Raw genomic sequence first — 71,933 nt, forward strand, 5'->3', positions numbered from 1 at the left:
GTGTCCTTGAACATTCTGATCCTAGTTTTTTTAAATGAGTTCTTTATTTCAAACATGCATGCTGTTAATCCTGAATCATATTTACTTATAGTACCATGTTCCATATATTCTTTGTTGCCTAGTTATCAGTAGTAGTTTGGTTTGGTAGCTTATGCTTAGCTTTGCACAAGGGTATGGATGGGTAGTCAGTTAAACATGACTAATGAATTATGCAACTATGAAGTGGGAAATTTTGTTAATGGTATAGCAACATGGAACCTTAGGCTTTGAGCAAAGAGGTGTTGGTGATGGTGATCATAATCATGTTGTTGGATTAGTGTTTGCTCAAGTGACCTAAGTAAGGACCGGTTCGTGGAGCGACAACCCAAGAAGTATCGTACCAACCACGAGACTTAGTATGGGACATGCATGGCCTATTAATTAGTGGATTCTAGTTTTGTGAGTGCCAAACAGAAGAGTGGATGTGTGGGGATGGCTAAGGCCAGAACTATTTGGTTAGTGGTGAGATGTGTAGTGGAAGGGAAGAGTGATAACTTGCTGAAAACTACAAGGCGCAAAAGGGGGCTTCTGGGTGGCACAAAAACCACTTTGACGGATGAAACCTAGCAGGCGTGCACATACTGGATGAAACTTTGTAACAGCTTTCTAGTGACTTTCCAGGCGGCACACCACTGGTGTGTGTTAAGTGTTTCATGGACACAGCAACAAGGAAAATCAGTACTCGTGGGGAAAGCTGGACAACCTTTGCAAAGTGTAAAATCTTATATATCAGTCGTGCTCACAGTTATGAGAGACTTAGATCTTCACATGATTAGTTGGATGGATTTGGTTTGGTTCGGTTGGTTTGGGAACCTGATGTGGTTTTCAGGTGGTTGGGGAACGTGTGGAGATGTTTCTAGAGGATGGAAGTTTACTGGTGATTCACCCATTTAAATAGGATGCTTTTATAACTCTTCGTTAGCGTAGTTGGTATTTATGCAAATTTAACCTATTATAGCATGTTCCTTTATTTAAGCTTGCATATCATTTATTTCCCACACTTGCGGAGTACGACTTGTACTCACACTTGCTATTTCCATATAAATATTCATCAAACGCTGCTCAGACAATGAAGAAGAACTAGACTACTAAGTCGATGAAGATGAAGATTTCTAGGCTGGTGGACCCCCGGTCAATTGCCTGTGGAAGATGGGAGCTTCACTGTGTTTAGTCTGTGTGCTTTAGTTAAAGACTTTGAGATCTATCTATTTTGTTCAAGTTAAACGTTGTAATAATGGCACTTTGTGATACACTAATGAAGTCGTTGTATATATGAAACTTGATTTTGGCATACATGTGGTTTACATCTTGTTTTGTCCCTTTATAAAACCGAGTGTGACAGAGGTGGTATCAGAGACATGTCGACCGTAGGATGCAAGCCTAGATAGAATGGTCATGATATAAAGAATTATTTTAAAAACCTATTTTGAAAAGCTATATCCATGCTTTTCTAGTCTCTCTTCTCTACTGACATACTTCAAACTATTGAGTAAAATGAATTTTCAACACTTCCCCTTTCAAAACTGTTAGTTGTTGAACCAATCCCAATTACTTAGATTGAGAAGGATGCTTTTGAAGATCTTAGTTGACGTGTCTACCTCAAATGAAGATTCAGATGATGAGTTGAAGGCACTTCGCTGCAAGGAAGAAATCATCTACCACAACATTGAAGACATGAGGATCTACCTCTGCGCCACTCCCAATTTTAGTTTTTCAAGTCGTAGGAGGACTTTCCCTATTCTTCAAAAATGTTAGAACGATGTTAGTAGTGTGCTTTGTGTGGTATGCCTTGAGTGATTTGGATTTTCTGTTTGAGTGCTGGAGTGCGTTGTGAGATACTTTAGCATCTGGTAACAGCGACATTCCTTATATTTCTCTATAGTTGATAGTATAGCTGGGTTTTGTCCTTCTAGTCCTTTCTCTTCTTGTCCCAACCTTACTCTTCAATCCTGATCAGATGGTGAACCCAAAGAAAGACCAGTACGGTGAGGACACTAACCCCAACAATAATGGCAACAACCAGCATACGCCACAACAGTTCAACAAAGAGCAACTTTTAGCAATACAGACTCAGATCCTCTAAAGCATGGCTCAGAATATGGAAAGGTTGCTACAAGTCACTAAAGCTCTGAGTGCAAAAGACGAATATAGTAAGCAAGACAACAGGAAGAATAGGAGGGAAGTAACACATATCCCCATGAGTCAACTCAAACTCCTCACCAAGGGCCTATGTTTCTTTCCAACAATCCGTATAGGCCTCAACCTCAAGCACATGTTCATTGATCCGATCATCAAACACCCTGTTCTATTCCGCCTGTCACCCCTCAAGCCAAGAGTAGCCTATCTATTCCCGCCTCAGGAAAAGAATATTACCATTACAGGGAAGGACACTTTGTGAGATGTTGTCCTAAGAGATATCCAATATGGGCCAACCTCAATACTATGAAGCCTACTCAATACTCCTAACCCCAAGCATGTAATAGAAGTCAGATGCGCTCTCAGAACAACTATGAACAGCAGGACACCAGGATGCAAAGCGGTCCTTAGGATCTCAACATTAGTGATTGGGTGATCACCTACAATGAATTTCAGCCGAACAGAGCCAAACATTTCAAGACATGCAAAAATCAAGTGGGTCAGTGCAACAAGGCAATACCATAGGTAAAGAATAGGATAATACGATAGAAACAGCTCTCCTCTCATGCTCCAACATACAGGTTCCTCATTCTACAAACTTGGATGGAAACAAATCCCAGGATCCACCTACAAGGAAGGCGTGTTTTGTTGTGGGGAAGAAAGACATTATGCCAACCGATGTCCCCTAAGGATTCTTGTTCCCGACTACTAAGGAAAGAAACGAAGTGGAATATATTGTAGAAGTTTCACCAGTAGTAAAAGGAACAATCAATCATGCTAATGGAACCCTAATCGAGAGCATTCCCGTTATTTGCGAATATCTGGATGTTTTTCCATAAGATTTGCCAGGTATGCTACCTGACCATGACATCGAATTTGTTATAGAACTAGTACTTGGTACAACTCCTATATTTTAAAGGCCGTATAGAATGACTGCTAATTAGCTAGTGGAACTTAAGGAACAATTGCAAGAGTTGTTAGACAAAGGTTATATCTGACCTAGTTCATCACCATAGGGTGCACCAGTAATTTTCGTACCCAAGAAGGATGGTACCCAAAGGATTTGTATAGATTATCGAGTCTTGAATGAGATGACCATCAAGAATAAATACCCTCTTCCTAGGATCGATGACTTATTTAATCAGCTTAGAGGTGCATGTGTGTTCTCCAAGATCGATCTTCGCTCAGGATATCATTAGTTGAAGATTCGAGCATTATACATCCCTAAAACCACTTTCATTACCCGTTATGGACTCTATGAGTATACAGTCATGTATTTTGGATTGACCAACGCCTTTGCCTGCTTCATGTATCTGATGAACAAGGTGTTTATGGAGTACTTGGATAAGTTTGTGGTAGTCTTTATTTACGACATCCTAGTTTTCTCATGGAATGAGGAGGAACATGCAGAACATCTGAGATTGGTTCTACAGAAGCTTAGAGATAATTAGTTGTATGCTAAGTTGAGCAAATGTGAGTTTTGGCTAGATCAAGTTTCTTTTCTCGGTCATATCATCTCTGCTGGAGGAATAGCAGTTGATCCAACAAAAGTGGAAGATGTTTTGAACTAGGTCTCCCCAAAATATCTCCGAGATCCGTAGTTTCCTTGGTTTAGCAGGTTACTACCGCGGATTCATAGAAGGTTTCTCCAAGATTGCAAAGCCCATCATAAAATTACTCGAGAAAGGTCAAACATTTAATTGGACCCCTGCTTGTGAGGCAAGTTTTAAAGAGTTAAAGAAAAGATTAACATATGCGCCAATACTAGTCATGCGAGATACACAGAAGCCATTCTCCATCTATTGTGACGCATCTCGTCAAGGATTATGATGTGTTCTTATGCAAGAAGGTCATGTTGTAGCCTATGCATCAAGGCAATTGAGGAAGCACGAAGAACACTACCCGACACATGATTTAGAGTTAACCGCCGTGGTACACGCACTCAAGATATGGAGACACTATTTGATTGGAAAAAAGGTGTGAGATATATATCATAAGAGTTTGAAGTATATCTTTTCTCAGATAGATCTCAACCTCAGGCAATGAAGATGTTAGATCTTATTAAGGATTATGACTTGGGAACTAACTATCATCCCGGAAAGGCGAATGTAGTTGCCGATGCTTTGAGCAGAATGACTTATCTCAGAATAATGACCGTGCAAGACAGACGACCCAAGTTATGCAAAGATTTTGACAGACTCAATCTTGGATTGTTAAACAACGCAGAAGCCGTGGTAGTGGAAGTCAATTCGACATTGGAACAAGAAATTCGTAAAGGACAACTCGAGGATAAGAAGATCATGGAAATTAGGCAGCGTACTAAGGAGGGTAAAGCCCCAAGTTTTACCGAGGATGAGAATGAAACAATATTGTTTGAGAAATGAATCTGTGTTCCGGATATCAAATCTATCAAGGAAACTATCATTCGAGAAGCACATGAGTCTGCATATTCTATTCATCCCGGAAGCACCAAGATGTATCAAAACCTTAAGGGTCGATATTGGTGGTATGGTATGAAGAGAGAAATTGTCAAGTATCTAGCAATATGTGATATATGTCAGAGAGTCAAAGCTGAACATCAAAAACCCGCTGGATTGCTTCAACCTTTGAAGATACCAGAGTGGAAATGGGAAAAAATTAGTATGGATTTTATCGGTGGATTTCCCCAAACTCAATCTGGATATGATTCTATTTGGGTTATAGTGGATTGTTTGACAAAGGTTGCTCATTTCATCCTAGTCAATACCACATACACAGGACCTAGACTTGTTGAGTTGTATATTACCAGAATTGTGTGTTTGCATGGAGTACCCAAGAGGATAGTGTCTGATAGAGGAAGCCAATTTACTCTAGGTTTTGGCAAAAAGCTAAATGAGTCATTGGATACCAGGTTAAACTTTGGTTCGGCATATCATCCGCAGATCAATGGTCAGACCGAGAGGGTAAATCAAATTTTGGAAGATATGTTGAGAGCATGTGCCTTGAAAAACAAGACTAGTTGGGACAAAAATCTTCCCTATGCTGAGTTCTCCTACAACAATAGTTATCCAGCTAGTTTGAAGATGTCACTATTTGAAGCGTTGTATGGAAGAAAATGTAGGACACCAATGTACTGGACTGAGACTGGAAAAAGTCAAGTGTTTGACCCAGAAATTCTGAGAGAATGAGAAAGGCAAGTACAATAGATTAAGGAAAATTTGAGAACAGCTCAAATACGACAGAAGAGTTATGATGATCATCGACATCATGAATTGACTTTTGAAGTAGGTGACTTCGTAAATCTATGAGTTTCACCAATCAGAGGTTTTCGTAGATTTAAAGTCAAAGGAAAACTTGCACCCAGGTTTATAGGCCCTTTTAAAGTGTCGGAAAAATGAGGATAAGTAGCATATCAATTGGAGATAGCGCCTCAGCTAGCAGATGTTCATGATGTTTTCCACGTCTCACAGTTGAAGAAATGCCTACGAGTTCCTGAAGAACAAATGCCCCTAGATGAAAAAGAAGTTGGAGAAGATCTCACCTACATGGAGTATCCTATCAAGATTTTAGAGACGTCAGAGCGAATCACAAGGAATCGAAGGATCCGTATGTGCAGGGTGCAGTGGAGACATCATTCTGAAGAAGAAGCAACCTGGGAAAGAGAATGAGATATGAAAGTCAAGTTTCCGCAGCTCTTCTCCGAACCTTCCAAACCTCAAGGGCGAGACTCATTTTAAGGGGTAGATTTGTAACACCCTAATTTTCAATTTTTTGAAAATAGTAATAATTTACCTTTACTTTAGAATTAGGGTGTTGTTCTTCTATTCAAAATCCTAGGCGGAAAACTTATTTTCTAAATTAAATAATTAATTTAGGTTATATTAAAGTTTGTTGTGTTCATGCTGGAATAGATGCATTAGTGTTTTTATTGTGTGGAAAATAATTTTTGAAATCATCGAGGTGCGTCGTTTAATTTTTGGAAGAATTTGAAAGGATTTGCAAAAGAAAAATCTCTTTTTCTCTCTGGGTCGGAATCTTCCTCCTCTTTTCTTTTTCTCCTTTTGCTTTCAGCCCATCCTCTTCTCCCTCCTGGGTGGAACCCGTTCCTTCCCTCCCTTTCACCCCGCCTCCCCCTGGATCAACTGAAGGCCAGGCCCAGCAGCCGCCCTGGCCACTTCCTCTGTTGGTGCCCTGGCAAAGGTGCCTCCGCCCTCGGGTGACGCCCGCGTGTCGCCTCCTCCTTCCTCGTGCCGCACCTGCCGAATCCGAGCCGGATACAAACGTCGTGCGCCGCCTCTCTGAGCCCGAATCTCAACCAACCTCGCCTTATCCGAAAGCCCACGCTTATCCCCGCCTATATAAAGGTCTACACCCCCTCCCTTTTCATCTGTTGTTGCAAACACTAGCCGCCGCCACCCTCCCCTGTTCTCACTCGTTCGGTCTCACCGCTGGCCGAATCCGCTGCCTTATGCCATCGCTGACCCGAGTGCGTCGATGCTCTCACCTTTGCATCTCGGTCACCAGAGCTCCTTCCCCGACGAGTCCCGTGCGCCGTCGCCTCCTCCATCGCCGCTGACCGACTTCCTGAGCCGCGCACCCGAAGGTATGCCATCAAACGGAATCCCCATGTCCCCTCCTTCCTTCTCTGCCGCTCGGTGTCATCCCTTGTGCTCGGCGATGAGATCTCCTCCCCTCTCGGCGAGAGCGCCGTCGCACCCGATCTCCCGCCACCATCTTCTCTCCGCCGTCGGCCGTTTACTCCCATCCCCCATCTCTGAGCTGTCGGATCTGAGATGGAAGGCCACGATTAGATCCAAAATACCCCTTCACTCGAGCCAATCACGTGCTGCCATGTGCCCCTTCTTAATCCTAGTCAGCCTCAGCTGCCATGTTAGCGTTCACCTCAGCCGCTGCATCAACCGCAGAGCCGACATGTCCTACCACATCACTGCCTCGTCATCAGAGTATTACCCAGTCATTTTCTATTTACTTTAATTCGGGGAAAATATCAATTTTGCAAACAAACCCCTGTACTATCCTATAATTACCAAAAGCCCTATCTTTTAAAGTTTAGATCCTAAACTTTTCCTTAATTACAATTAGTTCCCTCTATTTTTACAAAAAGGTCCTAAACTTTCTGTTTAATTCAAATCAAGTCCTTTTCTTTTACAGATTTAACACTAAACTTGTTTTTAGCGTAACTTTCTCATTTTAGCTCCATTTTAGGCTATTTTCGCGCTCTCGTGTTCGTAGCAGCGTGTACTATCTTTTAGTACCTTTTTTTTAGAGATGACAGCTATTGTTTGGTGAACTATTCTTAGTTAGTTTGGTTGTGTGCTCTTTCAGTGTGTTTTGAGAGCAGACGAGGAGCAGTTCGAGAATCTCCAGGACCAAGTATTTGAAGAGTCTGAGCAGCAAATTGGAAGAGGCATGTGTCCTTGAAAATTTTGATCCTAGTTTTTTTTTTAAATGAGTTCTTTATTTCAAACATGCGTGCTGTTAATCCTGAATTATATTTACTTATAGTACCACGTTCCATATATTCTTTGTTGCCTAGTTATCAATAGTAGTTTGGTTTGGTAGCTTATGCTTAGCTTTGCATAAGGGTTTGGATGGGTAGTCAGTTAAACATGACTAATGAATTATGCAACTATGAAGTGGGAAATTTTGTTAATGGTATAGCAACATGGAACCTTAGGCTTTGAGCAAAGAGGTGTCGGTGATAGTGATCATAATCATGTTGTTGGATTAGTGTTTGCTCAAGTGACCTAAGTAAGGACCGGTTTGTGGAGCGATAACCCAAGAAGTGGCGCGGTGGAGTAGAGAAGGGAGGAAGGACAGGGAGGCTCACTGGCGACGAACGACGATGATGCGCAGACAGCAACCGGAGGTGGTCAGACACTGCGATGACGCAGGGAAGGGCCGGGATGGCCGAGCGATGGCGCATCACATGTGGGTGCGCGTGGCGCGGCCAGGGGCACGGTGCGGCGACCGAGCCGAGGGAGAAGGGAAGAAGGGGGAGGGGATGCTCACCATGAGGACTTCGACGGCATGCGGGAGACGACAGGAGTATGCTCGGTGGTGGCGCATTGGCGCAAAGGAGAAGGGGCGACGATGGCAGAAGCTCAGGCGGCGCGTGCGAATGTGAACGGTAGTCTGGCGCCGTGGCTATCTTGGCTCAGCAGCTAGGCAGCACAATGATGCTACGACGCGACGGTAGCTGCTGGTGGCATGAATAGGAGCACAGGGAGGTGCTACCGCTACTGTTGTGTTTGTGAGGCACTGATGCCGTGTGTGTTGTGTGCTTGTATGCATGTGTTCTCCATGTCTCTGGATGCCTGGGTGTATATATGGTTCATATGTGTTGTGCCTTGTAGGTGAAGGCAAAGGAGGAGGAGGAGAAGGCCAAGTTGATTTTGCCCTCCTCGGTGAAAGATTAGAGGGAGAGGAGAGAGAGCCGGTGGGCTTTTGTGTGCGTGTGAATGCGGCTGTCCAGAGTGCGGTAGTGTGGGCAACAGGAGGGAGTGAGAGAGAATAGAGCATGTGAGTTAAGGCGGCGGTGGACTTTTGGTGCTGCCCAGATGAACAGAGAGAGAGAGAGAGAGAGAGAGAGAGAGAGAGAGAGAGAGCTTAGAGATATGTGGGTGAGGGAGAAGATCTTTAGGGGAGAGAGAACATTTGAAGGACAATTCAAATGTATGCAATTGAAATTGTGAAATGGATGTGTGATAATTAAATAGATGTATTTGAATTGTATGTAATTAAAGTTGTAATGGATTTGTAATGATTCAATTGGAATAAATTGAATTGCGAAGTGATTGAACTGGAAATGGAATGGATATATCTCGAATGATTTGAACCGCATTCGAATATGAAAACAATGAAGATTTGGTTGAAACTGGATTTAGGATATTTGGGATTGAATTCAAATAGGAGTATTTGAATTTAGATCTGAATTTGGATTTTGCATTAATCCAAATAAGAGTATTTGGATTTAGGATTTGGATTTGAGATTGCGTCAACAAGAATAATCAAAATTGGATTTGAAATGGAGTTTGGTATTAATTCAAATATGTGTTTTTGAATTAGGAATAATATTTGAGCTGGAAGCATCGGGATTGGATTAGGAAATGCCAAGAAGAACTAAAATGGATTCAAATTTGAGAGAACTTCAATTTCGAATCGCCACATAAAGAATCACAAAAACAATTAAACCAAAATGCATACGATCAATTTATTTCAACGATTAATTTAGAAATTAATTTGGTGCTCTCTGGAATACTTAGCCAAAATAATATATTTAAATACGTACATATGAGTATATATACATCAAATATATATTTCCTTGATTTTATACTAGTTTAATAATTAGAAAAAAGTTTTAATTTGGAGTGAATTTTTCTATTTTTCTAAAATGCTAAAACTCAGGGTGTTACACTAGCCATGACCATCAATCAGGCTCAGGCTGGAGGTGAGACGACAGAGGTCACAAATCCTACCTATGCTCTCTGGATGTAGAAGGACAAACTTTTCCTCAACACCCTACTTGCTTTGCTGACACCGCTGGTCCTCAGGCAGGTTCTCTTCTTGACCTCTTCTCGCGAAGTTTGGTCAGCGCTTGAGAATCTATACAGCTTGACCACATGAGCGCGGATGATGAACATTTTGTGACAAGTGGCTACCATCAAGAAGAAGGAGAACCAGGTGGTGGCCAAATACTTCCATGCGGTGAAACAGCTCGCCAACACACTGACGGCAGTCGGGCAATCACTTCACGACGATGAGATCATCGCGTACATCTTCACCGGACTTGACACCGAATACGATCTGCTCATCATGTCCATCTCCACCAAGCCGGCCGTCCTCTCCCTCAATGACATCTCGCACATCTTGTAAGTCAAGAGATGCGTATTGCCCGTAACAAGCCTACATTACAGCTTCAGTAATCCTCAACGAACTTCATCAATAGTACCTCTGGCACAAACAAGGGTGGTCGATCCAACAACAGTCGTCGTGGTCATGGACATGGCTGTGGTAGAGGTGGACAACAGCCCGATGGTGCTGATGTACAACACACTGATGGGAGGCTGGTGTGTCAAGTTTGCCGCAAATCTGGCCATACTCCACTTAAGTGTTGGCATAGGTTTGATCACTCATATCAAGGTGAAGATTTGAAGGTTGTAGGATCAGCTATGACGTCGTACAATGTGGATACAAACTGGTATGCTGATTCGGGAGCCACTGATCATATAACTAGTGAACTCGATTGCCACACTGTGAAGGAGAGATATAATGGCAAGGACCAGGTGCAAACCGCCAACGGTTTAGGTATGCCTTTTTGTCATATCGGCCATACAAATATCATGACTCATCAATCTCCCTTACAACTCAAAAATATCCTACATGTCTTTCCAACATTTAACATCATAACACAACGTAATGAAGAGTGAGTAATTAACATTAGATTACAAGTTCCTACATATTTACCAAGTTATTACAATTTACAGCAAAAGAGAGCAAGGAGGGGATAAAAACCAACTCAACTCCTAACCAACAAAAGAAACTACACAACAAAAATAAAAGCTAAAGACAACAAAAGATAGGTTAAGTCATGTGCCCTTAGGCTTCACCCAAAAGCGCGAACTCCGAGTAGTTGCCTACTCATACCCCCCACCACCCTCGGTAGACGTGAAGTAGTCAAAGATCAACTCATTCTCGACAGTAGTACCTAAAAAAGTAGCATGAGTACGAAGGTACTTGCAAGACATAATCCATAATGGACACTTACGAATAGCCTGACGCCAAGAATTATGTATTTAGATGTTAGCAAGAAAAGGCTACATGGTTAAGTAAACTTCATATGCGAAGGCAAATTTGATATAAACATGTGTGAGCATCTACACTTGACCAACACGACTATATAACCCATAAGGCTCAACTGAACATATATGTAAACAGAAACATAAGAATAATATCTATAAAACACCATCTCAACCCATCAACCACCTCAATCCACATTCGTAACTCTACGACTGCTCAAAATGGACAAAAGCATGCTCATGACCGAGAGTGCGACATTTCAAAATATTTTTACACCCTGCAGGGGTACTCCTTTACCTACACGACTTGAGGATCATACGACTTGCATGACCACACAGGTCCATACAAGTGGGTACTCATGTCAACCTTTTCCAATAAGCACTGACTGTTTGATCATACGCCGATAGGTGCGAGGGTCATCCAGAATTACTTCTGGAGTAAAAGAGATACCCCAATCGTCCTCATTTCCAACACCATCGACCCGCAAGCTTAAAAGCCACAGCTACAAAGGTAATCAGCTTATCATTCCCATATGCGATATGCAGTAAGCACACAAAGTGCTAAAGTCAACTACAACAACGTTCGATGCTTAAACGTTGCAAGCGGTCTACAGTGTCCGGGTCCCTCGCCCGACCTACCCAAAGAAACTCCACATCTAGGCAGAACAAACACCACTAACACCGTTCACATCTCGTCTCATCCTCACCACTCATCTAACTAACACCATCAACCCATTATCATGATCATTGTGCAAGTAATTAAAGTCTATGCTCACGAACGATGAAACATTTCACCACTCGACTTCTACCGATGATCTAAGCACTTGCTAAGTATCATGAATGACATTTTTAGTTAGATAACACCATATTAAACCCAAGCTATAAGGATACAGATCAACAATTATTTAAAATAGGAGAATTAGTGCATCAACATAGGTTCTACCCATCATAAACCCGACATCGACTCATCATCATGCGAATATACATAAAGTATAACTTATCACATTAGACACATATGATCCAAAGTACTGGGAGAAATATGTTTAGATGCTTGCCTTAATGCTTAGGTGACTGCCTAATGCTACCCGCGCAACACTCACATAATTCCGGTAGATTGACGTCGCCTTCAACCGTGGCCGGATTACGCGTCGGTTCTTCACTCACTAGAGAAGAACACATGCACTGATGAGCATGAATGAAGTGTAACTAAGAATGCTACAATATGCATAACAACACGCTAAAAGTGTAAGGCATGCGAAAGAATAACAACTGTGTGATCTAAAGTACATCGGAAAATCTCCGGACTCTCCGGGAAGTTTTCCGGACTCTCCGGAATACAGAGACTCTGGCCATTTCTCCGGACACTCCGGATTTCTGCAGCGAACGTGTTGTTCTAGAGTCTCTAGACTTTTCTCCGGACATTTTGGACTTCTATAGAAAACGTGTCTGTGCCGTTTTGCCAATCGATTCAACTCGCATGATGAATCTATGCTACATAGACATGCATATACACTACACAAAGGGTTCTAAACTCAAATTGGATCCTAAACCCTAACGTTCTTTGACCACAATTCATTGGGATTTTTCTGGAATGTCTGGACTGTCCAGACATTTATCTAGAGTATTCAGACTTCTACAGAGAGCAACACTGGTGGGAAAACTTTATCGATCTGATTTGTGAGCCTATCCAAGACAAAGGGAAATATGTTTGAGCTATTTCATAGGCTTTAGACCTCACTCAACAACCTAGTAACTCAATTTCTAACTCAAATTCATCCAAAACTTCTAAATTGCTCCAAAGCTCAAGAACTCGGGAACTTTGCAACCGAAGCTTCAAAATTAGGATCCATCCAACCAAAACGTGTATCTATGACATGGGAGCCTAGGAGACTCATCCAAGATGCTTTACTAAGCTTGGGGACTGTTAGTTGAAGGAGGAAAAGATCGAAAAGAGGAAGAATGTCGATGCTCCTTGTGCTTCAACTAAGAACACCAAAAGACATAAAAACTGGCTTCACTCCTTCGAGAAAACAAAAATGAATTGGATGGATGGATAGCTTAGGAGCTAGTGAACGCATGAGTAGCATATGCATACCTCGATTCCTTCTCTTGAGGTAGGATTTTGGGGGAGAATGAGAGAGGGAGCTCGAGAGGGAGGGAGAGCTCTTGCTCTCCTTGGCTTGGCCGGTTGAGGAGAGAGAGAGCACGGGAGTGGAGTGAGGGAGAGACAGAGGGAGTAGGTGAGAGCGAGTGGCTACCTCCTTTGGAGAGATGGGGTTGTTGGCCCACCTGGTGGGGCTCACGTACTAGGGAAACGAGTTCATTTTAACTACGAATTCTATTCTTTTTTCTCCTAAATTTCTTTCTCTCATCTGATTGACTCAAAACGAATGGCTCCAATGTTCAAAAATGAAATTACATAAAATTAAACATAATGATTAAAAAGCATGATTATGCTTAATTACATGATTATGGATTTGAGACATGACACAATCTAGCATCAGACATGGCATCGACAACAGAAGAAAGGGGGCTGGGTGTTGAGTCGAGTGCTCCATCTTCAGCTCCAGCAGTTGGTGCTAAATCATCAGGTTCAGAGTCTCCACAAGCAACACCTAAAACTGTGGTACATGAAGTGATCAATCCAACTCCAATGCATCGCATGAGAACACGGCTCAAGGATGACATTAGCATGATATGAGAGTTCCATGATGGGACTGTTCGGTATGACCCAAATTGTAGGGCCTTTGTCAGTCACCCGAGTCACACTGAGCCTCGTAGTCACCATGAAGCTCTTAGTGACAGTAATTGGAGGCAAGCTATAGATGCAGAGTATTCAGCCCTCACTAAAAATCAGACTTGGAGACTGGTGCTTGGATGTGCAAAATGCCTTTCTTCATGGTTTTCTCGAAGAAAAGGTATATATGACACACAACCATCGGGATATGAACATAAGATATACCCAAGACATGTGTGTAAGCTTGATAGAGCACGTTATGGACTTAAACAAGCTCCGAGAGCTTGGTTTGCCCAGCTCAGCTCTAAACTTCAAGAATTGGGTTTTGTGCCGTCAAGAACTGATGCCTCCTTGTTCATGTTCCATCGAGCAGGGATGACTATGTACATGCTTATCTACGTTGATGATTTAATAATAGCAAGTTCATCGACAAAGGCAACTAATGCTCTACTCCAAAAGCTCCAGGAGGAATTTGCTGTAAAAGATCTAGGTGCTCTTCATTATTTTCTTGGAATAGAAGTTAATCCATGCAAAGAGGGCATAGTGCCTACACATCGAAAATATATCAGTGATCTACTGCAGCGGGCTAATATGGAACACTGCAAAGGTGTTACAACTCCAATGACATATACTGAGAAGCTATCAAGGACTAATGATGAACCTTTGTCGGAAGAAGAATGCTCCAAATATAAAAGCATAGTTGGGGTATTACAATACTTAACCATCACAAGGCCTGATATTTCATACTCAGTAAACAAGGTTTGCCAATTCTTATCATGTCACGACTATACATTGGAGTGTTGTGAAACAAATTCTACGATATCTGAAATATTCACTCAGCACATGTCTGCAAATTCGGAAATCCTCTTCTACTTTGCTAAGTGCCTTTTTAGATTCTGATTGGACTGGTTGCCCAGAAGACCGACGCTCTACAGGGGGCTATGCAATGTTCTTTGGAAGCAGCCTTATCTCTTGGAATTCGAAGAAACAGCAAACAGTGGCACAATCCAGCATTGAGTCTAAGTACAAGGCGTTAGCCAATGCTACAGCCAAATTGACTTGGGTTCAGTTTTTTCTGTAAGAATTGGGGATGTTTCAAGCCAGGAGTCATGTTCTCTGGTGTGACAATTTACGTGCCATTTGTCTCTCTGTGAATTCAAGGTTTATGATCGCACAAAACATATAAAGATAGATTTTCATTTCGTGAGAGAAATGGTTGCACGTGGATATCAGGTTTATATCCTCTCAAGATCAAGTAGCAGACATCGTGACAAAGCCTCTACCAGTTTGACAGTTTTCTGCTCCTAAACACAATTTAAATCTCACATAGTGCAGTTTCAGATGAAGGAGGCTATAGAAGTATCTAGAAACTTAGAGGCTCTATCTCTTGTAACTATCTAACGCATAGATGTAACAAACATGTCAATCTATAATAAACATGCCAACTAACTGTGATCTGATGTGATCCGACATTGACAAGTTCTATACATACATGCAGATACAGCACCGGTGGGTGTACGAGCAAAAAAACCCATCTCTCTTCTATTCACACGTGCGTCCGCTGCTGGAGTGCTGGCCACTGCACCGTGCCAAAGCATGTGCGTGAGTCCTAAGCGACGGTCACCCAGCCGCTCACGTCAGGTTCATTCGTGCATCTACTATTTCATCTATTGTAATACTCCGTACCAAGTACGCGTCTGCTCAAACAGCGGCAAGGAAACGATGTGCCGATCGACCTCCTGCATTTCCTTCGCACAATACTCCTCGGACTCTTCTGGAAAGGCTGAACAATGAGGTTCTTCGAGTCAATGAAAATATCTCTCCGGCCGCTTTGGCAGCTGGTGCAGCACTGCTATCTACTCATTCAATTTTTTAACACTTATTACTTTTTATCAAACATACATATTAAAATAATATCAATTTTAAATAAAAAATGATAAAAATACTCTTAGAAACTAATCAAATATTTTCGAATTTACCGTAAATGAATGGTAAGAGATACTATTTTGTAAAGATAAAATTAGAAACTACATCTTGAAAAATGTAAAGTAACAAGTATTTAAAAATAAATAAAGTGGTTAAAAGTGATAAGTATTGAAAAACGAAGAAAGTAGTTGTTAGTTGTTACATACCAAGTGGACTATCCAGTTATATATGAGCAAGTTCCCATTTTCTTTAAATTTAGTGGCCATGCCAAATTTCTTTCTTGTTTTCCAAACCATCGCTTGACTTTTTGATTGCTGCCCCTCATTTAAAAAATACCGCAAATATTACAAATGGTTCAAATTCATCAAAAATCATATTTAGAAGTCCTCAAAACTTCTCAAAATTTCTCAATTGTAGGTGAGGTTATACTTTATATCTAAGCAAAATTTAAGTTCAAACTCAATCCAATTTGTGAGATATAAAAAAGAGAAATTCTATGTGCAATATGCTCCAAGACAATGTGATCTTGGTGCGATATTGCACTCAAAATTTGTGTTTCATTTATCTTGCAAATGAGATGGGATTTGAACTTGAAATTTTTCACGGACATATAACATAACTCCATCTAGAGCTGTGAAATACAGAAAATTTTAAAACTTTTAGGTATGATTTTAGATGAATGTGTACCATTTATAATACTTTGTGACATTTTCATCATAGATGCACCCATTAGTACCCTCTCTAGACAGAAGAGACCTATATGAGAGGAGGAGAGATAAATATGCCCATATGAACCTCTAGATCAAGCGGTCGTGCGCGTTGGGATGCGATTATCGGGTACCGGGGACTAGCGAAATTATTTGATTCAACGCAGACGAATTTCCTTGGGGATAAATTCCCTTCGGAGTGGTGATTCCCACCTGGTCAAATGACTTTCTTTAACGGTTACCCTGGCAAAATTGAGTTGGTACTAGTGGTAATGTACTGTAACATTTTTTTTAACCGTCGACGCTACTGGAGCGATCGAGTCTCGGCCAGGCCTCCAAGCGGGGTCCAGCTTGGAGCACCTGCCTTCCACTCCGGCCCAGCCTAATCCCAGGTCATCGGCCGGCCCCACCCACGCCCACAATTCCAACCGGTATAAATACACCGTCGGCCGCCTCATACCGCCGAACCAAATACAACGTCCGCAGCAAAGACACTAGCTGACTCTGCTCCTCCTCCTCCCCCTGTTTCTCCTCCACTTCCCCTCCATCGTTGCCCTCCAAGATACTCGAGAAATTAATCCATGTGCGGCGGTGCCATCATCTACGACTACATCCCGGCGCGCCGCCGGGTGTCCGCCGCCGACTTCTGGCCCGACGACGACGCGGATGCGGAGGATTCCCATGCCCAACCCCAACGCACCCCCGAGAGAGGTACACCTCCATTTCTTTCTTGCTCTGTTTCTTTGTTCCGAGCAGGGGTGTGACGGTTTGCTGCTTTGCAGCGCCTCGCGTGAAGCGGGAGCGGAAGAACCAGTACCGCGGCATCCGGCGGCGGCCGTGGGGCAAGTGGGCGGCGGAGATCCGCGACCCCGTCAAGGGCGTCCGCGTCTGGCTCGGCACCTACCCCACCGCCGAGGCTGCCGCGCGCGCGTACGACCGCGCCGCCAGGCGCATCAGGGGCGCAAAGGCCAAGGTCAACTTCGCCAACGACAGGTCCTCCGTGTCCGCAACGGCTGCGGCTGCTCCGGCCCAGGCCGTGCTCCCGCCGCCAAAGGTGGAGGCAGAGGCGGGTCTGTCCGACGAGGTCAAGGAGCTGTCCGAGGAGCTGATGGCGTACGAGAACTACATGAGCTTCCTCGGCATCCCCTACATGGAGGGCGGGAACGCGGCCGCCCCTGCACCCGCCGCAGCCGCCGTCGAGGAGCCGCAGGCGCCGGCGCCGGCCGTGCTGTGGAGCTTCGAGGACTACTACCCGTCGTCTCTGGCGCTCTTTACCGAGAATAATTAATGTATTTTGGTAATAACTTTTTTCTTTGAAAGATGTTCCTGCTCGTTCCAGTCGCGGTGACAAGTGTCGACCTCTTGTCTTGTGTTTTGTCGAACTCATCCATTGTTTGATTTGTAACTTTTGTCGGTGTCTTTTGGAACCCTGAAGTTCCATGTAATCAAAATTTCCAGTTAACTGTTGAGGCTAATTATATTACTGTGATGCTGTTGTATTACAAATCTTGCTACATGAAACGAACTGTTGATACGTCTGATTCCATGGATTATTGCACACCTTTTCACTAATAGGTCTTTTGCAACGGAGGAAAAACATAGCGGATTCGAATTACTTAAGATTCTATTACTGTAGCATCATTTGGTTTCTAGGAAAGCACCGTAGGAAAAACAAAGGAAAATTTCCTACACAGCCGATTCCATGGGAAAAACACGGAGAAAAATATATCCAGTACGACCTTATTTTCTTGCTTGCTCACGTAGGATCGAGGCAAACAACCTGTTATTATTCCATACTAATAGAAGAACTAGGTCATTGGCTGACCACGCTTGTGGCCCGTCGTGCCGTCCGCGTGCCCGTGCAGCGCGAGCTCCTCGCCGACCTCCTGGCCACCGAGCAGCACCAGCTTGATCTCGACCTCCTCTCCGCCCGCCGCGCAGCTCTCCTCGCAGCCCGTCCGCTCGCCACGCAGCGTGAGTGCGAGCTCGAGCTCCTCGTCGGCCGCCCGCCCGTCGTGCGAGCGTGAACTCCTCGTCGGCCGATCGCTCGTTGCGCAGCGTGAGCGCAAGCGCGAGCTCTAGGCGTCCCTCATCGCCCTTAATCTGGTCGTGCGGGAACGAGTGGAATGAATAGATAAGAAGAACCAATAGATAGGATAGGAGCAAGTACAGGAGAGCTAGATGGATATGAGTCAGTCGCTTGTTGTTCCTAATTGACGGGTGGGACCTAAGTTGTTGATCCACATGTAAATCACATGCAAATGATGATTAACAAATGTGATTTATCAATCTTTTTTATATATTTATTCTAAAAATTCTATGTTTTTTCTACAACCTAGCCAAACATTTATCCTCACAAAATTCCTGTATTTTTCAATCATATGTTTTACACTTATATTTCGATTATATTTCTATATTTTTTTATTCCTACATTTTTCTAATATAGTACGTTCAAAAAGCCGTACGCTGCTTGTGATTTCAGCGGTACGCGTTTCTAAGATTCCAAGTTTAGAAGTGAGGTAGACAGACATTCACATCCGTCGTGATCTCGTGGACATTGTTCCTCCCATAACAGAAAATATACGCTCTGATCACAAGGAACAACAGGAAATGAGGGTTGACGAAGAAAGGAACAAAAGGAAAACTGTACTCCAACCAGGTAGGCATTAACGCATGCTATTTTTGACTGTACGATTAAACCTCAGCGGAATATCTCTAGTCACGTAATGGAGATTTTTTTATTTTAGTATTTTTAAACTAATACTTTAAAAACAACACGCAAGATATTAAAACTTTAAGAACTAATTTATTTTATCACGCTAAAATATATAACATGATTAATAACTTGATCATACCAATATGATCACGATGGTATCCTGTCTTGGCGTTCTGCTATGTAGTCTTTTTTTTCACGCTAAAAGTACATAATATGATTTATATCTTAGTTACATCGTATATATTAGTACAATTACGTAAGTAAGTCATATCATGTACTTTAACGTGATAAGAGATTATTTTATAAAAAGTTAGCATCCTACGTATTGTTTTAAAATAATAGCTTTAAAAGACTGAAATAAAAAAATCCCACGTAGTGCACCGATGCGCCGCTCCGGCGCCCCAGGCGAGCCGACGTTGTTTTGTGGCCCGTGCAGTACTGGTATCAGCGGTGATCGGGTAGGTAGTACGCGGTACTAGAACAGTGCCCGCAGCCCCGCAAGTTTGACGAATGAGGGCCGACTTGGGGCGCGCGGCTGTTGCTTGGAGTACAGGCCAGGCCAGCCGCTTACCGTCGGCTGGGTGGGGATTCGGGGGGCAGCCGCTGGTTTTTGGGCCGGCGGCGCACGCCAAAAACCAAAGGGGCCCGCATCCACCCACCCACCCGCACCTACCTGCCTTCCTGCCCGCCGGTGACACCAAGAACGAAAGGCGAAGTTGGCATCTTCTGCTCAGAATCATGGGATATTTAAGATGGCAGTGGAAGATTTTTACTCCCGTAACTATTGAGTCTATCTATCCTCTCCTCCATTCCATCAACAATTTATAAGCATCTTTGTACCTTCTCTTTTCTATTTTGTCCATATTTAATTGTGCCTCCGGCTTGCTTTTTTTTTTTTTCATTCTCGTCCGGCTTGCTTTGGGAGTTGAAGTATTTATCTGTCTTTCTATTTTAAGATGCCACCGTTTCTCGACTGATGAGCCACGTCAGCTAAAAGTTCTCACCCATCGGATCGAAGGCCTGGCAAATGTACACCATCCAATTCTTCTCCTCTTGTTAGCTTCGTCCGATTCTCCGATTACCGTCTCGTCCCGATCGTCCTATGTGCAAAATCGAAGCACCCGCTGCCGCTCGCCCTCGCCTCTGCCGCTACCAGAGCCGGAGCCGGAGCCGTGCCGCCACCGGCCAACGGATTCGGCCGAATTCTCCCAATTCTTCTCCTCACGAGCTGTGCATGCCAAGAATTGGTGATTTCTGTGTATGTGTATACGCATCTACATGTGCGGTTTCTTGATTTTTGGTGGGAGCGCCTCCACAGGTGGCGTCGCTGCCAGAGGAGATCAGCTGGGAGAGGGGAGCCGGCTTCGGCTTCAGCGCCGGCGCCGGGGAGATCGGCGTCGATCCCGAGCTCGATGAGTTCATGGTTTTTTCTTGGACCAATGTCTCGTGTATCTAAATACAGGAATAATTATCTGAGTAATTTGTGTGGTGAACGCTAGATTTACTACGTGATTTGCTCCTAATCATCAGTTATTACATGTGCGCACACGTGCGTGCTTGAGATTCCAGGAGTCCTACTACCAGGAGGAGCTATCAGCTGGCGCGGTACGAGGAGGAGCTATCACACGACCGTTCGACGAGGCCGCGTCGTTCCTGAGCAGCATCCAGGCGCAGCTCTGCAACCTCTGCAGTGGAGGCAACAAGATGAGGTGCTGCATCCAGGCGCTGATTTCTCCCTGGTTCCAGCAAGATGCCGCGAACCGGAAGATGCGGGCTGTCCAGATCGAGCTTGACGACCTGTTCTACTTCCGCAAAATCCAATTTTTTCTCTTGAGCGAATGTGCAGAGGTGCGTAATATGTAATTTTTAGCGTGAAATGATTTTGTTGTTGTGCAGTATAAGGATGTGGATGAGGAGTTCTTGTAGCGGTATGCGAGACACGTGTTGTTACATCTGTATCTTCGCGGAGTCCGTTGACGAGCTCATGCCGGAACCCACTGAGCCATTCACCGTCGACCAGGTCCGGGACATCCTGATGAGGCAGTGTGTGGCTAAGGGGGTTGACGGCGGCTCCGTCGGTGCCCCTAAAATTTTCTTGCTGAACCAAGTTTCAGATTAGTTGTTAATAAAATTGACCGGTTGTTATGATTTATTTGGAGTGGAAAAAATTTTATATACCGTGAAGATGACAAAAGTAAATTAGTGTTGATATAGTACAATTTGAACTAACTTTTATCATTTGATATGTAAATTATTGATGAATTAAATCTAGATATATACTCTGATTTGGTAGAACATATTAATAATAGTAGCTTCTGAGTAATTTAGATAATATAAACATGCCCTGCAAGCGCTTTTATCAATATTTAGCTAGATATGATCATATGGGTCTTACATTCTTGCTAGAACTTTCTCTGTACTCTTATAGATGCTTGGAGCTACCCAGTTCAAGACCTTCCACTGAAACTGTACTCTAATAATTTTTCATCTATCTAAAAAATTATTTTTCCTTTCTATCCAATTGTCAGGCTTTGTTGATCTTTATTTAACATGAATTTGATTTAGCATTGTAGTGAGGTTTACATCAAGGCATTCTCAAAGGTGACGCCAGTCACAATTAGACAAGTAAAGGCATCCAATATTGGACAGCTCGTGTAGGGATCGGTAACGTCTCAGAAGGAGGAGTAAATTAGGACATTTAAAATTAATTGGCTCTAAAACTTTACAAGATAAATCTATATTAATTTTTATCTAAATGTACTCTAGATTTATCTAGTATGTCTACTCTATCGGCAAAAATTCAAAATTAGACAACATATATGAGCGTATTTGCCGAAATAGATAATATGTAGTCGTATTTATTAATTTAGCATTCGTATTCGGCACACGGTGTACCGAAAAAGATATTTTTGGCACACGGTGTGCCGAATACGGTACTGTTACCCGTATTTGGCACACCGTGTGCCGAAAATGGACCATATCCGGCACTCCATGTGCCAAAAATCCTTTTTCGATACCGACATGACCGTGTATCAAAAAAGCAGACGTGACATGACCGTGCACTGAAAAAGTGTTTTTTGGTACACAATATGCAGAATACGGCACTGTTACCCGTATTCGACACACTGTGTGCCGAATACAGTCCATTTTCGGCACACGATGTGTCAAATACGGGCAACAATACCGTATTTGGCACACCTTATGCCAAAAATAAATTTTTGGTACACCGTGTGCCGAATACGAATGCTAAATTAATAAATACAACTACATATTATCTATTTTTGCAAATACGCTCAGATATGTTGTCTAATTTTGAATTTTGCCCCTACTCTACACTCAAAAGGGTTTATAACCTATAGTCAATTCTAGCAAACTATTATAGAAAGGTAAACAAGTAATGGTAGATTGCAAGTATGTACATGCGAAAACATAAAAAAGGTAGAGAGAGCAAACTCAGCATAAAAGATTTTTATCCCGTGATATCGATGGCATAAATATCACTCATAATTCACGTTGGAGCCGCCACCAAGACTATTGCTCTTGGACAACATCCGGTCGCGATCCTTGAGCCACCTAGGGCTCAAGTAGGTTGAGCCACCAAGCCACAAAGTCAAGGCTCACTGCAAGCCTCTCTTCTGATTACTTGTCATCGTCTTCACTTCAGAGCTTGAGCCATAAGGCAAGCAAGACAAACGATGTATGCAGCTTCGATCCTTCGATTAGAGTAATACCCTACGTCCTGTGGGAGTGTTGCTGCCTTGTATTGATAATCTCAAGTACAAGTAAGGTGGCTAAGACTATTACAAGAAGTTGATTAGATCTAATCTATCCTAGGGCTAAAGTCGTCGAGTTACTCCCCTGTTGTTGTCTTTTGTGTTGCTCGTTGTCCTCCCCCTAGCATTTCCATCTTATAGAAGGGTGAGGTACTGACTCCTATCCAGTCATAGTCGATAGGAAGTTGTCTTCCTTGACGTCCAAGTAGATAGATCTATTATGAATATAGGTCGTATCTAGTTGGGTAGCCAATCTAAACCTTCTTGGTATATACTTCCTTGATTTTGAGTGTATCAGGTACCGCTGATTCGGTTTCATGATATCTAGAGTTACCAAATATGCGTCGCATATACCCTGTCTATATATGATGTACTTCTTATGCGCATATAACCCATAGTTTGATATTCGATAGGTCTAACCGTCAGAAGGTCGGTTGGATCGTAGGAGGCGGTCTGGCCAAAAAAGGTTCTGTTCGCGATGGGCGGTCTAACCACCAGAGGCTACTTAGCCATAATAAAATACTATTTGTGGCTAGCGGTTTGACCGCATGTGTGCTGATGGTCTGACGCTAGGAGGGCTAGTCTGACCATTAGGCACGATCCAAGTTGGTTTCAACTTGGAGCTCTTGATTCCAAGCCACAGTCGGCTTGGGAGGTTATAAAAAGAAGAGGTCGTGGCTAGGGATGGCACCAAGACGCAGAGGAGAGCCTAAGGATTATGTTTAGAGAAAGACACTTGTGGAGACGACTTTTGATCTAGAAAGGTAGAGTTGAGAGAATTCTATCATGAGAGAGAGAGAGAGAGAGAGAGAGAGAGAGAGAGAGAGAGAGAGAGAGAGAGAGAAGTCTAGGGTTTAGGATTTCATTGAAATCCTTGTAAGGATGTTATGGATATGTATTTTGTGAAATCATCTATGTAGTGAAGATCAAATTTTGTAAGTTTATAAGTTGGCGATTTGGTTGTTCCTCCTCGCTCTTCGTTTTGCATGCTCGGTTTTTGTTTTTGATAGATCTTTTGGTTTAACATGCTTTATCTTAGTTTGATCTATCCAAAACCTCTATAAGTCATCAAGGTAGTCTTTTGAAAAGTTTCATTGTTAAATTTTCATAGTTTTTGCTTAATCACAAAATTAGGGTTAATCATATTCTTGTCACCATCTGTCATAGTATAATTTTGGGGTTCATAACTTTATATCTGTATATCCAATTGATGTGATTCTTATTTGGTTTGTTCCACATCTTTGTCTAGTTTCTGTCGTTAAAATTTTAGGTCGATTGGAGTTATGGATTTGGATCTACATCATTTTTACTAGAGTGTTTGTAGTTTGTCTGAGTAGAATACGAGATTAAGTTAGATTTTTTTTTGTTAGGATAAAAAATATATTTGACTTTCGCAATCATTCACCCCCTTTGACTGCCTTCATTGCTCTAACGGCTCAACTTTACTATGAACACCGAATGATCCGGTGATTACAGTAGAACAATCACCATCCAGTGTGTATTAGTAGATACTAATCATTGGAACTCCACTCAAACGTCTTCTTAACACCGGATATTATGTTGTTACCTTTAATTCCATCATCGAACTTTCTGATGTGTAGACTTAAGCCTAACTGAGACATTTTCTACACTGTTTAACTGTCTGGTGTGTAGATCTTCTGATCACTGGACCTTCCATTATCAATCAAACAAGTGGTATCAGAGTCTAAACATTTTTAATTGATCTTAATTGATAATTATAAATATGGCGTTGGATAGGTATTCCAGAAAGCTTTGTATTTTTGATGATGTGAATTTTTAGTTTTGGAAGGCGAAGATGGAAGCTTATATTCCAATCTAGTGCTTTGCAATTTGGGAGAAAGTCTACAAGCCTTATGAGGTTCTGGAGAATAATCAAGTGACAGTGCAAAACATGCTAGCCATGAAAGCGACCAATAAGGTGAGAAACTTGACCATTTAAGGCTTGTGAAGGAGTGACTTCGACCGAGTTGTGCATCTAAAATTAGAAACTTAAAGATGATTTCCATATCTCATATGTTGATTTGAGATGCACAACGCGGTCAAAAATCACTCGTTCCCAAGCCTTAAATGATCAGGTTCCTCGCCTTGTTGTTCGCTTCTACGGCTGACATGTTTTGCATTATCACTTGATTATTCTTCGAAACCTCATATGGCTTGTAGGCTTTCTCCCAAATTAAAAATCCCTAAGCTTGAATATAACCTTTTATTTTTGCCTTCTAGAACTGAAAATCAACACCATAAAAAATATAAGGTTTTGCGGAATAACTACCTGACATTATGTTTCTAATCACTACTTAAGATCAATTAGAAAGGTTTAAGCTCTAATACCAATTGTAGGATTGATTACTTACTAATAAGGTAATCAAAGGGGGTGAATGATTGTGAAAGTTAAATTCAAATTTTATTGATTAACAATTCGCCATAATGAAAATTTTAACTTAATTAGTCTCATAATCCACTCTAGACATGTTGCAAACACGCTAGTAAAAAAATATAGATATCAATTTGTAACTCTGATTGACCTGAAATTTTAACAGCATATAGAAAACAAGTTTTGCAACTGACCCAACAAAAATCACATCAATCAGATACCTAGATCAAAAGTTATAGAGATATAATTCCTCACATGCTACGGGATAAAACCTAAATTCCGGATATTCTACTGTCAGTGACTGAGGTGAGCCTCACACATTATAGACACACCGATAGTATATTAGAGATTAATGAGTTTTTACTATGGCATATAAGAAAATACTCCGTTATAGACATAAGATAGGCTGAAAATACAGTGAGATCTGGGCTAGGGAATAGGGGCCCATCGCAACGGCAAGAATAAGGTTGGCAATCAGACTTAGCGGATTTGTGGCCGGTGTTTCGCTCATAATCATTCGAGGATATTTTGTAGGAACAAAATCTTATCTCATTATTTTTACGGTTTCGGCCATACTGCCATGCATATTGCAAGTGGATCTCTCGTTTCCCAGACCTTTCCAGCAAAAAAAAAAAGTTTTTCCACCCAAGTCAATCTAGTCTCCTAGTTAAACGCTATGGTCAAATCCTGGTTTTCTCCCAAAACTGAGCATGACTAATGGGCCCAGTACTGGTGCACCCAAAGAGTTTGAGAGCTTTGGTGATTTTGGGAGAGTAATTTTTTGTCTGGTGCCGATTGAAGCAGAGCATTCTCGTCCTCCTCACCCTCCAACTGATCTCAGTTTAAGAAAAACAAACGCTGGTACTGTAGAACCCTCATCGCTGCTGTCCAAGGAGATAGCCAACGAGATCATTCGACCACCGGCATGGCCTACCAACACATTGACCCGGCACCATTCATGTCGCGCGGGTTCAATTCGTGCGGTGATCCTTGGGAAGGGTTCATGACCCGGATAGTTGCTGGGAAGCCGACCAAGAACTCATTGCCACTATCAATCCATGCCAAAGCGCCAGGTACCCTTGCAAAACATCAAAGTAGTCTTGAAAGAGTTCTTGCTAGATCATTAGAGGGTGGGGATTCAGAGTATCCAGCCATGCCCTCTTGGTCAGGCATAAGTTAGGTTTAATCGGATTCATGATAGAGACCGTCTTATCCATGCCAGTTCACATGTTTATGGTGATGTGCAAATTTCTTTCTACAAAAAAAAGATAATGAGGGGTCTAATTGGCGTGGTCTCAACTTTAATTGTGAGTGGTTGTTGATGTGAGCTATTATACCATACTTGCTATTAATTTAGTGGATATATTCTTATTATTTTATCATGAATGGCACTTGGCATCTAACGGTAACCTCGTTTTGCAACATGTTGTGTTTTATGTATGATTATGGTAATTACATAAGTACGCTGGGAATTTGGCCCAATGCGGAAATGATGGTTGAAGACATGAGAATCACAATATATAAAGGAATTTCCAGAGGGCTAATGATGATAAAGGAGCCAACCAAGATCCATCGGGAAGAGCTTGGCCAGATTTGGCCCCATCTAGCATAGTGCCGCATGGCACTAGGATAGGTGAGGGTCATCTCTATCTATCTTTCTCCCAAAGGTGGTTCATCCCGGATTGGGGTTTCTGGATCCTTCTTCACGCGAAGAGAAAATATCTACATCGGTTCTTTTCACCCCTCCAAGAAAGCACCCTATTTGGTGGCCTATAAATAGAGGACGTAACCCCACAATAAGGTAATCGAGAATTGCATGAAGAATATACCAGGTTAGGGTTAGACATAACAGGCCACGACCCTTAGTGAACCACCCTTAGTGAAACCTGAGGTGTTGTTGCATGAAAGGGAGCACTGTCGCATGACACATGTCGAAGTATTGAGTAAGGGGCATCCTAGCTAACGGGCCCCACGAGGGATTTGCCGACCAACAGGGATATTTTCTGAACCCTGACCCATCGCGCGACCATGTCCAAACTCGCACGACCAGCGTAAGACTTGCGTGACCAACCTCCTTACGTTATTATGAGATCTCATGATTAGCCCTTGCTGGTCACAGGGCCGGTCATTACCTAACCCATCTAATTGCATATATTACTATCTACTCAAGTGTTTTTCTTCTCCAAGCACCACATCCAGTGAACAAAGTCACGACCGGTGTGGTTGGGCACTGCCCCGTCCCATAGTATTAAATGCTACGGATGGGGCCTTGCGGGCTGGCGCAGCACTGCACGGCTGACGAGATAGGGAATAGGGGCCCATCGCAACAGCAAGAATAAGGTTGGCAATCAGACTTAGCGGATTTGTGGCCTGGTGTTTCGCTCATAATCATTCGAGGATATTTTGTAGGAACAAAATCTTATCTCATTATTTTTATGGTTTCGGCCATACTGCCATGCATATTTCAAGTGGATCTCTCGTTTCCCAGACCTTTCCAGCAAAAAAAAAGTTTTTCCACCCAAGTCAATCTAGTCTCCTAGTCGAACGCTATGGTCAAATCCTGGTTTTCTCCCAAAACTGAGCATGACCAATGGGCCCAGTACTGGTGGACCCAAACAGTTTGAGAGCTTTGGTGATTTTTGGAGAGTAATTTTTTGTCTGGTGCCGATTGAAGCAGAGCATTCTCATCCTCCTCATCCTCCAACCGATCTCAGTTTAAGAAAAACAAACGCTGGTACTATAGAACCCTCATCGCTGCTGTCCAAGGCGATAGCCAACGAGATCATTAGACCGCCGGCATGGCCTACCAACACATTGACCCGGCATCGTTCAAGTCGCGTGGGTTCAATTCGTGCGGTGATCCTTGGGAAGGGTTCATGAACCGGATAGTTGCTGGGAAGCCAAGACCAAGAACTCATTGCCACTATCAATCCATGCCAGAGTGCCAGGTACCCTTGCAAAACATCAAATTAGTCTTGAAAGAGTTCTTGCTAGATCATTAGAGGGTGGGGATTCAGAGTATCCAGCCATGCCCTCTTGGTCAGGCATATGTTAGGTTTAATCGGATTCATGATAGAGACCGTCTTATCCATGCCAGTTCACATGTTTATGGTCATGTGCAAATTTCTTTGTACAAAAATAAAAAAGATAATGAGGGGTCTAATTGTCGTGGTCTCAACTTTAATTGCGAGTGGTTGTTGATGTGAGCTATTATACCACACTTGCTATTAATTTAGTGGATATATTCTTATTATTTTATGATGAATGGCACTTGGCATCTAACGGTAACCTCGTTTTGCAACATGTTGTGTTTTATGTATGATTATGGTAATTACATAAGTACACTAGGAATTCGGCCCAATGCGGAAATGATGGTTGAAGACATGAGAATCACAATAGATAAAGGAATTTCCAGAGGGCTAATGATGATAAAGGAGCCAACCAAGATCCATCGGGAAGAGCTTGGCCAGATTTGGCCCCGTCTAGCATAGTGCCGCATGGCACTAGGATAGGTGAGGGTCATCTCTATCTATCTTTCTCCCAAAGGTGGTTCATCCCGGATTGGGGTTTCTGGATCCTTCTTCACGCGAAGAGAAAATATCTACATCGGTTCTTTTCACCCCTCCAAGAAAGGACCCTATTTGGTGGCCTATAAATAGAGGACATAACCCCACAGCAAGGTAATCAAGAATTGCATGAAGAATATGCCAGGTTAGGGTTAGACATAACAAGCCACGACCCTCAGTGAACCACCCTTAGTGAAACCCGAGGTGTTGTTGCATGAAAGGGAGCACTGTCGCATGACACATGTCAAAGTATTGAGTAAGGGGGCATCCTAGCTAACGGACCCCACGAGGGATTTGCTGACCAACGGGGATATTTTCTGAACCCTGACCCATCGCGCGACCATGTCCAAGCTCGCACGACCAGTGCAAGACTTGCGTGACCAGCTTCCTTACGTTATTATGAGATCTCATGATTAGCCCTTGCTGGTCACGAGGTCAGTCATTACCTAACCCATCTAATCGCATATATTACTATCTACTCAAGTGTTTTCCTTCTAAGCACCACATCCAGTGAACAAAGTCACAACCGGTGTGGTTGGGCACTGCCCCGTCCCATAGCATTAAATGCTACGGATGGGGTCTTGCGGGCCGGTGCAGCACTGCACGGCTGATGAGACAGGATCTGCAAAACGACTAGACAAGTGGGTGGTTTTTATGGTAGACTCGCAGGGCGTAGGGACAGGATAACTTAGCAGATGATCTCACGGTGGACGATAATGGGACAGGCCGGGTGGCCAAGGGAGGCAGGTGTGGAGGCGTTACATGGTTGGGATAAGCACTCAAAACTCTCAGGGTAAGTTAGGCTCAACCAATTCTCCAGGATATGATCCAAGAATAGAATATCTAGCTAGACATGAGCCTGCTAATCGGGGTTTACTTGTAAATTCTCTCTCTCTCTGGTACATAAATAGAGGAGAATCCAGTTTGTAAGAGGAGGATGAGTAACCGATTCACAAGCACTTATAACAAAATACACATGACGTAGAGCTGTTATCTTTTAGGAGGCATGAACCTGTATAACCGCAGTGTTCTTGAGTTCAACACACATATATCGATGAACGCATATCTTAAACATTGTTCATGCACCCTTCAAGTTCAGAATTTCTCACACTCACCTCAAGTTCAGATACACACACAAATATACATATCTATGTGTGTGTGTGTCTATATATATATATATAGACCAAGGCAAACCCGCTGGTAGCTTCAGTGCCTCGCGTAGGTGTTCCCCAGTGCGCAAAACCACTCCAAAACAGCTTCTATTTGCGATTCCGGCTTCCACCGCCGCCGGCTCCACCTCAAGCGATGATCTGACACCACTCCGACGAGCTCCGGTCGACAAGGACCCCTCAAATGAGTCCGCCATCTTCCATAGATTCCCGGCATGTACACCTTGATGAGCTCCCATCCACGCACGATACGCACGGAGCTTGGCTATAAAATGCATCCTTAACTGCTGATTTCCTTTGCGATGTATTTACAAACACACGTATAGGATTTCATGTTTCCAATTGAAATATTTAAAAGGAATTGGCAGTCAAATTTTCATTAAGTTTGACTACATGTGTAATGACTGGCTGGTGAGGGCGGCGTAGAAAAGGATGTTCCAGGTGTCCGGGACGCCGGCGACGCACCAGTGGGTGCAGTCGGTGCCGAGGCTGTCGCCGTTGTACTTGGTGGTGTGCCCGTCCTTCCTCAGCTGCGACATGAAGGTGATGTCCAGCAGGTACACCGGCTTCGCCATGCCCGCCAGGACTCTCCTCACGATCGCGTCTTGCGGATTCGGTTGGCTGTGGTACGCCGCCGTGTTGTTCAGCGGCCGCGTCTCCCCCATGCACGTCTTACCCCAGGGCGCCCCCCATTCTTCGCCCCTGCATGGTTGTCACCTTGTCAACACATGGCAGATCGACTCGCACAGCAAGTGCTTGCAAATTGCCACCCATATATATGTGGACTTGCTACGTATTAATGATTCAATTCATATCTACGGATGCGCTGCGAGCATGTAATGGGGATGAAGCTATGAAATGATTGTGTGCATGATCTTTCTACATTCTAGAAGATTTGCTTCTTACTTAAGGTGAGAGGGAGAGAACCCCTGGAAGAAGACTTTGGTGCTGGTCTGCACGAGGTGGGCGTCGATCCATCTCGACCAGGTTTGCAGCCCCTTGGTGAAGGCCTGCGTCCGGTCCATGTCCTCCACTAACGTGTTGCCATCCTGGATGTAGTCCCAGCTGCAGCGGAAGACACGCAAGGTCAGACACCTAAAAGGCCTACCCGAGTCAAAGAACATGGCCGCTTTGGTTTCGAAGAGTAAGGAGGAGGAGCTCTCACCTCCTGCGCCCCCACCAACGCCACGAGCCGAAGACGAGCACGTCGGCGCCGAGCCACTTGCGGCCTTCGTCCATGGCGTCGAGCTTGAGGATGCGCCCGGCCTTCTTGTTGGCGATGTCGACCAGGTAGTGCGACAAGTAGTACGCCAGAGTCACACTGTAATCCTGCATTTGCCATTCGTCGCCTGAGGGTTTGTCTATAAATCTTTCACATGATTTCCACACCTAAAGAATTAATTCGTTTTTCCATGTTTTGGCGGTCAATATCATGACGCCAAAGAATTTGCCGTCGGCGTACAAGAGCTGAAGTCCTTTGTTTCAGCTGTAGCTTTTCCAACAGTGGCAAATTGCTCAATAATAAATTATGAAAATTGAAAAATAAAAATCTGATGGGAGGATGACATGTAGATCTTTTGAGACAAGAATGATGTGCTCCTAAAGACGACTCTATGAATGGTCTTTAGACTTTGGAGGACTATATTGATGTGCCATATATGCGCACTAGCACAACCCCATTAGTCAGATCTATGTTGAAATAGAGTTACACTTCAGTTCATATTTTTCCTAGGTGTTGAAACTAATGCATGCATCAAATACTGCTTCCAAAGTTTCAAGAGACATCTGCACCAAACTCGAGGATGACATGTGGCGTGTAGACCAGAATGATGCAATTGTGAAGACAACTATATTTTAAAGCATACAGTAAAGAATCGGCTATTATAATAAGATATGATTAGTCTCCGATATGATTTCATCTTATCTACATGATTATTTGATATTCAAGCTATTATAGATCTATATAAATAACCTACGAGTTTCAATATAGTACATCCATAATTACACAATATATTCATCTTTTTATATGGTATGAGACATACGTCATACCACCCCTGGGAGATGATCTGATCTCTATGATCTCTATCAGGACCTGCACAGATAAATCAGTGTTTATGTCGCCGATCTATATATCGGTCACCATCTAGATTTTTCCTCGATCATCTTAAGATTGGGGTTTCTCGGTTTTTTTTTTATCATAGATTGGTTTATGTCGCCCCGCTAACCTAGTGATGCCCCTCGGCTCTAACCTCTCCGGTGTCTCCTCTCCTTCAATGTCGCTTTGGCGTGATGTGCCACCTTCATTGACGTGGCCCTCATCTAAGTCCTTCCGAGCGTCTCTTCTACATGTCACCACCACGTTTGATTAAGGTTGTTGCCCTGTCATCCACGAGCATGAGGCTCGCACTACTAAGAATGAGGCTATCACTGCATGCCCTCCCATACATGTTGTAGCACTGGCGCTTGTTAGAGTAAACGGAAGAATCACCAATATCGTCAAGCCAAATGCAAGATCAACACACCAAGACATGACATTTTTTAACGTGGTTCAATCATCTGCCTACATCCTTAGGGCATGACTACGGATGCTCCTTTTCAATATTCATCTATTTTTCATACTACAATTACATAGGTGGTGTCCAATATTTATATGCCCTCAAATACAAGTTTGACTACAATTCTATTTCTAACCATATAATTTAAACCAAAGTCTATCTGTAACCAACCTTGTACACATATTTGACACAAAACCCAACAAACTCCACCTTAGACAAATATGTACTTCAACCTTGACGTTGTCATGTGTGAACCCTCGTGTACATAGACTTGAGTCATCCAGCTCTGCTTCTCACCTCGAACAGCCTGACAAGGACACCTCGCCGTTAGGAATGAATTCGACAAAGTTTACATCTCCCTCCTCCATAACTTCACCCATTAGTTTGTACTGATGAGCTCTTGCTTTATCGCCTATTATCATAGTCTTGTCATCCATGCATTACCTTTAAGATCTTATCTGGCATTGCCTGATACAACCAACATTTTTCATGCAAAATTCCAAGCAAGATCAGATTTCTCCTAAGTAGCACCTCATGTCCATCATATATCTTCAACTTGATGTTGGGAACTCCCATAACATGATATCCTATGTCATCTCCCAAGTGATCAATAGCAAGATCAACCTCAGCTAGGGGTGTAATCTGATCATATATGAACGGATATAGCCCATCCTATATCCTATCCTATTTTTTTTTCTCAAAGTCAGAGTCTGGACACAGATAGCGTTGGATAATTATTTCTTCATCATGTATCCTATCATACATTTTTTTCTCAGAGTCGGAGTTGGAGCAGATAGTACCGTAAACTTTCGGTTAGTTGGATAGATAAAAAAATTTCACTTCATTTGTGTCCCAACATAACACATTAAACATTATAGTGGCACAATCAAAGTAAGCATAGAGAGAATGATCGCTGAGATGTGAAAACAAAAGTATTTAGTATTATTTGTCTATGGATGTGTGACAATCTACCTATATATTATCATATTTTTAAGGCAAAATTAGGTAGATACCATCGCAAAAGTGCTCATATTAGAAAATACTATCGGTGTGAGAATGACATGTGGGTCCACACCGATGGTATTTTCCAACTTTTGCAACTTTTGTGATGGTACTCAGCAAATTGCCCCTATTTTTAAGTAAAATCACAATAGATTTTCTCTTAACACCTAACATTCGAATACTTCGAACGGATATAGTCATCTTGTATCCTATCTTATTTTTTTCTCAGATCCTAAGTCGGACATGGATAGTGTTTAATAGTGTCGAATAGCTATTACTGTATCCCATATCTGCTTCGTAAGCCTTCGGACGGGTGAGAAATAGTCGTCCCGTTTTCACTCCTACTCTTAGCATATAACGAGAACCACTCATTCTTTGGATGTCACATGATATGAACTTGCAAAATCTATCAACAACAATTCACCACAAAACTTTTCACTTGATAGTACGAGAATATGATCACTATCACTCTCTGAGTCATCTTTCTTTAAAACCATAACATTTGCCACACCCTTTTTTAGTTTCGGATAATCTTTCTTCATATGCCCCCAATCTTTGCACTTTAAAGCACCGTGTCCCATTCTTCTTCTTTTTCTTGTCAGTCTCCCTACCTCGATCACCCCTGACTAGCAAAGCATCTCCCGATGAACCCTCACCTGCATTATTCTTCCTCCTTTGATCATAAGCAAACAACGCCACAAGGATATTATCTACTTTAACTACGTCTTTGCCATACGTCAAAGTACTGACTAAATGCTCATAAGACCTTGGCAAGGAACACAGAAGAATAATCACCTTGTCTTTATCATCAATTATCACATCCACCTTCAAAAGGTTAGCTACAACTTGATTGACGATGTTTATATGGTCAGTAAGATATGACCCCTCCTGCATCTTCAGCTCATACAATTTATGCTTCAAATACAGCTTATGGGTCAATATTTTGAACATGAATTGATCGGCCAATTTATTCCTAATCTTCTTAGGTGATGACTCATGTATGACATAGTACATGATTTGATCAAAGAGATAACTTGATTGTTGCCGCCGCTTGCGCTTGCAGTTCCTCCCTCTTGTCATCATCTACCATGGTGGGCTTTGACTCTTGCAAAGCCTTCAGGATACCCTACTGTGTCAGTAGGTCCTTAACTCTTGCCTGTCATAGCCTGAGATTGCTAGTCTCATCAAAACTTGTCACATCCAATTTGGACGCCATCGATGCCATTTTCCTATGGCAGCAGATCGCCAAATCCCTTCGCTAACGTGCACTTCACGTGTGCTGAATGCGCCGCCGCACACTCGTCCTGCGCCCCACTTGCATGCGCCACCATGCACATGCCAAAACGCGTGTGTGCCACCTTGTGCACTACCTACGCACAATTCACCGCTCTCGAGCCCCATCGACAACTACGCCACATGCATACGATGAAGTCGACCCACTTGATCGCCGCCTACCATTTGCCGTTAACCATCGCAAACACCGATTAGTTCATGAACAATCCGATTACAATTTTGTACTAGCCCCGTGGACTCCCTCTTTCCTTTGTTTGTTCTACAGCTTTTGTTACTCGCCCTCTATTATTTATTACCTGACCAGCCACTTGAATGATTCCAAATCGGTATAAATTCCCAATTGAACCGACAGCTATTGGCCCTCATGTCCCCTGGTCGTTGCATAGAAAACAAGTCTAAGTCAATCATGGTCTTCAATTTTGGTTCCGTCTGAGTGCTATTTCTCTTCAAACCAATATTAGTGACATGGTACATGATTTCATCAGAGAGATAAACTGATTGTTGCTGCCGCTTGTGCTTGCATCTCTTTTCACTTGTCACCATCTACCATGGTGGGCTTTGGCTCCCGCAAAGCCTTTAGGATACCCTGCTGTGTCAGAAGGTCCTTAACTCTTGCCTGCCATAGCCTGAAATTGCTAGTCCCGTCAAACCTTGTCACATCAAATTTGGACGCCATCGATGCCATTTTCTTGTTGCCACAAACTGTCAAATCCCTTCGCTTACGTACACTTCACGTGTGCTGAATGTGCTGCTGCACACTCGTCCATGGCGGCCGCCGACGAAGACCTTGCGACCACGGTGGCATCCTCCGCGGCGACCACAACCAAATCCACGGCGATTGCGGCTGGATCCATGGCAGGTGAGGGCAGATCCATGGCGGGGGGTGGCCGGTTCTACGGCGGGGGCGGGCGTATCCACGACGGGGGTGGCTGGATCCACATTCCTCCCAAGGCGTACAAGCCACGATGGCTGATAGGTTCCACAACCTGCCACCCTCGGTGCTCCGCCTGCTCACCACGCTCCTCGCGCTCGGCCCGGTCGCCCGCGGCACCACCGCTGTCGGTGACATGGGAACCGGGGGTCCTCGAGTCCCGAGGCCAGAACAGCAGAGTGCCACGTGGCGCCCTCCCTCGGGGGTTATCTCCCCGAGGTCCGAGGAGACCAAGTTTTAGGAGAGGGTGCTCAGGGCCATGAACAGTGGTCCCCGAGTACCCAAGTTCCCCGATGACCCGAGAAGACCAAGTACCGGGAAGAGGGTACTCGGGGCCATGCACAGTGGTCCCCGAGCACCCAAGTCCCCCGACGACAAGAAAAGCCAAGTTCCGGGAGAGAGTGCTCGGGGCTGCAAACAGTGTCCCTCGAGCACCCGAGTTCCGAGAGGACCCAAGGGAAGTCAGTTCCGGGAGAGAGTGCTTGGGGCCGTGAACAGTGGCCCCCGAGCACTCGGTTCCCCGAGGACCCGAACAGTCAGTTCCAAGAGAGAGTTCCGGGAGAGAGTGCACGGGACCGTAAACAGTGGCCCCCGAGCACTCGGTTCCCCGAGGACTCGAACAGTCAATTCCGGGAGAGAGTGCTCGAGACCGTAAATAGTGACCCCCAAGCACTCGGTTCCCTGAGGACCAAGAGAGGGCATATCCGGGAGAGAGTGCTCGGGGCTGCGAGCAGTAGCCCCCGAGCACTCACAGTTCCTCGAGGGCCTGAGAAGTCTTTCGCCGGTGGTCCCCACAGAGGCTCAGCGGTGAGGTGTCAACTGGTGAGAGGCCTGATGCTGCATTTAAGAGGGCGCATGGCCTGTCGCTTCCAACCACTCTCCCCATGCCTACTGTCAGTCCCTGCCACGGCCTGGCAGGGAGGCGCGGGGACATTTAATGCATGGGTCCTATCGCGCGTCATCCGGCGTGCCTCAGGATAACGTCGCAGAGCTCAAGGCACAACGTCTGCCGCCCTGCTGTGTCAGGCCTGCTCTGATCGGGCAGGCACGCCGGGTTGCTCGGTGGCTGCCCGGTGGGCCCTCCCCACAGCGCCCGTTGAAAAGCAGAATGATGACGAATAAGACCGGACAAGGGCGCGTTTTCAACCCTCCCTGTCACCTCGCGCAGCAGCCCATGATAGTTGCTTTCCATTTATGGCGCCTTGGAACTCGCACCATCCTTTTTAGGCACGTTACCGCCCCGGCGGGTATATAAGCGGGGCGGATTCCCTAGAAGAAGGAGGACAAGTCTAGAAGTCTCAAAGAACACAAGACATGGAACAGACAGAGAACACATAAGACAGAGACTTAGATCAACCGAAGAACAAGGAGCACGCAGCTCTAGACTTAGACAAATATTCTTTTAACGCAGCAGATCCTCTGAGAGACATTCTCAGAGTATTTATAGCATATACACAGGAGTAGGATGTTACGCTCAGTGTGGCCCAAACCTGTCTAAAAATCCCCTGAGCATTTACTCCTTCCTGCATCTGATCATTCCACCTCCACCTATATCTCATTTACTTTCATTTATTTTACCCACAAAGCGGGTTCAGAATCATTCCCGACCGAATCTCAAAAGAGTCCCTCCGAATACCCGCTTGAGGAGTTCATCCTCCGATCGCCGCTCAGCCCCTGCCGAGCAACATACGTACATGCAAACTGCTGCTGCTTCTTCGGTTCTTCTTCTTCAGCACATCTTATGTTTCCCGACTGCTGCCGCAGTTCTTCACCACACCGCCGATGCCGTGCGACCTCCTGTCTCTCCCCGTCGTGTACAAGGAGGCGGTTGCGGGTCCTGCCGCTTCTCATGATGTAAGGAAGTGAGAACCGTAGACTTGGAAAACCAGACGCATTGCATGGCGCCGTTTCGTTGGCTCATGAGTTCTCTGATCCTACGTGCAGGCCGAAGCTGAGACAGCGTTCGCAGAAACGGAAGGACAGCAGGCAGAACGCCGAGGAGCAGCAGTCAGATGAACCGAAGGTGATCAACAACGGATCTCCAGACAAAGAGGTGCAGCACAAATTGACACCCTTAAATTTCTCACCATCTTTTACCTGATTGAACATGCATTCAATTCCGGGGGGAAATTAAACTGTTTCTTGCGAAAGTACTGTGTTAATTGCTTCAGGAACAAATAATCCTTGTTCCTAGTAATTTTCTCACTGATGACTGGATCTCTCGTGGTCTCTGTTGCTCACACTTGTACAGGAGGAGTGAATAACTGACTCAGCAAAATCTGGCTAAGAATCAAATGTTCTTTTCTTGTTTGTGCAGAATTTGGAGTCACAATTTTGTTACCATTGCCATTTTCCTGCAATTAACTGATCTTTAGATTTACATTGATGGGCTAATGGCTACCATGAGTAGTTAGTTGCATTACATGTGGGATTAATAGCGCATTAGCAATACCTCTCTGGATATTCACACCCGCACAATTTTCACCTCATGTTCCTATTGGTTGCTGCTCAACCAACTACTGTTATTATGGCCTTTTGATCAATAAGGCTTTTAAATATACCATCTGTGAGTAGAATGGTTTCTTTCTACTGGCTGTCCGGTCATTTTTAGTGCTTTTTCCACGATGCAGAGTTCTTTTATTGAAGCTTGATCTTGTGATATGCTTGCTTTAGTAATCAACTGAGCCATGCCCATCATCTTGAGCTTGGCAGCCTCTGTTGCTTATGGCCTTTGAATAAGGCGAGTTGTTTAGAGGTTGTGTTATTATGGCTGTTATGACTTAAGTGTTTCCATTTGCAGTCCATGTTTTTCACTACTGTGATCGGTTTAATTCAACTGTTGCAATAGACTAGATTGACTTTCTATTGGTTTGTGAATGTTTTCACCACTTTGTTGGGATCCATACCCCAAAACTGATTGTAGGATCTAGTGAAGGTGGGGCAGCTGTATTCAAGCTGATGTACAATGGCCAGTCTGCTTGTTTAGCTCAATCTGCTCTGTTAAACACAGGCATCTATGTGAGTTTGTTGGTCTTGATGCTGAAATGGAGATCCAGTAGCACTTTTTTGAGGTAGGATTTGTAGAAGAAAGCTTTATTTCATTTACTGTAGTAGTGATTATTAAGTACTTATTCTTTACACAGGTTTGCGATATACATGTACTAGCTCAGCATTTAAGTTTGACTCAATTTGTCAATCATGATTTGTTTATAACTAAGCCAAGAACCGGCATGAACCGAGTTATTTTTTTTTTACACGAAACTGGCTGACACAGTCCATTCTTTGCTGTGCCCTGTACTTGTCAATTTGCTAAGATCAAGTTCTTGATTTTGGAACTTTTTCTACTATATAAAATATGTGCTGAATCATCATGATGTTCGTGTACATAAGTGAAAACATCATTTCACTAGTATTTGTTTTGATGTTTCATGTCTTTGCTTATTAAGTGCAGGAGGGAAAAAATGTGGATCATTTTTTTTTTCTTTTCAAGTACAATCATGAGTGATGGGTCTGGATTAGACTTGTCACGGTTGTGTGTCATCTTAGTGATGTGTTTGAAATGACAGATATAATATCATTACTAGTGAGGGTTATGACTTATTACTAATGTAGATTTTTAACGTAGGGTTTGCCACAGGATTGGAGTGCTCCTAGATGTAGTACGACTAAGCACAGCTCTCAACTTAAGCTTATAGTGCTAGAGATTCAATTAAAAATAGCGCATCAGCCACTTACACATACTCACTATTATTCTCTCATTGCCTCTATTAAGTCCCTTCACGACATGCTAAAATCTAGAAAGACCTATACAGTTAGGACTAACTAATCTGAATTTTACCTTAATATATCAGAAAATATAGCTTATCTGATATAGCTAGAAACATCCGAAAATATATCCAGCATTAATACCAGAACCTTATACTTTTGATTATCGAAACTCTTACATCGGAACCGATGATCATCTAACAATACGTTTAGTTCACTACAATTAATATGGCTCCTAAGTAAATTATCTAATTTAAACTAATTAAACCTTGTATACTTAATAAAATCCCTAATTATTTATAATTATTACCTACATCACTATGTTGTAAAGTCTACGTAATCAAAACTACCGTACTCTAAATATAACTAGATACCTTATGGCTATCCTATCACGTTAAAATATATCTTTACAATAAACTACAAAAGACCAAAAAACCTTATTTCCTGATTACTATGCTAAATCCTAGGTCTTATCTAATGTAACTATAATTTTGTCGCTAAATCCTAGATCTAGTGATATTTTAATTACCAATAAAAATAAAAGTCTAGAAAAATTTATCGAAAACCGAGATCTAAGATGTCTGCATATCAAAAATAGTAGGAATTTACCGTACTACCACCCTCTGCTCCCCCTCTTTCTGTTTTAGAATAAAATTGTAATTTTGATTGAATTTTAGCCCTTTATAGGGGTAATGGGGGTGGAGGGCTGCGAGGTGGGTCCCCGCCCCCTTAGAGGGCGGTAAGAGACGGTACGCCAAGGGTGGGTCCTAACTGCTCTCTCATGGGCAGTAAGGTCTAATCGCCTTTTGAGAGGGCGGTAAGGGGTAGGTGGTGCTGATCGTGCCACCATGACACTCTTATCGCTATCTGAAAGGTTGTAGTTTTTTTAGGCAATAGGTGACTATTCATGCAAATATTTTTTGGCAAGGGTATATTTTTTTTGTTAATATTTATTCTAGAAAATATAAAAATAAAAAAGTCCACACTGCACGCCACTGGCTCAATGGGCGTCAAACTCTACTAGTCGGGTCTTCGGCTCACCTCCGTTGGCCGACTGGGCCACGAAAACCCTTAGTAGATTCCCGCATGGGCCAACGCACCATGACACGCCTGGGCTTGTCTTGACCACGTGATGCTCCTCTCGTGGGCTGACACCCCGAGCCGTCCAACTAGGTTTGAATTTTTTTTATATATTTTTTGTTTAATATTTTAAAAAATAAATGTCGTTTGAAAAAATTGCATGTGTAGGCTATCGTTACTTGTTCAACGGACGAGAACAAGATGTTGCTCATTGAATGAGCGAAAACTTGTGGGCCTCGACGCTCATTACATTAAATAACTGGAGAGAGAAACATCTCACCCATTCAGTGGGTGAGAACTTGGTCTCGCTCGCTGAACAGGCAAGACCTTTGTGGCTGTGACACCGAGCGAACCCACTCAAAAGTTCTCACTCATTGAATGGGCGAGATCTTGTGGGTATTTAATCTAGCTCTGCCAGCCCTGTCGACGCCAGTCGCTCATTCATACCAACATAGCCAAGAGGAGAGGAGAGAAGAGGAGGAGAGGGGAGAGGGGGAAATTTTGTGGTAAAACCCTGTCGAAGGAAAAAGGTATGTTTTTTTCTATTTTTTTACAAACCCGGTAGGATAGCCACTAGTGCTAGGTTTTAACATAGGTTAGATGTTAGATCTAGAATTTTTTTTACAAATCTAGTAGGATAGACACTAGACGTAGGTTAGAATGTAGATCTTGTTTTAGAATTAGGGTTAGATATAGTTTAGTGATGATATCCTTTTTATACGCATTTTTTAGCAATTAGATATAGTATTTAAACATATGTTAGGTAATAGATGTATGATTTGGACATAGACGTATGGTTTAAGGTGTTTGATGTAGCGATCTGGAAATACTTTGTTGCGGTATAGATTACATATCGGGCTATGTTTGTAATCAATTTTTCATTATAGATGTAGTTTTACATAATTATTTCTGCTTTATCATAATAATGTTACTGTTTTTGTCGATGGTTGCCAGGTATGTCGGATATGTGGTAGTTTAGGATATTTTATGGGTATAGTGAAATATTATATGGTCCAGAAGGGGTAGTACTATCCGTATTTCACTCAATGGACAAGGGTATTTCAAGACCTATACATAAAAGTGTCGAGCACTTGTATGCCTAGTTAGTGCGGGGTTTCAAAATGGACCTTGAGGTTCAAGAGATGACTATTAACATTTGTGAGCAACTGAGTGAAAGATGATGTGTACTTGATGGTGTACCCCGCTCTGGGAAGATTCAGTGTGAAAGAGGTACCTGTAGGATGTTATGTACAGAGGTTGGCCTCTTATGTTGCTTGTGTAATGGAAGAGTAAGGAGACAGTGGGGGAGGTGTAGGGTGGGAGGTACATGGAGGAGGAGGGTGATAAGGAAGAGTATGAGGATGATGTCAATCCGGATGGTACACATTCATAGGAGTATCCGACTGAACCGACTGGTAAGGCAGAAGAAGGGGAACGAATCCCTTCTCTAATTGAACAGATGGAGTGGGATGATCTTCAGATTGACGAATTCCCTGAGTATGACATCTCGAATGATGAGAGCGATGATCTTGTTCCTGTGGACTGGAATAATCCCAACTTCAACAATCTTGTAGTGAGTAAGGGGAATCAGGTGGTCTGAGAGTATCGCAAAATGAGATGATCCAGGGTGCTAGGTATTCTACCAGTCAGGCCATGAAGGATGTAGTGACTCAATGAACGATATCGCTTCAACAATAGTTTTATGTTGTGAAGTCAAGCAAGAAGGAATATGATGTCAAGTGCGTAAAGACGGGTTGCCCTTTGTGGGTGCACGGTTTTAAGAGGAAGTGGGTTGACTATTGGGAGGTGTCGATTGTGGTCTACCATACTTGCATGATGGACGAACTTGAGCCCAACCACATGAACATCATCTCAGCCTTTATCACTAATATGATGTACGTCCAGATTGTGAACAACCTGAACTATGAACTAGGGTCTATAATCAAGCAAATTGAGGAGTAGTATAAGTACACTATCAGCAATAACAAGGCATAGAGGGCAAAGAGGGAGGTAATTGAGATGAGGTTCGAGACCTACGATGCGTCATATGACAATATGCCATATTTGCTGCAGACCATTGCTCGAAGGAACACGGGGATATTTTATGACATTGATCATTACTTATTGTTGTCCAAACCTGGCAAGTATGTCCTGAAGCGACCTTTCTTTGCATTAGGAGCATGTATCAAAACTTTCAAGAATTGTCGATCTATTGTATGCATCGATGACACTTTTCTTACTAGCAAGGACATGGGACAAATCCTAATGGGGGTCGATGGGAACAACCAAGTTCTACCGTTGGCTTTTGCATTTGTGGAGAGTGAGAACATCAGCAGTTGGTATTGGTTCATGTACCGTGTGAGGATGATAATTGTTGGTGCTCGGTCGAACGTGTGCCTTATACATGTCCAACATGTTGGGATGCTTGCGACAATTAAGGATTTGCAAAATAGAACAGATGATGGCTTGATTGGATCTATGTGATCAGATCTGCAGAGTAGGTGGTGTATGAGGCATTTGGGTGCAAAGTTCTTCTGCCAATTCAAGAACAAGAAACTCATAAACATGTTCAAGGGGCTATGCGGTCAGGACCAACAACGAAAGTTTGATGCTCTTTGGAAGATACTGAATGAGCTGACAAAGAAGCAAACACATGAGCGTGGTGGGAGGCCTGTGAGCAAACTAGAGGATGAACCAGTACCTTTTGAGGCCCTACCGACGGACAATGAAGCTGGCAACATGCGAAGGACCGGGTCATCTACCAGGTCATTTAGCGAGTGGATTGAGAATGAGTTAAAATAGAAGTGGGCTCTTCTCTATGATACAAACGGGGCTAGGTACGACATTATGACTACAAATTGAGCAATCTATAAAGAGCATGCCAAATGAGAAATCCCTAGGGTCCGACGGTTTTATGGGGATCTTTTATAAGATTTCCTGGAACATTATAAAAGAAGATGTGGTAGAAGCTAACCTAAGTTTCTACAACCTAAATAGTCTAGATCTTGCTCTCATGAATTAGGCCTTCATCCTTCTACTGTCAAAAAAGAGGGAGGCTTTGAGGGTGGCCGATTACCGTCCAATCAGTCTGATCAATTGCGTCTCTAAGATCATAACAAATTTGTTAGCAAACCGTTTGGGAACAGACTTAAAGATATCAATCAGCCAAAGAGCATTCATAGAGAAAAGATGCATTCATGATAATTTCATCTACGTCCAAAGTGTAACCAGAGAGCTACAAAGATTAAAAAAAAACCCCAGCTTTGTTCATTAAACTTGATACCTCAAAGGATTTCGATTCCATAAATTGGCCTTACCTGCTTGAAGTGATGCAAGCCTTAGGTTTCGGTCAAAGATGGAGGAGGTGGATATCAGAGCTCCTAAGAACATCCACATCTAGAGTTCTTCTCAACGGATAGCCAGGACAACAAATTTGACACGCCAAAGGCCTTCGTCAAGGGGATCCCTTGTCGCCGATGCTTTTCATAATAGCAATTGATCCTTTTGCAGAATTTGATAGAACTTGCCGCAAAAAAAAAAACATCATCAAACCAATGCTGTCGCGAGGGCTAAGTTTGTGATGCTCTTTATATGCATATGACGCGGCCATTTTTGCTCGTGCGGACACCTTTGATCTCACAGCTCTCAGCCCGATCTTTTTGGTGTTTGAGAAATGCTTGGGATTGGCAACGAACATGCATAAAATAGAAATTTACTCAATTCGTTGTGAGAGAGATCACACGGAATCGCTTATGCATAACTTCATAGGGAAGATTTGTGAATTCCCTTGTCGCTACTTGGGTCTGTCGTTACACACCAGAAGGCTGAAGATATCAGAAATCCAACCAGTGATTGACAAGATGGGAAGCAGGCTACCGGGTTGGAAAGGCAAGTTCCTATCCTTGGCGGGCAGAGAAACGCTAGTTAAGATAGTCATGTCGTCACAACTGATCTATTTTCTTACAGTGTTCCCTCCTCAAAAATGGCTCACCAAAAAGCTCGACCTCATTAGAAGAGCGTTCCTTTGGTGAGGTGATGAACCGAAGAAAATCAAGGGGGTACCTGGTGAACTAGGATATGGTGTTCATGCCAAAGACACTTGGAGGCCTCGACATTTTAGATTTTCAGAGATTCGCTCGTGCTCTTCGTCTTAGATGGTTATGGTATAGTTGGAAAAAAGAGGAAAGGCCTTGGGCAGAAATGCAACTACTTTGTGATCAGGCGGATCCAGATCTGTTCAGCGCTTCAACCGTCGTAACCCTTGGAGATAGCAAGAAAACTCTTTTTTGGCAATCTAACTAGATCAATGACCAAGCACCGAAGAATATTGCACCGAGTATTTACGCAAAATCTAGAAGAAAGAAACAACTGGTTTGCAAGGCGCTTCCCAATCATAATTGGATTGGTTGGATTGGTCCAATTGAAATACAATCGGAGCTTGATCAACTGACACTACTCTGGGAGAACTTACACGGACTGTGCATTACCGAAGGCTCCTAAGACTCCATCACCTGGAGGTGGACTGAAAACGGAGAGTACAATATGAAAAGTGCATATCACATACAATTCATAGGAAAGTTTAGAAGGCACGATATGTCAAACATATGGAAAGCAAAAGCGAAACCCAAGTGCAAAAACTTCCCATAGACCCTTCTCCAAAACAAAATCCTAACAAGAGACAATTTGGCCAAACTAGTTTGGGGGGGGGGGGATTCTACAACTTGTCGTCTATGTGATCAAGAGGACGAGACGACCACTCACCTGTGTAAGGATTGCACTTTCACCAAAGAAACTTGGCATCTGATAACAACCTGGTTCGGTCTGGAACAAATTCCTCATATGGCCTCTTTCCAGACTATTTAAGCTTGGTGGCACCAAGCCAATAAGTATATTGACCACGACCATAAAGGAGATTTCAACGATATTGTCATATATTTCTGGTGGCACATTTGGAATGAACGAAATAGAAGAATTTAACAAAACCAAACGTTACTTGCACATAGAGTAGCTTCTCTGATTAAAGACCCCGTTGATGTTAGGAGAGCTGCTTGGAGGGAGCAAGTTGATGGTTTAAACGAAGAATAAGTTGTTTTTAGCGCTAGGCTCCAAGTAGTTGCTTATTTCCCTACTCTTCATGCCTGTGTGTTTTTGTTGTCATACCTCCGGTTTCTAGTCTGTTTCCCAAACCGAGAGATGTTTGTTTTGGACGCAGGATGCTGTGTTTCCTTTGTACTTGACTTCTCTCTCTCTTTTTCCTCTTATATATATGAAAAAATCAGCAGAGCTGCTACGGTCCCTTCGAAAAAAAAGATCTATGTTGAAATAGAATTACATGACCATTTTGTCGCCATAAATCTTTTCTATCTTGCTGTCGCATCAGTTTAATTAAGAGATCAGAACTTTTCAATTCTCTCACATTTGCATACAAGTAGCAATTAACTGTCATAGGAAAAAGGAGGGATAGTGATGAAGGCATACACTATAAAGAGTGATGTTTCATGGATTCCACTCTTAGCACGTGCACCCCTACAGGCGTATACATGGTCAGGTCAAACCACTAATTTCATCTCACTTCCACTGATCAACACACGGGAAGAAAAGTACTTCAAATTTGTTGTAACAGATCTAAACGCCTGACAAACACATTTAGAATACGTAGCAGCACGTGCCACGAACATGCATGTCACGCTAGAGTAGACCTGTAGGAGTGTAGGGGGGGTAGAGAGATCCCAATCTCACGGCCACCGGTTTGCCATGTTGACCTTCGAAACGCGCGGCCAGCGCAAGTGCGCAACTTTTGCCGATGCGCGCGCGCTCACCTACCCGAGCATCGTATCGCCACGGCGCACTCGCCGATCAGCCAGCAGACAGCACCGGGTAGACGCACGCACCGCGCATAACCTCTCCAACTCACGCAATCCACCTTCCCCGACGCAGGCGCCCGCTGTGCATATGCCAACAAGCTATAGGCCCCGATTGGCCGCCGACCCAACTCCGACCTGAGTAGGGATGGTAATGGAGCTTTGTCTTCTCATATCACACGTAGCGAATTCTTTTATTGGAGGATAGGTAGGTTGAAAATTTGATCTCCGCAAACTTAGATAGAGACGGAGGTATGAGAAGACGTTCTCCGTCCTTACTCTCTACTATATCCTTAATATTTACATATACATATTTTTTTATATAAATATACAAATATTATATTACGTAGAGAAAATAATAAATTACTTATATATTTTTTATCTAACCTACGATATTTAACTCATCTTATATTAATTACTCTCATATACGTCAATAAATTGCTTATTTATACTATAGATATATTGTTAATATATAAAAATAATTACCTATAATTTAATTTAACATCTTATTAAGAATTCGATCTTACGTAAAATTCTTTGTAGGAATAAAGATAAGAGAAAAGTCCTCCGATAACGGGGACAGGGATGAGAAGCATTCGCCCGTTGTCATGCCTAGGCCCGACCAACTGCCGACACTTTACCGGACAATCTGATAACTAAGCTTGTACGCACTGTCAAGCGATCACGAACAACACAGGGCGAGAAAGAACCGCGGCATGAACGTACCTCGAAACGGACCGTCATCGAGGGGCTCTCCCCGCCGGACGCCCACGACGCGGTGGTCCGGGCGCCGGGCACGGCAGCATGGATCATGCAGAGCAGCGACTCGTACTGGTTCGCCACCAGCGAGTCGCCCACGAACACGACCTTCTTCCCGCGCCACATCTTCAACAGCTCGAGCCCGTCGAACCTGCAGGCAAGGAACGAATCAGCACAAGTACGTCAATCACACAAACAGTCGCAATCGCGCAACCAGCAACATGCGCCCTGCACGTTAGCAGAACGCACGGACGCCATTGTTTCGGACAGAGAACGCGCAGAAAGCTCAAATGGTATGCTGCCAATGGCACGAACGAACCTGGGCAGGGAGCATGGCGGGTTCGGCCGCCACCGGTACTTGAGGTACAGTGTGTCGGGGCGGCCGAGCCGGCGGCAGTCGAACTCCTTGCGGACAAATGAGCAGCGCGCCGAGTCGTACAACGGGTACGACTCGTCCAGCACCCAACTGCCTGTGAACACGTCGCACGAACCGGCGGCCGCCGACGCCGTCCAGTGCCGGTTGTTCCGGGCGATGGTTTTTGCCGTGACGGTGCAGGCGGCCAGGAGGACAAGGACGGTTGCGGAGAGCACGTACCGCCGCTTCATCTTCCTGCCAAGTAGGAGACAGCAGAGGTGACGGCCGGGGCTGGGAGCCGAGGGAGAAGGTCTTCGCTTTTTCTTTGTACTAGTTGTGGCACTAGGGTGTTGCCAACTTGCCATGGATGGATGCTAATAGGGGATGAATTGATTAATTAGCTCGCTGAGGTGGTAACCCGGTCGAGAAGCTATATTCAGGGTGGATTTCTATATTATCAGAGGTCCTCAGAGGTAAAGATGTTTAAATGAGTCGTATCTACTGAGATAGTCTGAAGCACGATACTGTAGGTCTAGTCCGGCCCAAGGCCCTGGGCCGTGCCTGGACTGAGCGAGCAGCATGACAGGCTGGTATGGCCTGGCCTATATTTTTTCGGTCGACACGGGCACGGCCGGGAAGGCATGAGCCCAGCCCGAACCGGCTCGGGCACACAGCGGCCTAGGAGGCACGGCCGACCCGGCACGGCATGCCTGGGCCGGCTGTAGCCATTGTGCGTGGGCCCAGTACGTGGAGGCACGTGGTGGCACACAGGTTTAACGGATTAAATGGCCTGTAAAGGCCCGTTTAACCCAGTATTTTTGAATTTTATAGCCGTTTTGTGACCATTTGAGCTCAAAAAATTTAAAAATTTGCAAAAATTACTATTTTCACCTATAAATAGAGGATCACCCTTCTCTTCCATTGCACACCAGTAACACTATTTGCTCTCTTGTTTCCTCCTCTGTAACACCCTAATTTTTCCACCTTTAGAAATTCTTAAAATTTGCTAAAATTTAAAATGAGTTTAAATAATTTAAAAGAGAGAAATCCTATTTTATATGAAAGAATATATATTTGACATAAGATATAAATGATTATTTTGCATTCATGCTGAATTAGGCAAATAGGATTTTTATTTGGTTTTTGATGAAATTTATTTGAAGAGATTTTGCTTTGATTTTGAATTTGAAGCTTGGTTTTGAATTTAGAAAGAAAAGAAAAAGATTAAATCTTTTCTCGGGCTGTTTTTTTTTCCCCGGCCCAATTTTCTTCGGCCTCAGCCCAGCAGCCGGCCTCGGCTTTCTCTTCCGCTTGGGCCGTGCCCTACCTCGACCCACTTCCGCGCGCCAGCCGAAGACGCCCCGCGCCGTGCCATTTTCTCGTGTGCCGCCGATGTGTGGGGCCACGTCCCTGTCGTCTTCAACCCGGACTCCACCGCCGTGTCTGAATCGAGCGCGCTGCGCCGCCGCCCTGGAGACCGAGCCGAATACACCGACGCCCTGGATGTCCCGAGCCGCCTATATAAGTAGAACCCCCTCCCCGAACTCATCTCATCCGAAAATCGCCGAGACCCGAGCCCTAGTCGTCGAGATTGAAGCTCGCCGAGCCGCCATTGCTGCCGCTTCAACCGAGATCGCCGCCCGCCATTCCAGAGCCAATCAGTGCAGCCCGAACCCACCTTTGCACGCTCCTGCCTCTACTGAAGCTTTCCCCGCCATCGCCTTGGCCCCTGCGCCACCGGAGAACCCTTCCCGATGAGATCCCGAGGCCTCCGTCGCCCCTTCAGTCACCGCCCGCCTTCCCATGCCGCCAAGCCCGCGGTAAGCTTCAAAACGGATTCCCCACGCTCCCCCGATTCTATTTTGCCGCTCGTCGTCGAAGTTTGAGGCCGGCGATGACCTTTTTCCCCCTGCTCCGGCGTGTCGCCGCCGTGCGGAGCTCAGCTCCACCGAGAACCCCTCCGTCGACCGTCCCCTTTAACCTCAACTGTCGGATCCGAAACCCACAGCCCAGATTAGATCGTATCTATACCCCTTCGCTGACCAACCAGAGGCTACCATGTGTCGCTACTTAATCCAGTCAGCAGCCATGCCATGTCATCCAGCCACCTCAGCTGCCACCTAGCCCTCTCTACTGATGTGTCGCCCCTGTCACCATGCCACATCAGCCAGAGCAGCCCAGTCAGTATTTCAAGCTTTTCCGGTATAAAAATAAATCTGATAATTCCTTTAATTGGTAATTTTGCAATTTAGCCCCTAGACTTTTCTAAAATAACAAAAAGAGCCCTATCTTTTTACAGTTAAGTCCCTATACTTTTCATAATTACTTTTAGGTCCCTCTATTTTTACAAAAAGGTCCCTAAACTTTCTATTTAATTCAAAATAAGCCTTTTTCTTTTCTAGATTTAACCATAGACTTGTTTTAGCTCTAACTTTTTCATCGTAACTCCGATTTAAGCGATTCTTGCGCCGATGGATTCATTTTTCAGTGCTTTTTCTTTCTAATCAGTTTTTATCTTGTTGTTCTTTTGTTTTGTGCTCTGTTATTAGTGTATCTTGTTTGTTTGTTTGTCGATTATTGTGCGATTAGCCGACAACGTCCCGGATCAATTTGAGGAATATCAAGACTAGGAGCAAGAATACACTGAGCAACAGCAAGGAGAAAGCAAGTGTTCTTGATCATATTGAATCTATATTTTAAATGTTTTATTTTACAAAATTGTATGCAATGTCTGTTAATATGATGGGTAGTCACCTATGTTAGGGTTTTCACTAGATTTTTCCTTATCATCCCTTGGAACCTAAATGGTTTATGGTTAGGTGTCTTTTATGGGTAGATTGCTTAGCCATGCTTTTGGGATGTTAAGAAGTGTCATAATCTTGACTAATGAATATATACAACATTGATGGTTAATTGTTAATGGTCTAGCAACATGGAACCCTAGGCCTTGAGAAAAGTAGTTTTGATGGTTGTCATGGTTATGATGTTGGTTTAGTGTTTGCTCAAGTAACCTAAGTAAGGACCGGTTCATGGAGCGACAACCCAAGAAGTAACGTACCAACCACGAGGCTGATATGGGTAAGGCGTGACATACTAATTAGAGTCTATCCAGTGTGCGTTGGGTCAGCACAAAAGGGGACTTCTGGGTAGGAGCTTTGCTTGCGTAAAGCCTGGCGGTGAAACCTAGTGGGCAGACACATATTGGATTAGTCTCTGGTTAGTGGAAAGTGTCATACAGTGATTCTTGGCGGCACACCACTGGTATGTGTTAAGTGTCTTGCAAACACGGCAACATGGAATTTACTGACTCGTGGGGAAAACTAGACAACCTCTGCAGAGTGTAAAACTGTTATAACAGCCTTGCTCACGAATATGAGAGACTTGGATCCTCACATGATTAGAGGGTTGATGGTTTTGGTTCTGGTATAGGGAGTGCCAGATGGTGTGGTTTTGGTCATAGTACAGGGAGTACTAGACGGTTGTGGTATGCAGGGTGGGGAACCTTTTATGCTAGATGATGGATTGTTTGGGTTACATTTACTTAATAATTGCTTAATTCTTTTGAGTCCCAAATATGTTTTCATTACTCGCATTTACGCAAATATACCATGTGTTAGCCTATTCTTGATGTAAGCCTGCATGTCATTATTTTTCCACACTTGCTGAGTACTTTATGTGCTCACCCTTGCTTTCTCCTAAAAAATATATGCTGCTTAGTGGAAGACTTTGAGGATTTCCAAGACGATGACCTGGTGTTCTAAGGAGCGTGTCTTCCAGTCAATGCCTGAGGAGTGTTGGTCGCTAATATTTTCGTCCCGCTGCCGTCATTTAGATGCTATCGTTTAGGTTAACTTTGAGGTTGTTTAAGTGAAGTCTTTTATTTGTAAGAAGTGAACATTTATTTAATTAAAGTATTGCTTTTGCTACTTCACCTATGACGTCCTTATGTGTGTTAAACTTCCTGGGCACACATAAGCCGCACTTGGTTTTGTTCGTTAAAACTGGGTGTGACATCCTCTCATTCTTGTCTCAAAGTTCTTGAGAATTAGAGATAATTTGGCAAAATTAGTTTGAATTGTTGCCAAAAATCCGAGCAATTCCAAAACCGCCATCCTACTGTCTTGACGTTGAAGAAATCTTGGTGATTTTTTTGCATCGTTGTTCATTAGTGTTTTATTATTAGTTTTATTAATCAATTATTTCTAACTCTGAATATTTGCATTTTTTTAGTGCCATTCGACATTGATCATGGATGCCGGTGATCATGATCATAATATATCCATCGATCATGATTTTTTCTCTAAGGACTCGTAGGGAATTACAGCCCCTTTGATACCAGTGCTGCATGTGATGATGGATCCAACGGTGAACCTCTGGTTGGTTCACATGCAGGTGATGCAGCAGCACCTCTATCGTCAGGCTCTACAAGTGCACACGTACCAGCAAACACTGGCTCTAAAAGATCAAGAGCCGGTACTTCCAAATTTTGGGAAGACTTTGAAAGGTTCTACAGAGAGGAATATGAGGTAAGTGTTAGGTATGCTAGGTGTTATATTTGCAAACATGAATTATCTGCAAAACCCTCAGGTGGAATGGGACATTTGAAGAGGCACACCACAACTTGCAAGCGAAAGAGTGGAGTAGCCATGAAGCAGACGGTGCTACAGTACAACCCCAACAGCTCTGTTCGTCATTGAGAGTATGACTCTGCCAATGCTAAAAAGAGTTATACAGCTTCATTGCAAGAGCAGATCTACCACTCAACATCAGTAAGTCTCCTATATTTGAAGATTACATTAAGCAAGCTCATAATCTTAGGTTCACACATGTTTCTAGACAGGCAACTAGTAGGGATATGATAAAATACTACAATGCGGGTTGTAGCAAACTTAAAGAAATATTGCAAACATGTACATTTTCAGTTGCTTTGACCACGGACATATGGACAGATAGGGTTAGAGAGGATTGTTTTAGTGTTGTTGCTTATTTTGTTAATAATGATCGGGAATTAGAAAAGAGAATAATATGTTTCAGATTGATTGACAACGCGCATACCAGTGAAAATATTGCTGAAAAAAAATATCACAAGCAGTTGAAGACTTTGGTCTGACAAATAAAATACTTTCTATCACTTTAGATAATACCGGTGCAAACTCTAGAGCCATGGATATTCTTACTCTGTTGTTTAGTACATATGCTGAATCTTTCTTGTTATATCAACGATGTGCTTTTCATATTATCAATCTTATAATAAAATCCGGTTTGAAGAGGTTGTTGTAATACCTAGATGATTTCGTACTGCAATATCTTTTGTAAACTCCTCTAACCAACAAATTGCAACATATAAGCAATATTGTGTTGCAATGGGTGTGCGTCCACGTAAGTCTGATGTGGACATGCCGGTAAGATGGAACTCTACTTTCATGATGCTAAAAAATATTGTACCATATAAGAGCACTTTTGGTGTGTTTATTCATACACACTATCATCAGTATGGGGGTCAAACTTTACTCACTGAAGCGCATTGGTATGTTACCGAAAGGATACTAGAGTTTTTTGAATTTTATAATGATTCAAGTGTAAGTTTATTAGGAGTTTATTATCCAACATGTTGTTTAGTAGTGCATAATATTGTTGAAATTGCTACTCATTTAAACATGTATGAAAATGACAATCTTCTAAGAGATTGTGTAGTTCCTATAAAATCTAAATTTTTAAAATATTGGAAAGAAATTCCTTTATTGTATGTATTTGCCTTTATTTTAGATCCAAGAGTTAAAATCGCAGGTTTTTGTAGAGTTCTCACAATTCTAGGTGATGCTCTTTGCCATGATTACTCTACTTATTATACTAATATTCGTTCTAAGCTATTCGATGTTCATAGTAAATATGAACACAAAGTATGCCAGAGTTCGCTTACAAGGACCTCCACTAGCACCCACAACCAGTAAGAAGACGACAATGTGAGGAAAAATATTTGGTGGAGGTTCTTCATCAAGAAGTTCAGAATCTTCGTCACAATCGTCTACGACTACAAGTTCTGGAATTCCAACATCCGGAGGGGAGCTAACTACCTTCATTGACAGCGACGTTATCAGCCATGAACAAGAAAATTTTAACATACTGCAATAGTGGCATGAGCACAAGACGAATTATCCAGTGCTTTCACTATTAGCACGAGATTTGTTAACGGTTCTAGCATCTACAGTTTCTTCTGAGGCTGCCTTCAGTCTTACTGGAAGAATAATCGAAGAGAGAAGAACAAATCTTAAAAGTGAGATGATGAAAATACTCACCATAGTAAAAGACTTAGAACAAGCTAAAGCATGAATGTAACACACTGTAAAGAACACTGAACTTGAAGCTTCATTCAAAAATTTGCATATGGATGTTGTTGACACTTGATAACGTGTAATTTCCAATTTTTTAAGCTAGGTTGTACTCTTTTTTCCTTTTCTAGAAAGGTTTTTAATGAGGCAACTTATCAATAAAAACCCATTTTTAGAATTAATTATGTCTTCCTATTATTTCTGAATTTTATATTTTATATGTTTTTCCTATTTTTGAAGTGATGCTCAGCCGGCATAGCCCAACCGTGCCGTTCGGGCCACCAGTGCCTCCGTCGGGCCACCTGTACCTCCGGGCCTGTCGCGGCCGACCGTGCCGCTAGGCCGCAAATAATGCTTGGGCCGGCCCGGCATGGCACGGTGACCGACAGGCCGTGCCATGGGCTGAGGAGAGGCACACGGACTGGCACAACACGGCCCGTTACAGTAGTCGGGCCGTTCGAACCCGGCCCATGCTGGGCCAGCCCGAACGGCCCAATTAGTCATCTCTGCTCGGAGGAGTAGCTAGCTTACTTGAAACTTCTTCTTCTGTGACCATAGCCCCTAAGATTTTAGTTCCCCTTTGCTTATGCGTTACATTACTGATGGCAATCGGGTATGTCGAGTTCAGATAGTACTCCTCATAACCATACATGCCATTTTAGCTTACTCGTGAGTTAATAAACTGTAATGAACCGTTCAAATAGTATTCTAATTAATTATTAGAAGGATTATTTACTTAATCATAACCTCAATAATTAATCAGAATACCATTATGGTAGTCCCGGTACGTGTTTTGTGCTTAAGATCAGAACACATGCCTTTCAACCTATAACATCACAACAAAGCTTAATAAAGAGCGAGTAATTAACATTAGATTATAAGTTCTTAATCATTCAACAATTTACAATAATTTACACAAAAGATTAGGTCAACTACGCAGCAAAAACAAAACTATAGACAACAAAAGAAGAGTGGAGCCATATGGCCTTAGGCTCCACCCCAAAAGCTTCGTCACTCGAGAGTAGTTGCCTACTCAAGCCTGCTACCAATATCGGCAGGCGTGAAGTAGCCAAAAATGAGCTCTTCCTCACCAGAAGAACCTGAAAAAGTAGTGTGAGTATGAAGGTACTCACAAGACTTAATTCATATAGGGAATATATAAATAGCCTAACTCCAAGAGTTATGCATTGAGCTATTAGCAAGAAAAGGCCACAAGGTTATGTAAATTCATATGCGTAAGCAACCTAGAGATATATGTGTGAGCACCTATACTTAACCAAACAAACCTTTCCAAACCCGTAAACAACATGAATGCAAATATAAATGGAACTAGCTCATGTAAACAACGACCATCGACAACCATGCCCAACAAAACCATACCAACCATCCCACATTCATGACTCTACGACCGATGCAAATGGATAGGAACATACTCATGACCAAGAGTGTGATAATTCGAATTGTTTTTACACCCTGCAGGGGGTACAACTTTACCCACACGATACGAGGACCATATGGCTTGAGTAACCACACAGGCGCACCCAAGGGGTACCCATGTTAACCTTTCCCATGCCTGGAACCACCCACTTGCAATGTCCCTATAGCTCTGGGGTTATCGCGAGCGTGTCACGAACACCTCTAGATCCCCACCACTTTGTTTCTTCTTTTCTTTTTCTCTTACACATCATAGGATCGCAAGGTAAGTGTCAGCACGGCGTATGATAGATGGCTTACCTTACCATTAGATCAGCATGTGGTTAGTACGGAAAGTGCTAGAGCCAACTGCACTGACGAACGGTTCTTAAACGATGCAAGCGGTCTATGGTGCCCGGGCTCCTCTCTCGAACTACCCCAAAGAACTCCTCCGAGGCAGAAGACACCCCTAGCACCGCCCACATCTCGCCTCAATCTCACCACTCATCCAACCATCAATATCATAATCAATATTTGTGAACAATAATTAATCCCTAAGCTTATGAACAACGGATGAACCATTACTCGACTTCTACCGAGGACCTATGCATTGATAAGCATTTCGAGCGACTCTTCAGTTAGACATTGACAATGTTATCAAGGCTACAAGGATATAGATAATCAACAACTCAAGGTAGAGGTAATGCATCAACATAGGTTCTACCCATAGACACCCGACATCGACTCACTATACATGAAAACTTACATAAAGAACAAATTATCAATTTAGACTCCACAATTCAATCAAAGGGTGCAATATGCTTAGATGATTGTCTTGCTGCTCTGGGGTTTGCGTGGTATTTCCCGCACAACACTCGCAAAACTCCATGAGGCTAGCGTCGCCTTCACTAGCTTGGATTGTTGGTGCAACGCTCTCTAAATAGAATAAGAATGCATTGCATAAATAATAAATGATGGAAAAGTCTGCACATGATGCATGCTTGAATAATACTAGAGCGTTGTGCTTCGAAAACATTTGCAAAATATTGCTAAGTGATTAGGGTTTTGAAGTTTGAAACCTCGGACAAGCTAACCTAAATGCACATAGCCTTTCATGGCTGGCGGTCAAACTGACATAGATATGATAGTCAGACCGCTGGCTTGCAAAGAGTTTCGGCCTCTAGCGGCCATTCTGCAGGCGTGCTTGAGGTCAGACCGCTCTATGGCGATTAGATCGGCCCTAGTAACGGTCTAATACTTGTATAGGGTTTTCAAATCGGATTCTTCAACCCTAACTAGTGCTCAGATCGGCCCTAGTGACGGTCTAATCCTTGTATAGGGTTTTCAAATCGGATTCTTTAGCCCTAACTAGCGGTCAGACCGGCCCTATCAGCGGTCAGACCGCTAGACCTTGCTGGTAGTGCCTTTGCGGGGTCGCCGACAAGGACTCCAGCAAAACCTTTGATGACAAAGGGTACCAAAATGCTCTTTAGGACTAGTGTAGTGCTTCTAAAGTGATTTGGACAACATTCACCGAGCTAAACTCAAAATACCCCAAGAATTAGATCTAGGCTAGGTTGAACTTGGTTCTAAATGACATGAGGGTCCAATCGAGCTTGGAAACAACAGGAAACGGTAGGGAATACCTCACCTTAGTCTATGGCAGTTTCCTAGTAGATCAATCCATCCCGTAGAAGCTTTGGTTTGGAGATCGGCCTCCGGAGTGGCGTGCGGGCTTGAGGTTGGATGAGCGTGCCTCCGACGAGAGAGAAGAGAGGGAAGGCTTGGGGAAGTCCTCTGGGAAGCTCGAGGAGGTTCGCACTTTCAATCTTCGATCATCATGGTCGTCGTGGTGGAGCTCTCCTTCTCTCTCTAAGGTGGAGTAGGGAAGAGAGTGAGGGGGTGAGTGTGTGAGAGAGAGAGAGCAAGAGAGAGTGATCGATTCACTTAAGTCGAGCCTCTGCGCTTTGGTGGTCAGACCGCTAATGCTCTTGGTCAGACTGCAATAAGTCCACATTGCAAGGCCACGTGGTTGCACACCTAGCGGTCAGACCGTGGGTAAGCTCGGTCAGACAGCGAGGATGGTTTTTGTTGAATTTTTCTAAGTGTCCCCTTATCTTCACTCTCCACCTTTTTCTAAGTATTTGGGGTTTCTCCAAAGTGCTCTAAACCATCTCTAAAGTACTTGAAACATATTTCGACTCAACTCTATAAACAAATATGTATAATTACATACGATGATGATCATGCATGCTTAATTACGTGATTAGTATTTTGGGATGTGACACAAATGTTCGTAAGCAAAAAGCGAGCAACAAACTGTCGCCCGTGGATATACCCATTTACCATGAATAGAGATACCAGTTAAATCGATCGTACCACGAACAAAGATATTGTTTAAAAAAATATTAAGCAATTGGACCATACAGTACAACAATTTGACTCTACGCGTCTACGATTAGAGTATATTTGGTAGTTAGGATTTGTAATCATGTACTATCATAGGTATAGGGGAGGCTTCTTACCCCCCAAGTTTCAGTACTCTATTTATACTGCCTGAGAAGCTCAATGCAATACATCCACAATTCCATGCAATCTATTCTTCTTACATGGTATCAGTTTAGGTTTCGGTACTAGCCATAAAGCCATCGCTTCCGCTTCCACCGCGCCGTTCGGGTGAGATCGATCTCCATGATCTCCACCGGAGGCTACGCAACCCGTAACTAGGTTTTTGCGCCTGATCCTATTGATCCGCCGCCATTTTGAGTCATCTAGCACTAGTAGGATCCTCGATCGCCTGTCACCCGTCTGTCCACTCGCGTCATCCGTCGACCACACCTACTCATCTTCGATCGTGTGGTCACGTAGTCATTGCTCCTTGTTGCGTGGTCACGTGGTCACACCATCGGTACCCAACGGGTTACACGTCATCGCTCTTTGTCGCATGGATGTGGTCGTGCCGATCCACATGTGATCTATCGAGTCATTCAGACAGTCGTACCCGTCGGACGCCCATGCGATCTGCCATGTCGCTCGAACGGTTGCACTCGTCGGACGCCCGCCGATCTACCGCATTGCTCATTGGTGCCGCACCGACGCAAGGATGGCCCGATCTACTGCATCGCTCCGACGATCATGCCAACGGTATGCACCCTGGTTGCCCTACTGCTGCTGCCTTTTTCTATTTTTTCCCAATCAAAGATAGGGTTGTGCTGCCCTATCGATCCATCAATCACTCCTCGCTTCTGACTACACTACTCGGCTTCGACCTCTACAATGCCTCCTTCCTTCAATGATGTTGCGGCATGACTGAGCGTGCTCGTTGACACCATCCGAGCTTCGGCCAGCCTGCTATCGTCACACTAAATCATCATCATCGACATGTCATCCGCGCCATTGAGCCATCACACCACTGAGCACCTACACCTGTGGCCATGTCGTCATCGCCTCTCGGCACCACCCTTCGGGTGTGGTCACCGCCCGCTCGTCCTCGACACCACCGCTAGTGCCAGTCCGAGTTAGCACCGATCTGCTGCAACTCTAGGCCGTCGTCGCCTCCCAATCGAGGCTACCACCGCCACCAGTCGGGTGATTGGGTACGCTGATTTTCTGTACCTATGCGCCCATGTTGGTGTTTTGGGCATGCACTCTTCTCCATGGCAGCGTCCATAGCACACCGCTCTCGGCTACCTTGGCAAGAAAAGGGCTACCATCCTCATGAGCTCCTCATCGGTCTCCACTCCAGTCGCGACACCCACAACATGGCGGCATTATGACTGCGGGGGGATGTCAGTCCGTCGGCTTGCTACCTTCGGCTTCTTCTAAAGTCTGACCGTCTGTGATGCTCCCGCTACGACTGTGGAAGGATGTTAGAGTATATTTGGTAGTTATGATTTGTAATCCCATACTGCCATATGTATCGGGGAGGCTTCTTACCCCTTAGGTTTTAGTACTCTATTTATACCGCCCGAGAGGCTCAATACAATACATCCACAATTTCACGTAACCTATTCTTCCTACATCTACTAATATCATAATGTATAGCCTCACCACATATACAATATAGAATCATAGGCATTTGGGTATCTCCTCAAATCGACGTGGTATCTAAAACTAAGTTAGCTATCCAATTGAAGTTTTGGCAAGCCTTTGCATGCAAGAAAAATGCACGGTGCATGTTCAATGGTTAGTTACATAGCTTCCTCTGATCTTGCTCTTCCTAGCTGATTTGGCAATATATGATCCACAAATAGTGATTTCTAAAGAGAATGCAACAAATTACATGCAGGTAGTAAATTACATGGGCGGCAACGGGGACCTAGGCTTGGGAGGTGGTAGCGTGGTGGTGGCGCGGTGTGTTAGGCGGTCGGGGGGGGGGGTGCTGGGTGATGGTGGCGTGGTGTGCTAGGCGGCGATGGTGTAGGGTTCTGAGCAGCGGCAAGAAGTGGATATCTGAGAAGGGGTAGGAATGTAGGATTAGGGATTGCAATTGAAGGGGGGTGGCGGGGTGCTAAATTAGACCCACCTGTTAGGAAGAACTGACGGGTAAACGAGTGCCATGGGTACGGATATGTCTTACCTATACTTGTGCTTGTATACCTGTCGGGTAGTATTTTTCACCCATGAACATGCCTGTGGGTACCAAATTTGACCCATACCGACCATATTAGGGGTTTACCCACAGGTAATCGGGTTAAATTGACATCCCTAGTTACATGTATTAAGCATAACAAGTACTTTATATCCATAGATTATATTTATATCACCTACATGATTTATAATTTAGGTACGTCTGTACAAATATATTATCTCACTATAAAAAAACTCATATAAGATGTTTTGTTTCTAAAGATTCCTCTGGTACCGTCTAAGATAAAATATCACATATGGTTTAGACACGGAACCGTCTGGGATAAGACATATAGCTGGAACCATCAGATATATAGACCTATCCTGATGGTTTAATAGGAATTGTCAGGAATAATATCCCAAACGGCTCCAAGCACGAATCGTTAGGGATAATATTTTCACAATTAATATTTGCAGTTCAAGTTTGTAACTCATCTGGAATTTATAACTTTTTTGTACAGAGTCAGATGGAGACAAATTTTATATAAAAACTACAACTCTCAAGGAGATCTACAATTTTGTAGTTGACAACTTTTTTATTTGAAGACATCAAGTTGCTAGGTCTAGTTTACAATCAATTGACATCCGTAACTTATCGGGCTCGACTCTTTTCATCATGGTTCTATCGTGTTAGTACATAGCACTCCTAAAATACATGAAAAAAGATAAAACAAGTAATCACATGGTAAAATGGTAATATATGCAATGCTTAAGTACTAAAAATGATTAACATATTGTATATATGAAACTAAGAACAGACCTAGGAACTTATGGGAATTGATCTCACTGAGGACAAACCTAGGAATTGATGGGAATCAATCTTGATTCAAGGAACAACATGTTGCCAAGGAACCTAACACATCGATCTGATCTTGTATCTTAATACCAGAACACATTATTCGAATATGGAGGTGGAAAGGTGGACTAGTAGTGGATCAAGGGTATGACATCCTAGAAGCAGACTAGTAGTGGATCAAGGGTAACATGCCTACACATTGCAATTGCAACAACACAAGTATCTCCAATAATTATCTAAGTTATTTCTTCCTACACCAATCTCATGAATTGAAGTCTCCAAAGCCAGCTTTTATTATCATTGTACGAAATCCTAATTTATTTAGTTGCGTCTATTTATTTTACAATATTTTAATAATTGTTCTTTATTTAAAGCTTTATCATTCCCTCATTTTTATTTACCACAAATCACAATCTCCTTTTTCGCTCATGACTATACTAGTGACAGTGGTATAGTTGTTTTCTGAAATGATTAACTTTTCTTTTGCTCCTTTAGGTTTGATAATCTCAATACTCTTGAGGGAAGACTTGCTATAATTGACCCTATGCTCTTGTAGGTATCAACCAACTTAGTTCCATGTTGGAAGAAACATGAAATAGTACAAAATTATAAGTTAGTTAAATGATAAAGCTTAATGGTAGTGATTACATAGTTGATGATGTATGCAATGCTTAACTAGGTAGATGATGCAGCTGGGGAAAATGAGTGTCAATTTTCAAGTTTGTAGTGCGATATTCACATATTCATAATGTATTCATACATAGTTGGATGTAGAAAATATTTATATAAAAATTTTAGTTCTCAATGAGACTTACAACTTTGTAGTTGACAACTTTTTTATTTGAAGTCATCTAGGTGTCCAAATCTGATTCACAACCAATTTGGCATTTGTAACTTATCAGGATTGACTACTTTCATCATGATTCAATCATGGGAGTACCTATCACTCCTAAACTACATGAAAAAGGACAAAACTAGTAATAACATGGTAAAATGATAATATATGCAATACTTAAGCACTAAAAAAGATTAACATGTTGTATATATGAAATACACCCATTGAAGCTCTTCTTTGACTTTCATGTGGGCCAACTCAGACAAAATTGGATGAAACATGAAATCATACACATATATTGGCTAGATAAAGGATCATCTCTAATGTTAGTAATTACATGGTGAAATGGTAATATATGCAATACTTAAGTTGGTTAATGATGAAGCCGTGGAAAACAAGTATCGATTTGCTTGTTTGTAGGGGGATAATCAAAAGTTCATGATATATTCATACGAAGTCATATGAAAAAACATTTTAGACCTATAACTTTGTAGTTGACAACCTTTCTCATTTGAAGACATTTAGATGTCTAAATAATTGTTGAAAGATTTGGACAACAAGGGTCAAAAGGAATATATATCCCATTGCAATCAACAATTTGTGTTAGGTGAATTCGCATGGAGTCTAAAAGGTAGCCGAGTGCGAGCTTCCTAGCTGATCCCCCCCCCCCCCCCTAAATTTTCGGTGTTAAAATATTAATTTTTCTAGAAATAGTATCCTGACGGTTCTAGACTCCCTAAACCCTAAACCCTAAACCCTAAACCCTAAAAACCCTAAACCCTGGAATTGTCTAAGATAAATTTTATCACAAACAGATCAAAAATTGTCTAGGATAATCATCCAATTATCACCAACCCACAATCTTTGATGGCTCAAAAACCGTTTGAGATGAGGTTTTTTAGCCGTCCAAAATAATCCTCAGTGTAGTAGTGTGTGATGGTAATGCTACTCCTTTAGAGTCCAGGAAAAAAATCAGACATCACAAGATTCACTTTGCTTCTTTGGATTCTCATGTACACCTCCTTTCTTTCACAGGCTGACAGATACCTATCTCAATACACATGGCAACATCACTTCCCACCGTTCTAGTTGGGCCCAACTAGCCTTTTTATCATCCTAGCCCCTACTCTAGTTAATTGGGTCCAGCTAGGAGTAGCTTCTTTCACATCCCGTCAAGCGGGATACATGACCTTCTCTTTTCAGGACTCTCATCGTAGTTCATCTTTTTTTGGCAACATCAACAAGTTTTAAGGATATAGGGAAGGCTTTTCGAATGGATATGGATAATCCAATGTTGGACTAGTGTGGATGTGGAGTAGGATTTGGTTTTGTAAAAATTTGACGGATATAGATTACCCGACAATTGAAATAGGATTATCCAATTCTTGAAATAGGATTAACCGATTTTTTGGCCACAGTCAATAATCCACCCAACGGCAGTAGCTAGGGCGATGTGCTTGTTGCTCACAGAAGTAGCAATCTAGTGATGTTGCTCGCGGATGCAAGTTTAGGCCTTTAGCAACAAGGCACCACTTGTCAAGTCAGTGATGTTGCATCAATAGAATTCATTTGTTTCAATGGAGCATTCTAAGTTGTTGGAGTAAGAGTTGTGTTTTTTGTTCATATATTTGTTAGCTGTCATGACAAATTTATTAGTATGTTGCACAAGTTCTTGTTAAATGGTGCAAAGAACAGAATTATTTGTTGCATCCTACTCAGTTGTTTTATTGAGATGTGTTGGGTGGCTTTGTTGTTGCGGCATCAAATTTTATTTGTTGCACAGAAAATTGATTTTGGTGCAGAGATTCGAAAGTTGTTGCATTGAGTTACTTATTTAATTATTTTGTTGCATGAGGTATTTTTATTTAAAGCATTCTTTTTTAATAAGAAACACCAGTGCAACACGTAGATGCAAGTCCTTACACTCGTTTACTGAAGGTCAGAGATACGAAACTTGGAGATTGATGAACTCACAATAGACACCTCGCTATCTTGGTAAGACATAGCAGAAGCAAACCGGGTATTTGATCTCTGATAAAGGAGTGAATACAACCACTACCACTAACCACCCAAGTTCTCATTTAAAGCATTCTATTGATTAGATTAGAAGTTTGTCTTGCCCCTCCTCTATTTGTTGTTGCACTAATAGTTTTTTTTTTCCAGTGGATAGGTTTTTTTTGCTATGCAGGTGGAGAAATATCAGATGGAAAATTTTCATTTGTTGCAGCAGCCCTGTTCTCTATTTTGCACCGACAGGTTTTTTTTCTCGCTGTAAAGGGAGGGAACGATCTGATGGATGGTAATTCTCTACGTTATAAAATCCGATGGCCAACTGACCGTCCTCTCCGGGAGCTAGCATAGCACTGTACATTTTCTGTGGATCTGAGAAATTTCTCATGTTACAAGAAGCCCAGATGTTTCAAAAGAGCAGTGTAATTCTGCAAATAAACATGTCTGTTGTGTCAGTACAGTACAGGTACTAGAACGCATACTCAAACTTGATATATTGCTTCCAGCAAGAACCCTTTTTGGATTAATTCCAGCAAAATCTTAAGGTTCCTGATGAGGTCATGCGGCGTACGCTGCTTAGGACTTTCAACAACTCCTCGCTTTATTTTAAAGGTGTACAGTGATATTTACAGGACGCGAGTGCACTGTTCGCAGGCGAGAAGCCACTTTGCCACTTCGATTAATTATGTGTAACATATACAAATGCGAGACTCCCTATCAAGCAAAAGGACTTCATAGGCTTACAGTGTGAAGTTGCAATGCCAGAATGCCTGCGTTTCAGCTTATCTTTACAAATTTTAGGCAATCGCTTGCATCTGGTATCTTACTCGATCATCGCATGTGCAGCAAGAGGAGCTTTGGCTTCTCCACGAGGATCTTCCACTCATTACAGAATCTTGCGACCATTGCCCCATCAACAACTCGGTGATCGGCTCCAACAGTAACCTACACGCCATAGATTGGGGGATCACAGTAAGTCAGAACCGAGCAATGAGGCATAGTTTAGTGAAAAGTGTACTGCAATAACCATACGTTCATTATAGATGAAGCGTAAACGTTTTCGTCATCATCAAAGCGTGGAAGTTTCTGAATGCGCCCGAGGGCAATGATGGCAACTTCAGGCAGGTTCAGAAGTGGAGAGCCAAACTTGCCACCAATGGCGCCTATGTTGCTAAGTGTTATGGTGCCACCTGAAATATCTGTAGAGCTTAGCCTGTTGTGCAATGCCGTCTCATGCAACCTTGCCAATTCCTTCGTGATCTGGTGCAATCACAGTCAAGATGATTAGAAATTACACAGACAAGCACAAAGCAACCATGTAACTGGCCAGTCTCTACGTTTTCTGGTCTCAAATGGATCGGATATAAGTTTACAGCACATCAACTAACATAAGTATCATATTTACTAGGTTGCATAATTGCACAGTATATGCAGACGACTAGCCAGCTGAATGTTCCAACTGTGTAGAATGTTATCTCAAGAAAAGGATTCTTCAGAGTTTAGAATACAAGAATTTTCTTCCAAGGATTGAGTACAAGAATTTAAGATCATTTCTGAACAAGGGAAACTTAATTTCAGAAACTATCCAAATTTATCAACTTCATTGTTCCTAGCTTGCGGAAACTTGCAAAGAAATGACATGGACCAAAATTTGCAGCTCAAAGCAAAAATGATCATGAATTCAAGGAGAAAAAAGCAATTGGTGCTGACCTCCAATATTGAAAGTGACTGCACTGTCTTGATGTTTGGTACGACTAATCCATGTTCTGTAGCCATGGCTACCCCAATGTTGTGGGATCCTAAAAAATTAAAAAACCAGTTGTCATGACCTTCCGCACAAAATGATGCCTTGCAAACAGTTAATGCCATGACGTGTCTTTATATGGGGCATTATGCATGGAAAACGCAAATAATTATTCCCAATTAAATTTTAATTGTGTGATGTATTGTCAATAAGTGTTAAAAACACCACAATCCTGGAATAAAGAACTAGTGTCATTACTCAAGCACATATGTCTGAAGTATTTCTGCCAAATGAACATGAGGTAAGTATCAAATCTAAGGAATAAGAGCCCACATAACAATTAATTTTTCTATTTCATTGCAAGTTGAAATGGACAAATGATCATTGGGCTATAAGATACGCTACTCAACATTCCTGACAAAAAAGGCTGCTGGCGGAATTCTATTGGTGAGCTTGATGATGAAATTGAGAAGCACAAGCTTCGATAAACAGAAGAATTTGTTTACACAGTGTAAAAGCATTTACTGATTGTAGTTAAATGAGTAAATGGGGAACGTAAGCATATAACAATGATCTGGTGGGGGATTACGAACTTCTACATCTCAGTTACCTGTTCAACTATTTTTTCAAAATATTTCCCCAGATGAAAGGAAATAAGAATGTAACAAAAACCTCAAAGATTGCATACCTTTAAGCACAACTTCATTGGTTTCTTCAATGAAAGAGCTGTTCAACAAAGGGTATTTGCTTAGTGCCATAGAAAGAGACTTTATAAGGAACGGAAGGAAGGTGTGCTTGATATTATGATCTTTATTCTCATTTTGAAATGCGGCCTTTAGTTCTACAAGAGCATCACAATTTATTTCCTCCAGATAGTGAAAATGTGGAACTTTTGCAGCCAGGCTCATTGATTTGACCATTGATCTCTGGTATCCCCTGCAGAAAGAAATGATCAGGTCAGGTTGGGATTATAGACTGTATTTCCATGCATGAGACCAACCATAACAAAGTAAACGTCATAAAAACATTCATAGTACCTGAGAGGAATTTTCTTATCCTCATAGCAGTGTACATCAAGTAATGATTTCCCTTCCTCCAGTAACTCAACCTGTCCAATGTTCTCTTCCAAAACGGATGAAAGTTCTTTGCGAAGACCCTTGCTGACAGCATGATTCAACACATCTTCTTTCAAAACCCGACCGTCTTTCCCTGTTCCTTGAATATCATTTATGTTTAGCCCATACTGCTTCGCTAGATGCCTAACAGCTGGTGTAGAGAGAGCTCCACTGGGAATATTGTCTTCACCTGAAGGATTTGTAGAATCCACTCCAAGTGACTTATCAATGGGTGGAGCTATATTATCATGGGATACACTTTGGCTGTCACCCACAATCATTTTCAGTAAAGTTTCGCCAACCTAAAGTACACATTAACTTAGGTAAATTCAGGTAAAAATAAGTTAGCGAAAATACAATAACTTAGGTAGGTTCCAGAACAAAAAAGTTCCATCAACCCAAGGAGCTCACTATCTGTCGAGTTTGCAAGAATTACAACAGAGCACACTTGAGTTTTGCAAAACTTCCTAGCAAGTTTGTTCAAATAAATAAGGGGAAAAGTAACATTCACAAAATGATCTCATAGCTACCTTAACTATGTCACCAGGGCCAAAGTGAATCTGATGTACTTTTCCCTGGAAACGACTTGTTATTTCGATAGTTGCTTTGTCACTCTGTACTTCACAGAGTGGCTGGAATTCATCTACTTGATCACCCTGTGAAACGAACAACTTCAGTTACACACAGATCTCAGGGCATTAGTGCTAAATTTTAGATGAGTGAGTTTTTTAAAAAGAACTTAAGACACAACATAGGAAGATTAATTTGGATCTGAAATCTCGTTCCAAGAATAGTATTTAGATTGTTTGCAGAAATATCTTTGCAGTTGTCATATTCTTGGTAATACTTCTTTTGATTTTGCAATGTTCAAGACTTCAAGAAACATAAATTCAAGTTCAGTGAGCCTTATAATGCAATGACAAAGACCACTCTCAAGTAAACTATTTGATTGTCATACTATGTTTAGTATGTGGTCTTCACTGAGCACGTGCTAAATCACAAAGTATTTAGAAGCGTCATTCTATTTATCACGTCAATGGATACAGTGAGGAAATCCAAGCTTTACAGATACTGCACCAGTGCCCGTTACAAAACCAACTCGTGGCATGTCTTGTTATCTGGATACGATCAAAATGTGCACATATTGCACTCTAGGCATATCATTTGAAATTTGAGAAATCAAAAGTCACTACCGACTGTAAATTTTTTCCTTTCCCATACTAACAGGAACTAAATTGTTCAACAATGGCCCCATTACCACGCACCAAATTTTCAAATAGAACACGGGAACAAGTAATAACACCCCGTTGTGAACAAACAAATAGTTTCGTCGATCTGTAACACAGGAACCGGATCCTCTGACTTGAAGAAGCGAAGTCACCGGTGAACAGTATTTTTTTTGGACGGTGAATAGTTCTGTGACTTTACTGTACCGAAAAACTGACTGTATCAGAACTGTAGCGATCGATATCTCAAGTCAGTCCGTAGCACAGGTAGCATCCCCAAACCACAATTCTGAGCAGAAGCAAAGTAACAATGGGTGCGGCTTCGCACTCACCTCGGTGACGTACCAGCGTAGCAGCTCGCACTCGGCGATGCCCTCCCCGGTCTGCGCCAATGGCACCTCCACCAGCTCAGCCGCCTCCCCCGCCGAAGCCGGCACCGCGGAGGTCTCGCTGGCGAACCACCTCCTCGCATCCCCTGCCCAACATCGCTGCACCGTCCCGAGACACAAGCCCAAACAGAATTCAAAACGCGTGGGCGCAACGAGGCGGCGCAGACGAGAAGGCGGGGAGTCGCGGACTTACGTCGCCGAGGAGCCGCACGGGCGAGGGCGAGGGCGAGGGCGAGAACGCGGCGGCAGTGAAGCGGAATCGGGGGAGGAGGAGGTGCCGGCGCGGCGACGGGGAGGAAGAGGGAGCCAGGGGTCCCGCCCGCGGAGCAGGAGGCGGGGATGGAGACGGAGACGGCAGCGAGGCGCGCGGGGCGACGGCGGCGGGGCGCCGCAGACGGGAGCGGGAGGCAAGGCGGGTCCAGGCCATGTGGGGAGGCTTCGTCTCGCCTCGTCACGTCTCCCGCGATTGCGTAGAACGAGATGAGCAGGAGGAGGAGGAGGAGTGCGGGACACTCCGGTTGCGAGCAGCAACTGCCGAGGGGAGTGGGAGGGTGGGACTCCGCCTTGCTGCTCGTGGAAAGCATGGGCAAACACGACCTGAGCTGGCAGCCTGATCGTCGTAGCAGTGTTCTGGCTTATCGACAGCTTCCGGAGTTCCGGTCCGATCCGACATGGACATAATCTCCGGTGTACATTTTTTACAGCTAGTTTTTCTAGACAGTATTAACAAAATTTAATAGAACTCTAGTGGTACGATGAACCTTGTAAACAAGGTTGTCAAGATCTAGATCCTAGTAGGATTAGTTTTTGTTTGATATGCTCATGATTCTATCAGATTTTTAAGCATACATATATTTTTTATAAGAATTGTAAGTAAGTTATTCAAAATAGAAGTCTACCTACGACTAAGACGTCGATTTTCATATATTTATTTAATTTTCTTTTATTTGTGCACTTATTCATATCAATTTCGAGTAAGCTCAATTTTAAAAGTTATTTAATAATAATTCAATCATTTAAAATGCTTCGTATATGAATTATAACATTACGTAACATATAATACAACAGGTAAAGAGTAGAAATATGCCAAATTGAGTTAAGAAAACCTAAATTAATTATAGATTTACTCAATTTCAGATATTGACAAAGTTTATTATCACGATTATCCTATACAATTCTACTTGATCCTACACTTTAAATTATAATTCTATGAATTTAAGATCTACGGACCCATCTGTGTCATGATGGCTCCATGGTATAGGATTGTTTCTACTATACGTATGCATTCCTGACAACCTTGTTTATAATATCATGCTCATGTAACAAATCTAAAATACAATTTTGTACCGAAGATAATAATTTTTCGCGTGGTCTAGATAACATGACACAACCTGGCACAGGGTCCAAGTTGATGCGAAAAAGTTGCACAAGCTAGCAGATCTCGTGTCACAGCCCACATTTAGCAAAAGAAATGATTAATCGGGAACAATGATAAGAAATATCTACATATAGAATATTGTAACATGACCAAAATTATAATTTAACGGCAGTATTAGTTTTGTCCGGATGACAAGAAACTCTACTCCTATGCAGAGTCATATTGGTCCTATTTAAGATACGCTCTCTGTAGACCATAGGGAGAAATAACATAAGATCCTAATTGCAAACTCTCCTTGTATTACGTCTGTGGTTTTTCTCACAAGGATTTTGCAGATAATATTTGTGTGGCCTACACAAAGACTTTTGATGAGATTGAGGAACTGCCGACTGCCAAACAACCTGTGCGCTTTTGGTCATGTCTCTAGCTATTGAAGCTGTTATGGCTTTGTTTTTTGTTATGTACTAAAACTCTATTTCTTCCTCGATTGAAATTTTCGAAGAAAAAAGCTATATGTTCCAAGTTTATCATGATTCTTTTGTTAATGGTGCTGAGTCCTTGTGTCGGTCTATTCGAAAGCATGTTTATTCTGAATTGTGATCTTGATCCATGGTAATAATTGATTATCGGACATATCAATTTAAAAAAAATATATTTTGAAGTAAGATCTTGCATAAGCTTGTTTTATCATTATATGATTTTACTAAAACCCTCATATTCATAGTGGACAATCCCTCTAACAAAGGTTTTGAATTTTATCCTACCATATGATTATATTTGAGCTACACATAAGCATTCTTTTGCCCTATGATTTGAATACTTCATATCAGTAAAAAGGTGAGAGAAATTTTAAGAAGTTGGTCATTTTATTCACATAACATTTTGATCTCTAGCCATTCTATTTAGTATTGCCTATCCTACACTAGGATATACTAGTTGAATATCCCCTTGAAAACCGCCTTACAATCTTTATGGTGTTTAACTATTCCAAGATACATCCTAAACATGGTATAAATTCATTTTGGTCGTTACACTGATGATTCAATAAGTTTTTTTTTATCCAAGATGAGATTCTGGAAGCATAATATTCAAACCAGAAGAAAATAGGAGAAGTTGCACAGAAAGAAGCAGGGAGCAGCGCGACAACCACCTCTGTGACGCTACATTTCACCAGAAGGCCCTACTTTGGCACGTAGGGCTATCAGAAAAGGGTTACCATCTTTCATGAAAGAATAGTTGAAGCAAGTGCTACACTCAACAATAATATGAGTGAGAGGGAAGATGCAATGATGATCATAAAAAATGTCAAAGAGGAAAGTGAAATGATTCAAAAGGAGTGCAATGACCTAACTCTATCATTTTTAACCAAGTACAATCTGATAGCGGGGACATCACTCCTGCCCTGAGATCAAGTTTTCGTCTCTTGTGTACCATTCCAAAGCGTGCGTTTCTCTCCCCCAAAAGCTTTAATTCCAATGGCCTTTTTTTACTAGAGTTCTCACATTGAAGCATTCATTGATTTAATTTATTGGGCATTACACTACCACAAAAACACCCTTCCTTGTTTAACTGCCGGTTCGGATATAACTGACACTAATAGTTTATTACTACTTGTTCTTGTCAAGAATCAACACTCAAAGTCCATCCAAAAAGAACCGGCAATGAAAATAATTATCACTACCGGTTCATATCAAGAACTAGCACTAATACTATTACTGTCAATTCTTGATATGAATCGGTAGTGAAACTATATTTTTTACTGCTAGTTCATGTTATGAACTGGCAATAATAGTTAACAAAGTATCACTGTCAGCTTTTGTTATAAACTGTTAGTGATAATGTTAGATATCCTGACTTAGGAAATTCATAACTTTTTCATACGGAGTTGTATCGAGACAAAATTTATATGAAAATGGAAAAAGTCCGCTTTACTCCCCCGAACTATGCCAGTGATCCGAATAACCCTCTGAACTTTCAAACTGTCCATTTTACTCCCATAAAATTTCAATACCAGATCACTTAACCCCTGAGCTGGTTCCAATAGCTGTTTTAGTAATGTGGAAGTGGTTTTTGATGACGTGGACTTCTCCATAGCCATGTGGATTTCCACGTCACTTTAGACGATCAAAATGGGAAAAACTTCCCTACTTGACGAAGGAGACACAGACGGTGGCGCAAAAGCTAATTTGTGGCTATGGACTTTGAGTGACGTGGGGCAAGCAGGGAAGTTTCCCCGTTTTGGTTGTCAGAGGTGACGTGGCAATCCACGTGGCTATGGAGAAGTCCGTGTCATCGAGAACTGCTTCCATATCACTAAAACTACTGTTGGAACCAGCTCAGAAGGTTAAGTGATATATTATTGAAACTTTAGAGGAGTAAAATAGATAGTTTGAAAGTTCAAGAGGTTATCTAGACTACTGGGATCAACATATAGTGTGCCCTACCTTTGCAAGATTACACACATATGAATGTGTCAAGTGGATCACACATACTCCTATGACATATGGAT

General features: G+C 42.8%; 5 protein-coding genes across 6 annotated transcripts; 2 read left to right on the top strand and 3 right to left on the bottom strand.

The window, feature by feature from the left end:
- The first annotated feature begins 16,798 nt into the window (after positions 1-16,798).
- Positions 16,799-17,821, top strand: LOC133911093 (ethylene-responsive transcription factor ERF071-like). Its single transcript, XM_062353310.1, has 2 exons — positions 16,799-17,054; positions 17,126-17,821. Exons 1-2 carry the CDS (start codon positions 16,925-16,927, stop codon positions 17,629-17,631), a joined length of 636 nt encoding a protein of 211 aa, XP_062209294.1. The 5' UTR covers positions 16,799-16,924; the 3' UTR covers positions 17,632-17,821.
- A 1,969-nt stretch (positions 17,822-19,790) lies between these two features.
- LOC133911103 (uncharacterized) lies at positions 19,791-21,211 on the top strand. The gene is made up of 3 exons (XM_062353319.1): positions 19,791-20,482; positions 20,629-20,768; positions 20,956-21,211. The coding sequence occupies exons 1-3, from the start codon at positions 20,480-20,482 to the stop codon at positions 21,176-21,178; spliced, it is 366 nt and encodes a 121-aa protein (XP_062209303.1). The 5' UTR covers positions 19,791-20,479; the 3' UTR covers positions 21,179-21,211.
- A 9,137-nt stretch (positions 21,212-30,348) lies between these two features.
- On the bottom strand, positions 30,349-31,294 carry LOC133931369 (protein trichome birefringence-like 38). The gene is made up of 3 exons (XM_062378239.1): positions 31,125-31,294; positions 30,866-31,024; positions 30,349-30,661 (listed from the first exon to the last, which is right to left on the bottom strand). The coding sequence occupies exons 1-3, from the start codon at positions 31,292-31,294 to the stop codon at positions 30,349-30,351; spliced, it is 642 nt and encodes a 213-aa protein (XP_062234223.1).
- Positions 31,295-47,058: 15,764 nt separating this feature from the next.
- On the bottom strand, positions 47,059-47,883 carry LOC133931378 (protein trichome birefringence-like 38). The gene is made up of 2 exons (XM_062378252.1): positions 47,525-47,883; positions 47,059-47,356 (listed from the first exon to the last, which is right to left on the bottom strand). Exons 1-2 carry the CDS (start codon positions 47,809-47,811, stop codon positions 47,059-47,061), a joined length of 585 nt encoding a protein of 194 aa, XP_062234236.1. The 5' UTR covers positions 47,812-47,883.
- A 16,265-nt stretch (positions 47,884-64,148) lies between these two features.
- LOC133911116 (lipoamide acyltransferase component of branched-chain alpha-keto acid dehydrogenase complex, mitochondrial-like) lies at positions 64,149-68,606 on the bottom strand. Of its 2 annotated transcripts, XM_062353325.1 has the most exons (8): positions 68,240-68,604; positions 67,990-68,145; positions 66,962-67,087; positions 66,354-66,733; positions 66,005-66,252; positions 65,283-65,371; positions 64,605-64,832; positions 64,149-64,517 (listed from the first exon to the last, which is right to left on the bottom strand). In XM_062353325.1, the coding sequence occupies exons 1-8, from the start codon at positions 68,471-68,473 to the stop codon at positions 64,404-64,406; spliced, it is 1,575 nt and encodes a 524-aa protein (XP_062209309.1). In that variant the 5' UTR covers positions 68,474-68,604; the 3' UTR covers positions 64,149-64,403. The 2 variants fall into 2 exon arrangements, with proteins under 2 accessions (XP_062209309.1, XP_062209314.1); XM_062353330.1 differs by lacking the exon at positions 66,962-67,087 and having other exon boundaries at positions 68,240-68,606.
- Between the last annotated feature and the right edge of the window lie 3,327 nt (positions 68,607-71,933).

This window comes from Phragmites australis, chromosome 1, assembly GCF_958298935.1.
Source record: "Phragmites australis chromosome 1, lpPhrAust1.1, whole genome shotgun sequence".
Taxonomy (NCBI): Eukaryota; Viridiplantae; Streptophyta; class Magnoliopsida; order Poales; family Poaceae; genus Phragmites; species Phragmites australis.

Bases quoted from the DNA above. Each gene is read 5' to 3' on its own strand.
- LOC133911093 (XM_062353310.1), top strand. From the start codon at position 16,925: ATGTGCGGCGGTGCCATCATCTACGACTACATCCCGGCGCGCCGCCGG. The intron at 17,055-17,125 runs GTACACCTCCAT...GCTGCTTTGCAG, and splicing joins CCAACGCACCCCCGAGAGAG to CGCCTCGCGTGAAGCGGGAG.
- LOC133911103 (XM_062353319.1), top strand. The intron at 20,769-20,955 runs GTGCTGCATCCA...GTTGTTGTGCAG, and splicing joins AGTGGAGGCAACAAGATGAG to TATAAGGATGTGGATGAGGA.
- LOC133931369 (XM_062378239.1), bottom strand. From the start codon at position 31,294: ATGCAGGATTACAGTGTGACTCTGGCGTACTACTTGTCGCACTACCTG. The intron at 31,025-31,124 runs GTGAGAGCTCCT...CTTCCGCTGCAG, and splicing joins CGTTGGTGGGGGCGCAGGAG to CTGGGACTACATCCAGGATG. The intron at 30,662-30,865 runs GTAAGAAGCAAA...ACAACCATGCAG, and splicing joins TTCTCTCCCTCTCACCTTAA to GGGCGAAGAATGGGGGGCGC.
- LOC133931378 (XM_062378252.1), bottom strand. From the start codon at position 47,811: ATGAAGCGGCGGTACGTGCTCTCCGCAACCGTCCTTGTCCTCCTGGCC. The intron at 47,357-47,524 runs GTTCGTTCGTGC...CCTTGCCTGCAG, and splicing joins CCGCCATGCTCCCTGCCCAG to GTTCGACGGGCTCGAGCTGT.
- LOC133911116 (XM_062353325.1), bottom strand. From the start codon at position 68,473: ATGGCCTGGACCCGCCTTGCCTCCCGCTCCCGTCTGCGGCGCCCCGCC. The intron at 65,372-66,004 runs GTATGCAATCTT...TTAATTTTTTAG, and splicing joins CAATGAAGTTGTGCTTAAAG to GATCCCACAACATTGGGGTA. The intron at 64,833-65,282 runs GTCAGCACCAAT...TGATTGCACCAG, and splicing joins AGTCACTTTCAATATTGGAG to ATCACGAAGGAATTGGCAAG.